The sequence below is a fragment of the Saccoglossus kowalevskii genome, chromosome 17 (assembly GCF_978046115.1).
Source record: "Saccoglossus kowalevskii chromosome 17, keSacKowa6.1, whole genome shotgun sequence".
Classification (NCBI taxonomy): Eukaryota; Metazoa; Hemichordata; class Enteropneusta; family Harrimaniidae; genus Saccoglossus; species Saccoglossus kowalevskii.
Window position 1 is genome coordinate 14848662 of NC_140657.1, and position 66312 is coordinate 14914973.

General features: G+C 36.1%; 1 protein-coding gene and 2 long non-coding RNA genes across 3 annotated transcripts; 1 reads left to right on the forward strand and 2 right to left on the reverse strand.

The window, feature by feature from the left end:
- Positions 1-10071: 10071 nt before the first annotated feature.
- LOC144345885 (uncharacterized) lies at positions 10072-19811 on the reverse strand. Its single transcript, XR_013419419.1, has 2 exons — positions 19678-19811; positions 10072-10211 (listed from the first exon to the last, which is right to left on the reverse strand). It is a non-coding gene; the product is annotated as an uncharacterized LOC144345885 (long non-coding RNA).
- Positions 19812-30674: 10863 nt separating this feature from the next.
- On the forward strand, positions 30675-31438 carry LOC144345884 (uncharacterized). Its single transcript, XR_013419418.2, has 2 exons — positions 30675-30771; positions 31261-31438. It is a non-coding gene; the product is annotated as an uncharacterized LOC144345884 (long non-coding RNA).
- A 19929-nt stretch (positions 31439-51367) lies between these two features.
- LOC100366951 (glutamate--cysteine ligase regulatory subunit-like) lies at positions 51368-60344 on the reverse strand. Its single transcript, XM_085491796.1, has 5 exons — positions 60175-60344; positions 57724-57928; positions 56027-56229; positions 52377-52491; positions 51368-52214 (listed from the first exon to the last, which is right to left on the reverse strand). The coding sequence occupies exons 1-5, from the start codon at positions 60289-60291 to the stop codon at positions 52033-52035; spliced, it is 822 nt and encodes a 273-aa protein (XP_085347922.1). The 5' UTR covers positions 60292-60344; the 3' UTR covers positions 51368-52032.
- Positions 60345-66312: the final 5968 nt, after the last annotated feature.

Here is a 66312-nt window from a genome sequence, read left to right on the forward strand (position 1 = left end):
GTCATAATAACACAGGATTCATCATCCTAACTACAACAGTGCTTGAGTTATAACAGTTATGCATATTAATGAGGTTAGAAGCCCCCACCCCATGGGTGCCCAGCCACGTGGCCTAACAGTGTGCTATTGGGGCAGAATGTTGCATCTGATGACACAAATGCACATACAAAATTTGAAAGAAATCAGACTAATACAAAACATGTAGTTGCATAATATCTATTTTCACAAAATCCAAGATGGCGGCCAAACCACGTGACTGATCAAAATAATATTATTTTTCTCGTATGCAGCTAAGGCCAGGCATGGTAAATATAGAAACATCTAGTAGATTGGTTGAATCACCTCTGAGAAACAAATGCCCAAACTTTTGGTCAATTTTGCTTAAAATCCAAGATGGCGGCCAAACCATGTGACTGATCTGAAATCTTTCTTAGGTTTCTGAAAGCGTTTGATATACAGATGCCATGAAGCAAAATTGAAAATAATCCCTCAAGTGTTGCCAGAGTAAAAAACTACTTCCTGTTTAGAAGAAATCCAAAATGGTGGCCAAACCACGTGACCAATCGTAATAATTTTTTCAAACATAAATGGGATTCATATATAGAAGCTAAATACTACATATGAGAGCATTCTGCTTGGTGGTTCTGAAGAAGAAGATTTTAAAGTGTTTTTTGCCGTTTTTAGGAAAAACAAAATGGCGGGAAAAGTCACATGACCGCTAAAGCTTTTATTGCTGATATTTATTACACATGAGTTGTACTATATACCATAAAAAAATCTAGACGCCTAGACCCTCAGAAAGTGGTCAAACAGCCACTTCCGGTTTTATTTCAATCCAATATGGCTGCCAAACTAATTGGCCAATCAAAATTCTGAAAGCATGTTGCACCAGTTCACATTAGGGACTATCAGAATAGAGCAATTTCAGACCATTCCGTTCAGCAGTTTTCTCAAACGGCTTGACGAAAAAAGTTACGGAAGAAAGAAAGAAAGAAAGAAAAAACTGAACGATAATAATAGGGGCTTCGCCCTTCGGGCTTGGGCCCCTAAAAAAACGAACAATAAGAATAGGGGCCACGCCCTACAGGCTTGGGCCCCTAAAGATGAGAAAGTTAAGAATGTGATTGCTGATAGAGAATTGTTTGGAAGACTGATAATTGCAGAACAACCCGGGATGTTGATCTGAAAAGGTAGTGTCATATGAACTATCTGCAGTTCCTTTTGCACTGGCACATTCGGATGGAACTCTACGAAAGAATAATAAGAGCGTTTTGTTGGCTGAACTTGAGAAGGAAGTTGAAGTTAAACCCAAAGCTGCCTAGTTCAGACAGATCAATATTGACAGCATATATAATCGATGGGATAGCTACAGTGCAAATGACCAAATCAGGAGGTACAACTACATTTGGAAACTTGGCCAAAAAGTACTGGGATATATTCACAGCACCACTGTCTCAAGATATCTGCACCAGAGTAGATGTGGTTTTTGATCGATATGATAAAAAAGATTCCATAAAAGCAGCAGAACACGTTAAGAGAGGGTCATCAACTGCCCTAGAAGTCAATATGTCTGGTGCTAAAACACCCGTACCTAGACAGTGGAGCAAGTATATCAGCAATCCTGTCAACTAAACCAACCTTACTGCATATTTATGTGAAAGATGGTGTCATATTGGTCCATGGATGTTGACTGCAGGTAAAACTGTCATTCTCGCTGGTGGATTTAAGAATGGAATGGATGCAGTGGCCATATCATCTAATCTAGTACAGCCCATTGATGTTCTAAGATCTGACCATGAGGAGGCTGACAAACGCCTTGTCCTTCATGCAGCACATGCTTCCAACACATACTCAACAGTTGTCATACAATCACCTGATACAGGTGTTGCTGTGCTGAGTGTATACGCAAAGAGGTCACTTAGTTGTCCAGAGTTATGGTTTTCCACAGGTGTGAAAGATAAAAAGAAATTCATACCAATACATTCAGTCGCAGAACGATTTGATCCAAAGCTGTGCTCTTCTCTCCCAGGATTCCATTTCCTTACAGGGTGTTATAGCACTAGTACACTATTGGGTATAGGCAAAAAGAAGGCTCTGCAAGTTGTTAAGAAGTCAGAGATATACCAAGGGAGTATTGCTCAACTGGGCAAAAACACTGAAATATATATGGACCATATTTTGGCGATTGAAAAACTAGTGTGTGCTATGTATTCTGCACAGAATGTTGGTAATACTGTTGATGAAACTCGTTACTGTTTATTTTGTCAAAAGCAACAAAGGAATGAAAACTTGCCACCTACATCAAATAGCCTTAAGCACCACATTCAAAGGGCAAACTACCAGGCTTGGGTGGGGAAACAGTCATTGAAAGCAGTCCAGAACCTTCCGTCTCCAGATGGGCATGGTTGGTGTTCAGTTGGTGGAAATGTCAACCCAGTGCTCATGTCAAAAGAACCAGCTCCAAGTGGATTACTTTAACTCACGTCATGCAAATGTAAAACGTCAGCCTGCAGAAGAATCGGCCTCTGTCAATGCAGGGCAAATAATCTGCTCTGTATGGCAGGCGAATTGTGTCAAAATATCAATACAACTGTGTATGAGAATGATTCTGATGAAGATATTTGGATACATTATATTCTTTGCCATTGTCACTTACGTCGAACCAATCACTACCATTTAAGTGAATTAAAATAAAACCAACAGTCACTTATAAATTAGTAAACACTTGTACAAAAGAAAATGTAACAAAATGTTTCATGCATATCATAAGTTTTATGTAATAGTAGATAACAAAATGGAGTTTCATAATAAAATATACAAAACGTACATGCGCTTGTTTTGCTTATACATATATATATATATAACTTTATTCATTAGAGAAACACTACAAGTCAACGTTTTGTGGTTTTACATAGCTTTAATTGATTTTGTTTTAAAAAATGTAATGATTTCTAAATAGTACATGTACTATTTGTAACAAACATATTATAGAAGCAAATATACATCTTTACTATTTATTGAAGTGGCTCATTAATTGAAAATGACCAGTTTGAACAGAGCAATTAGTCGTTTTACAATGAAAGTGCATGACCTTGACCTTTGACTAGATATTCTGATTAAATATAGAATAACAAATATATGTACGTGATGTGGTCATCCCATAACAGTTCACTACAGAGTTTTCAGATGAACAATCCCAAATATCGTTTGCCCCTGTTGCTATACTATACAATAATTAGAGGTTTGCTGTTACCAAGCCAAATTCAAAGGCTTGTAACTAGACTTTGCTACCAGCTGTTTGAAGTACAACAGGGCTAAAAATGTACTCCTCTATCCAAAATAAGTGTCAAGCCTTTTAAGTACTTGGGGTGCAATGAAGTAATTTTGAGCTGGTGTCAGCTCCTCGACTATAAGTGTAAGCACATAGGGTTATTTATATCGCGCTCGCCATAAGTATTTCCAACGTGAAATATAGATAGTATGATTATGTAATCTACACAGATTGTTATAATACCTTGTACTTTATTTGAAAATAGCTTTAGCCTTATTCCATCACTATTCAATCAATTATTATACAAACAAATAACAAATCATAACATTCCATGTTACAAGCTCATAGTATCTCGTGGTATCTATATTGATTGATTGAGGCAGATTAGCTCAGGATATAGGCAAACGAGGAGGCTGCCACTGGTAACTCTGGGGCATTCTTGGGGGGTACTGCCTGCTGGTGTAGCTTGGTAGGTACGACTGAAGTTGTGGCTGGATTAGCGGGATTGGAGCGACCTATCGCTGATGCTGCTGTGGGAAGGTCGGCATCTGCTGGAACATCTGGCGCTCTTCAGCCTGCCTCTGTTCCTCCTGTAGCACTGCCATGAGCTTGATTTGTGTGGCCCGTTTTATGTCCCCAGGAAGCTGTGCCAGGCCCTCATCTATAAGTCTGGGTCCACCTTTTTTGCCAGACATAAACTCCATCAGACCTCGCTACAAGTCAGCACTCTATGGAGAGTCTTCGAGAGAAGGGCTCTGTAGACTGGGACTATGACCCAGAGTTTGACTGGATGATGACTGGTGTTGGTGGGGGTACTGCTGGCCCAGTAGCTGTGGCTGTTGCTGGTGTTCCCCTCCCTGTACCTCTACCTTGTATGCTCACCACGTTTCTGCATTCCATAGTTTCGATGTGGTCTTTGAGGAAGAAGAACTTCTCCAAGACTTCCCCACAGTCCTCTTGAGGCGGCTCATCTGAGTACGGTTTTATTTGTAAAAGGTTTGAAGGCTGTTACCTCAACACCCATGTTAGCAGCTTTGTCCTCCCATAGCTTCTCTTTGTTCTGCAAGTCTTTATAATTTGTCATTCTCTTTGAATAGATTGAGGGACTGTCTTTTGGCCAGTCAATGACCTCTTCTTTTTGCACGTCTGTCAGTGTTGAATAGTAGTAGGGTTTGTTCGTACGCTTTTTGCGGGCGGCTGCTGCTGGCACTGGTGTGATGTCTGGGAGACCATCCCCTGCAGGGTCAGGCTGTAGCTGCTCCGGCTCTGAAACCAGCATGGCTTCATCTTCTGCCGACGGTGGTGTTGGAGACCTCGACCTTTCAGCCACCTGGCCTCTGCCTGTCCGTCTCTGGCTCTACTTTGCTGCACCTCTACCTCTCTTGGGTACCATCTTTGTGTTTTTTAGATTCAGTATACTTCTTCTTTGTTTTGAAACAATCCAATGAGTGGTACTCAAGACGCACCACTATTTATAGGAGTGGGAACACAGCGTGGTTATTGTAGGAGCGCGTGAAAGAGCGTGGGGGAGCGCGAGGAAGCTTGCTAATTGTAACAAAGCCTAACAAAGCGTGTTAATCCTTGATCAAAGCGCCTCAATTCATGGGAGAGCGTGAGGGTCCTTCATGAAAGCGTAACAAAGCGTGTCAGATATTGATGAAAGTGTCTGACATTGTGTCAGATCTTCATGCCAGATCGTATTCGACTGTATTCGACAGCAAATCTTGAGACATCTTAACAAAGCATGTCAAGTGGTGCCAGACCATGATGTCTGGGGGTTCCAGCTTTGAACCAAGCACTGTTAAGCTTTCCAATGCTTTGAGTCAAGCTTTGCTGAGCTTTTTTATGCTTTGTTAAGCTTTGATACGCTCTCGGCGGTTCAATCAATTCGTGACATAGCGCCCAAAAATTTCAAACAGTTTAAAATATGTTGGCGCTTTTGCCGAATGTCCTACTTTACTCCAACCTTTCCCACGATCTATTACGATCCTGACGCTTTAAGCAAGCTTGTTACACTTGGGTGCCGCTTTGCACGCCGCTTTAAAGCGCCATCAAAGCGCCGTTGGTGTGAACTAAGCATAAACTACATATTTCCTGTCGCGGTAACAGGCAAGATTTACAGTAAAACTCCATCAATCCGTCTTTGTAATGCCTTACAGGATATCATCGACAATGATCAAAGATACATTTTAGCTAATAATAACCTCGTTCGCGGCGCCGGGACTTATATCATTTAAACGACTCACTGACCACCGATTAAATGGTCCAAAATATCCTTGAACAATGCTTAAACTTTTGTGCAGGCGTACGTTTATTAAGAAAACTGAACGTTTCATAAACTTTTTAATGAGTTTCATTTCAATATTTTCATGGAATGTTGATGGTTGCCATGACGCCTTGAAGCGTCATAACGTTTCTAACTAATTAAAACTTTGTATGTATACAATGTAAACAGCCAGGGAAAACTGAGTAGGTAAACATGTAGATAAAAAGTAGGCATAGCGTAGATGAAGCTTATTTACATGTAGATGAAGCTGTACTAGATGAAATCTTGATTGACTTTGTCTATATTTACAATACATATTACTTCGCTTATGTAGACCTGCACTTGGAGTAGACATGTTCCGTTATATATCACTTACTTGGAATAAAGGTTGACCACTGATTCGCTCATGGTGCCAGCTGTTGAAATGTATTTTGCTTTAAACCAGAATTTTAAGACAAACTAATACCATTCATCTAACAAGACAGATAATGCCCTTGTCCCTATTTGATTGTTTGTTTAGTGTGTGTAGCACTGAAGCATTGTTACCTGGTTTGACATGATTTCACATCAGACCTCAATTTCCAGGACAATGCACTAGAGTTCAAAAAGTTATGTTGTGTATAGAATGATTTGGCCAAATTCCATAAAACCAATATGAGCTAAACAATGCTCCCATCCAGTACATACAGCTGTATCTGTGATCAGCTGGGTGCAGCTGATTTAGAAAATTTACTGTGGAAGAAGAAAGCTTTTCCGTTGAAGTGCAGCAGGAAATCTTGCTAAACAAGTAAGTTTAATTTAGTACAGGGATTGATACGGGAATGATGATGAAGATGAGTTAAGCCCAACATCAAATCAATCAGGTCCTCGTGGTGACAGCAGTACAGGCAAAATTAGGCTTCCGATCTAGAAATGGATTTGTTTCAATGTTGCCTTTTGCGTCAAAAATAGGTGAACTAGAGATACACAATGCCGTATTTTTTCAAGTTGAATATGAACTTCGATTAAATATCCACAAAGCACAAAACAGTGGCAGGCCCACTGTTTTATTCTTAATTAATTCATTACACATGCTGACAAAAATCTTCTTTTTATAGTGATAAAAGTCCAACAAACAAAAAATCATCCAGAATTTGTAGAACTGCTCCTGCACGCTTTGACCGTACAGTCATCCATTCCAAAGCTATTGGTAAACATGATGAAAGTTCCTGTCACTTGGCGTGATCCAAAGCACCAGTGGACAGGAACCTGTTATTATCCAAAACAGCATTTAGCAACCACTGTTGTAGTTGCTGGGATGCGCATTTACAAGTAATTGGTGTTGTGGTGACCCGTGTGCCTACCATTATAGTAGCTTGACCTGCTTGCCTAGAGTTTACTAGGATGGTAAACACTGTTGAATAAGAGTTGCTGTTTCTGCAAATGTGTTGTGCTTGAATTACTGATACACCAGAAAAAGGCTGTGCCAGCGTATCCTGTGGTGGTGGAGCACCAACGCCAGTTATGACTGTTGTTTCCAGGTTTCCTGGTTTTTCTTCTCCTGGTTGACATCATTTCAAGTTTGTTTAGTGCGTTACGCTTCTGTGCAGGTGCCATATTCTATGATAAAGAGACTAAGCAAAGACTGACTCCGAAACGATCTATGTAGATTGGACGGCGCCCTCTCGTGATCCGTTTCTCAAGGAACACTTTTTCGTTGCTGTTGTCACCCCTAGGTGGCGACGCGAACGCACTCCTGGAGCTATGACCCTGTCACTAAATGCAGTCAATCCCACAGCACGAAATGTTCTTTGTTGTCATTTTGGGATGTTGTCTTACATTCAAATTAGTACTACAAGTACTTTTTTTATTTTCTAGATTCTTTGATTGAACACAGCCTTCACAGTTTAGCCATAGTTCAAAGCTGCACACTGTTTCAAAAGTGATACACAGTGTTATAAATAAAGCTGTTGCCGCATTAATGACATGAATGAAAATCCAAGATAATTTACAATTATGTACTAGTACACATACTTACACTATTTAGGATATTTCTTATTTTAGGTGTTCCTGTCGCGTTAAGTAGTTTGGTCGTTATCATTCGAAAACACTTATTGTATTATCACAGGGAGCCCAGGAACTATAATCAACTGTAATACGCAGTCTCTATGAGCGGGGGGGTGTGGGGGTGTGGTATCGGCTGGTATCTAGTGTAAGAAATAGACAAGGGATGAAGGCTCCGACACCGTTGGAGGCGTGGCCTGTTCAGCATTTGTCAACAACCAATCACAAGACCAGTTGAGCAAGGCTAACCGAGTCGTGACCTCGATGTGGTTCGTAACCAGTCTTGTGATTGGTTGTTGACAAATGCTGAACAGGCCACGGCTCCAACTGTGCCGTGCGTTCGGGCAAACCGTTAAGAATTCCTAAATGGAGTAAATTTGTGTAGTTTTCTTGATTTATTCTGCAGATATCGGTAAAATATAGGTAGGGCTTTGGCGAAATTTGAAGAAGCAACTAATATTCTTTAACCTGGTATTTTTTTTGATATTTTATTTTTCATTCTTTTCGTCTGTTTTTTCAAGTTTAAAAAATGTGAGCTGGCTGGAGCCTTCATCCCTTGTCTATTTCTTACACTAGATACCAGCCGATACCCCCCCCCCCCCGCTCATAGAGACTGCGTATTACAGTTGATTATAGTTCCTGGGCTCCCTGTGGTATTATCAAAGTTTTCTTATATACTGTTTTGAGTACTTTTATATATTTGATACATGTACATTTTTTGGCTTTAAACCTCGTCTATAAATAGACATGTTGCGAACGTGATAGAAACTACCACTGTATTACGTATTTTTATAGTGTTAACTTTCGGCCAATTAGGGACATTCCCACCTAGGGTTCAGTATCCTACCGAGCCTATAAATAGGACACGCAACTATTTTAGCGCCAGTCTTTACCGCGTTGTTGTGTTTGCTTATATGTTACTTTATGGTAAATTCTACGATATATTAGTGGATATACTTTATTGACGTAATAAACTACTCTACTTGTTTATTACTTACGTTTCTTGTGATTGATTTGTTCGCATAGCCTGACATTTCCCAGTCACTAATCATAACCCCACAGTTGCAGGTCAAGTCGTGCGAGAAAACATTCAACGAAGGGCAATGTTTGTCTTTCCATTTGCTCCTGCAGTCAGTCAGTATAATTCAATGCAAATGCTTAAGAAATGATACAAATTGGTATAACTGTGTACACTAGGGTATGAAACACGTGCGGGATTAGGGCACTAGAAAGATTCACGTTGTGGGACGGGATGTGAAGCAGGTTCAGTTTGCAGATAGGGAGTGGGCAACAAGGAAGGTGTGCCAGTGGACAGAAGGCAGTGGTTAACAGTTGCTAATGGGAGGACACTTTTGTTATGCTTGAACTTGAACAACCAGCTGCAAATTACAAGGAAGTATAATATTTAGTGTGCTACTAATGACTGGGACATAATTAGTCAAGATATGATTAAATTCTCTTGTTGGCTGAACCTCAAAAATGCATTTTCAGGTTTGTCCAACACATGTGTGTGTATGTATATAAAAACACTCGGAAAGAAAATACTCGGAGAACCTGAGCCTAGATAGATCGAGCCATGTTGAGTTCTATTTATACATGTAACACTGTCGCACGCAGTTATCTAACATGACAAATTTTACACTTTTTATGATATATTCTAAGTTAGTTTTGTAACTTCAGACATTGTCTTGATAAACACGAGTTGAACCCTGAGATCGGTTTCTGTAGCAACGCTAACTTCAAACGCTCGCTACATTGTTTCCCATTGCGTTCTCATGATACTTTGTCTGCTTACCGCCAAAGTTCTGTCTTGTGTTAGTCGCGTGTCATTCCTAATATGGAACGACTGTGTTACGTTTCGTTTGTATGCGCCAATCATTAGCATTGTTTTATTTTCGGAACGTTTTTAGGCATGATATATTTCACCAACCAACACATGCCTTTTGGCACTTCTCCGATTAGTTGTCACCAAGACAAATTCCGCTCCAATGTTAACAACTGCATTAACCAGGCAAAGCGCTGTCGTGGGAAGCCCGATTCAGGCCGTCGCTGTAATTCCTCCTACGGTAGCTTCGCAACCTGATGCTCGTTACACACACCCTCCTTTCTATGCTCTCTACGATGTCAACTCCTCATGACTCTATTATTTAACAATCCATATTTTATAACAAGAAGTATTTGCTGTACAACGTATTGATGTCCATGCTGAGTATAAATAAACAAGTTTGAATTACCTCACGTCTGTTCAACTCGAGAAAACACAACGCTATCAATGTCCGACTCAATAACAATTCCGCATGTTTAGTCAGTTCGTTTTATGTGACGAAAAGAATACCTCAAACTTACCCACCAAAACACGCTATGAGTGTTGTGGAGATAGATATATCAGTATGTAGACAGAGAATACTACAAATACCAAGTACATAAGCTTTATCATTATCAGGTTCTATCCTTAGGAGGCACTAGTAAAATGTTACAATTTAGACACGAGGAATGTAAATGTACTTTTATTTTATGAATATACTAACATTGTTTGGTTTGGATTTTTTTTCCAGTTCTTCTTGGCATAAAAATCGAGGTCCGAGCAGTATATTGTCACACACTTAAGGGTTCGCCTTTAGAAAGCTGAGGCTGCATAGAGAAAATAAAAAGGAAAGTCATAGAAAAAATATATTTGTAAAAAATCACACAGCAAATGTTTACAGCAACATCTCACGAAAAGTAAAATGTTGCGCAAAAGTAGATGAAAGGAAACAAATTGCACAGTAGTGTCAATCCCATGGTTTGGTCAAACCCACATCTCATGTTTTGTTTTATTGTTATTGTTATTGTATGTATAAGTTACAATACATTTAATATAAATGTTAAATTTAACACCATGGTTAGAAGCCCCTCTCTTCAACACAAAGACAGTATGGTCAAACTTTGAGCTGCCAGTCTGTCACAGCAGCTCATAAATAATTCATCACGCACAAAAACAGCTCACTGCAGAGGTCAACAAAATACAATGTTAACAGATTTGCTGCAGCTAATTTACAGCTTTATACAGATCTGTCAGTTCTGATTATGGGCAATCATCACACTGAGTCTGAATATGGTATATATAACCATGCAATTATGTTTAGCTGTTACAAAAATGTATACCATGGATGCAACTAACACTTTTCTTTGAATGTATTCAAATCAAGGTGTGCTAAAAAAATGTTAGTTACATCACTATCAATTCATCTACTCTTTTTTTCTAACAAATCCACTTCTTCAAAAAATCCTTTGGCCCATATCCCACCTTTAACATATCTACTGCTGCTGATGTTTTTTCCCATTCATTTCGACTATCCGTTGCGGCTTTCAGAAAGCAAAATGACCAAGTGTTCTTTCTAGGATAGTACTCTAAACATCATAGATATTTTACATATAAAATATTGTAATTGGTTGTATTGTATACACCACAAGGGACAAGTGTGTCGTAGACTGAATACGATGGTCAATTCCACCGGCCGATGTGACCTTCTGGGAACCTTTGTTAATGTTTCCTAATTTTTGCATTAACGCATTAAATTACCATAATGCCACTATGATATGAAAATGGTCACACAGCCCTATTAATGAATTATGGTTTTCTGTAGCAAAATGCACTATATGTCTGAAAACGCACATGTAATCTACACATAAACAATTAACAAGTCAGAAAAAAGAACAGTGTCATTCATTGTCTGGAACTGCCACCATGTACAAACATATTTGACCAAAAAAAACAAAGCATCAAGATTGTTTTATTATTTCATTTGTTTGATATGAGTTATATGTGAGAATATCTACGTTAAATATCAGCATTATGAATGTGTTGTAATACATTTATTTTCAACTAAACGTCAGTTTTACTTCACATTTTTTAAAGTGTGCTATCAACATAATTAGAAAAATGTTTCTATTTTATATAATTTCTTTTTTTACAGGTTCAAAGAATTTAGCCCAGTCTTTAAGGAATTGTAGGCTCTTCCTGTTATTTTCCATCTGTTCCGGTTATTCGATTAAGTGGAACAATTACATCATTCCAATTAAAGAGTGCCAAAATTACTAGGAATGGAAAAGCTATTTCTGATTTCTGAAAATCCAGACCACAATTTTTTTTTTTTTTTGAAGAAAATACCAAGGTTAGATTCACAAGAAGTGTTTCTTTATATGACGATATATACATGAAAGAATGTCAGCAATTAAAACAAGAAAATGACAAATATCCTGTCACAGTAATGTTTATGCAACAGCAATATTGTGGTGACGTTTCAGAATATTGATTTATTTGGTTGACAAGTTAGTGTTAATATTACTAATTATTTGTTTGCAATTTTATTTTCTAGCCCAGACCAGTCAGTAACCAGTAGAGTTATAACTGAACTGAAAAAGGAATACTCAAGAATACGACTTTGTTTTGTTTTTCTGCCATTGGCATGGGTTTTATTGTCCTTCCGTGACAAGAATAATACAGGACAAACCCCAATGAAGGATAATATAGCTAGCAGAGCCGGCCAAAAAACAGAGGAAATTCTTCACGGAAATGTCAGAGATGTTTCAAATAAATCTACCAGGCCTTGATCAACACATGGTTGATTACTGCAAGCAATCTGGATGCCTACGAAATATATTACTTAAAAGATTTGGGTTTGGTTAATCTAGAGCAATCGTGGACTGTATGTGCTGTAGTGTATGATGTCCCATTGGCTTACTATTGCAAACTGATTAAAAAATAATAGGTAAGTGATTTAAAATAATATGTCTGTGAATTAATATTGAATACTTCATAATTACTGGCGTGGTGTATAATGAATGGAATACATAATTGAGTGGTGTATAGAGAATAGAATGCTTCAGCTATTTTTTATTGGAGTGGTGTATACAAAAAATGAACAGAAGAGTACATAGCTTCTTTAGTGGCATGGTCTCAAGACAATGAAATGCTACATAGTGGAGTGGTATGTAGAAAATGGAATGCATTGCTGCATATTAAATGGCGTAAAAAAGAGCGAAATAATTAAGACGAAATACCAATAATGTCATTGTGAAAATATAATATTGATGTACAGTTTCCTTTGCAAACAAAACTTGTGAATACAATATTGTAAAAAACAACAAGGTCATGGGTGAAGTTACATTTACAAAATTACATGTACGCTAAGTAAAGTCTGGTTTATAGTGACAATGTATAAAGACATGACAAGGGACCAATTGTCGGCATCATGATGTAACCGAACACATTACTGTCATTTTCTAGATACAACTAGTAGTTGACTAAATAATTAGTACAAATCACATATAACACGCTATATACATCATCTGTATATTTTTTTTTCAATGCAGGAAGTGCATAGAGTACTAGTATATGATTTTATTCACAATTTGTCATACAGAGAACCTATTATAATTATAATGCATAACAAAAATAATTGCCAGTCGGCTATTTTTATATGCTATATCTTATTTCAGGACTTTTACTATGCAACGAAAAGACTGTACGAGGCGGCGAGCGTGTTACTTGCTAGTCATTCCGACTTGGGTAACTGATTATCAGGGTTTTACATCATTTTTTAGATGTGGGGGTCATTGGGACCCCTGGTATGAAAATTTGGGGCTCATAATTGCAAATTTGAGGGTCATACACAAATCAAGAAATTGATACTCATTATTATATTTCAATTGCTGCATTCCTGAATCTGAAAATTGTGTTCTAGATGTCGAAATTTAGTGTATTCATTGCGATTGACTTGACACTAATATATATATCTATAACGAACCAAATAAGGTATGGTATGATAATGGGAAAGGGAAGAACAGGCAGAGAAACATTGGAGTTGGTAGTAAAATTAGTCAAAGAAAATGGAAAAGTGAAAATCTATAATATCATGGAAGAAGCTGAAAAGAAAGTAGGCAGTGGCAAACAGATTAGAGAGATATGGGAAATTGATTGAATAGGTGAAAGGTCTCAGTTTATGTCAAATCAGAAAGTAATGATTAATAATTGTAAATTATGTTACACAATATTCTAAGGTAATTGTAGAGATATATGCACATAGAAGGTAATATGATTTTTTACAATATTAATAAACTTGAACTGATTATTAAATGGTGTGCCTGCCTTTGCAGGAGTCAAGTCAAAGATTTACCAGAGACATTTTGTACATGGGCTTGTCATGTCCCTGGTACAGAAAACATATTTTGCTTTTGAGAAATATTTGTAACTACCCGGTAAGTTGACTGACATTTATGTTTTATTTACTATTCTATGAGGAAATCACAGGGAAATTGCTACTATTCAGATGAAAAGTTTCAAGCTTTAATGTGACATCTCAACCTTATCCTTTGTTATTGTAAACTAGTCCATTTAAATTTGGGTCAAAATTGTTTACTGTTAGGTGGTGAACATTTGTTGACTAAATGCATGTGAAATAAATAAATTGTCATTTTTATTTCAGAATGAGGTAACTGGTGGTATTTTACAATTAAATTTTCGAGGCTACTGTTATTCGAGTCTGGTGGGTTCCATGTTGATTTCATTTTGAAAGGATGTTGTTGAGATTGTTTATTGCGCATTAAATATTTGATACGCATTCTCCTAGATAGCATAGACATGTCATTGAGCAAAGTGCGATAGGTGGGCTTAGGTGGGGTTGGTATAAATCTGTTTTACTCTAGTATTCTCATTTTTCTCGCACTCTCTCTTTTATTAACCTCTACTTTGTTGTGTTTTTTTTTCCGATTTTTAAACTATGTCCTTTCTTCACTATACATCTCGGACTTATGTTGTATACTCCTTTCTTATTTTTAACGCATCCTTTTCCTTTTTTCGTTGTTTAACCAACTTTCAACTAGCACAATTCAAGCCATTTTTATTGTCGTTATGGAATACTGATGCCTATTTATTGACCAATAGGATCAAGACTATCCCATAACATAGTAGCAATATTTTGCTCTGCCAGTCGATCCCATAAATAAGACCGTCAGAAACATCATTATTCATTCCCGTCATGTCTGCAGCAGAAGACATAAACACTGTCGAAGATTTCGACCTTGTGTTTGATACACATATGCTAGACCTGGCGATTGACAGCCAACCTATAGATTCTCTACCAACTCCAGCACAGAGACGTTTACCAGATGCTCTCTTCTCTGAAATCAAGGGTAAGGTTAAATCTTTATCAAAACTTTACCAGACTGAGACCTCGATTGTCAATCAGATTAAGTCGATTCATAAATTTTCAATATCGGGGAAAATTCCCAAGGGTTTAGTGGTTTCAAAGAAAACCGTTATACCTGGTTTGAAGCCGTCTACGGCATTCCTACAAAATATGGGAACTAATCTCAAACCTGGCATCGAAACAATACACTAAATTACTCGATATTTATCTACCAACACATCTGAAACAATTTTAGGTCGTTCTGGTAAAGGAAGAGAAGAAAGCGTTTGAACACATCAAACGCCTGGATGGAGACGAACATCAGGCTCTGGCTGTCAATAAACTGAGGCAATTCCTCAAACAAACGAGGAAAAGAGTACAGGCCCCCCGAAAGGGCAAGAAACGTACTTCTAACTCAAATAAATTAGTGCTTCGGCACACAAACCAAACGGCCCGTTTTAGGGCCACCACATCCTCCAAAAAGAGAACTACCGTAATTACTATGGATTCTGTCCATACAATCAATAACACAAAATGCAATAGACACTTCTCACGTAAGAAACACATTGCAAGATGCAAACAAATAAAAAAATACAATGCTAAAGTGACTAAAAATAAATGGTTGGTTGATCAAGCTTGGTTGGTCTCTGGTTTTATTCAGAATTTTTCGAGTAGAATTCTGACCCCAACAGAGATCATTGCTCTTGGCAACGGACTCAAATTTATACCAACCCCACCTAAGCCAACCTATCACACTTTGCTCAATGACATGTCTATGCTATCTAGGAGAATGCGTATCAAATATTTAATGCGCAATAAACAATCTCAACAACATCCTTTCAAAATGAAATCAACATGGAACCCACCAGACTCGAATAACAGTAGCCTCGAAAATTACATTGAGGCAACTAAAGTTGAGATATCCAAAATTACTACCAATAAACCCAAACAAAACATGAATTCTGCTGAACGAGCAGCAATAAATAGATTACATCATGATAACACAATTGTAATAAAACCATTCGACAAAGGTTGTGGTATTGCAATCATGAATACAACTGACTATATATATGAAAGCCTTCGTCAATTAATCAACGAACAATACTATACTAAAATTGGTGGTAACGATACTATAGCCACGTTAATTCGGTCCATGAGCTTGTTACAGAAATGTACAATATGGATTTAATCGATTACGACACATATAAATATACAGACCCATTTAACTACACAGAACGCCCCGGTGGTATTTATTGCCTAAAGTACACAAACCACCACCAGAGGGCAGTATATTTGTCGGTAGACCGATAATCAGTGGCCCCACAGAGAAAATATCAGAATTGATTGATCACATTTTAATTCCAATCGTCAAAAGACAACATACTTATATCAAAGATACTACAGATTTTATTAACAAAATCGAAAATATACAAGTATCTGATAATAACGTCCTAGTAACCTTGGATGTCGTATCAATGTATACTAATACTGTTCATGAAGAAGCGATCTGAGCAACCGCTAATGCATTGCAATCAAATTACAATCACAGTGATAGTCCTTTAAAACCACTACCTTTGGAATATATAATTAAACTCCTTGAAGTCATTCAGAAAAAAAAAACATTCGAGTTTAATAATGAGTATTATACCCAAACATGTGGAGTTAGCATGGGATCACCGTCTTCACCTGAGATTGCTGACATTACATTCCACCTCCTGGAAAATCAGATTTTACCATTTGGTGCTCGTTATATTAAAACATGGTATCGTTTTCGAGATGACATCTTCATGGTATTCAATGGTACCATACCTGAATTACACAAATTTGTTCAGGATGCTAATATGCTTCATGATAAATACTAGCCCTGCGTACAGTGCTGTGTGTACGGGGACGCGTTCGGTTGATAGATGTCCCCACCACAGCCCTGCAACTTCCATAGACAAAGTCCGGGACTTTGAAAAATATAACTTTTTTAATGAAATAATATGCCCAGGTACCAAAAATGATGATCTATTACCAGATATATCCAGAACTCCCAGTTCGGAGTCCAATTGTGGATGAAATCGGCTACTTTGCCCTAAAAACAAACGCATTCTCTCGCGTGAATGAAATTAAAAATGGCGGCGTTTGGTGGATAATTCCTCCGGTACCTACGCGTTTCAATTTGTCCGTCTTTACTAGTCGTTTTTTTAATGACATTTCAGTTTCAGATAACTTTATAATGGTTGTTACGGGTAACTATCGTCATTTCAACCGATTTCGGCTGGGAAACTACTTATTTTTAACTTGCGCACCAATTACGGTGCGCTCCCAGACTTTGTCTGCATACCAAGCTGAAATCAAAAAATGTTTTGGTTAAGATGAAACAATATGAAATTTAATAATACATACATAATCAATGTTTATTTCACTTGGAAACAAAAAAAAAATGTCAAAGATACAGGTCATTTGAATCAGATGTTTTTTTTTTGTTTCAAGTTATCTTTATATATCAGTGGATCACACGCACGCACGCAGACAGGCAGGCATACAAACCCTAACGGCAAAGACTCCAATTGTAAGCCAAAAACAAAAAAAATAGTCCAAGACAATGTTCAATGAACAACAGCAGTCATATACTTTAATGAATGAGCTAATGTACATTGCGATAGAGGTTGTCATAAAATTAATGGCCATTAGTTTATACGATAATCTTTATTTGGATTAGAATCATGTAGATGAGACAAGACAAATTACAAAATTCAAACCAAAAACCACTTGATTTTTTCATCATAGAAATCATCACACCTCACATGAGCGGTGAGTACCATGAGTACCATGTAAACAAAGATGGAGACTTGGAGTGTTATAGATAAACGATTGCAAAACATGAGACAAGATTAACCCTTGTAAACGTAAACGTCCCTCTGAGTAATTGCGTAGTTTTGAATAACATATATGTGGAGTACATCATCAATAAAGGTGAAAAACGTATGAAATAATCTTTGACCTGTGTATATGGGTGTGTAATTCTCGTCTCAACCAGTGATTCCCCGCCCTATATGCAAATTGCATGTACAAATTTCATAGCTCGACTGCAAACTTTGAATATTTGACTAGCAGCGCAATCAAAATGGCGACGCCAAATTTACATTTCAATGACCCTGAAATACAAGCTGTATGGGATGAAATATTTGTCGATTCTGATTCTGAACTCAAATTTGAAATCCTGAAAGACGATACCGAGTGGGAGATTGAAAATTCTGGAGTGCAAATTGCCAACGATACTCGTCTTGGCTGGTCAATGAAAGCAAGTGGCGATGACATTTCGGTACGATGACTCTATGTGCAATTGCCGGAAAACACAACTCCATAAGATTTTGCCAAATTATTTTTCATAGATGAGGACATTATCAGCATTGTTGAGCAGACCAATTCGCACGTAAATGAATATCTCGCATGCAACGGTGAAAACTTGGAACCGCACTCCATAATTCGAAAGTGGATTAGTTTTTAAACTAATTAAAAGAAGAAATGACAAATATCCTGTCACAGTAATGTTTATACCACTACAATATTGTGGTGAAGCTATCGAATATAGTTTTGATTTATTTGGTGGAATGTTTGTGTTAATATTACTAATTGTTTGATTGCAATTTTATTTTCTAGCCAATACCAGTCAGTAACCAGGACAGTTATAACTGAACTGAAAAGGAACTCAAAAATATGACTCGTATTTTGTTCTTCTGCCATGAGTTTGGATTGTCCTCCAGTGACAAGAATAATACTCGACAAACCCCAAAGAAGTCTCAGATTATTTTCAACAGAGCTGGCAGCGCAGGCCAAAAAGCAGAGGCAATTCTGTACTGGAATGCCAGAGATGTTTCAAATAACATACCAGGTCTTGATCAACACATGGTTGATTAGTGGATGCCACGGGTTTAGTAAATCTGAGGAAATCGTGGACTGTATGCTGTAGTCTATGTCCATGTACTCACTATTTCAAACTGATTAAAAAATAATATGTAAATGATTTAAAATAATATGTCAGTGAATTAATATTGAATACCTCATAGTTATCGAAGTGGTGTATAGAGAATAGAACAGAAGTACATTTAAATAATAACACGTGTTTGTGGGGGTAATCATCAATATTATGGTCATGACCAATATCCCGAGGGCACGAATCGTGATATTGCCAGAATGACCATGTGTTATTTATTTTATCACATCGAGCCCACCATACACAAATACATCACTCCATACACTCACACCCGCTCTCCCACAAAATAACAACACTTATATTTGAAGTATGAAATATTTTGTTGAAGATCTCAACAATGTTTTACGACAGTTTTATGCTGAGATGCAGAGTAAAGCAGGAGAGAAATTCGGGAGATCAGTGCGAGCGGCGATCAACCGACACATCAACTCACCACCATATAATCACAACCATAACATTATGCAAGACCGGAAATTCAACACTGCCAACAACACCTTCAAAGATTTAATTAAACAACTTAAAATAGAGACTTGATGAAGTTGAACACAAAATAGCAATCTGCAGGGACGATTTGAAGAAGTTGGCCGACACCAACGTGCTATCGACAAGTAATTCAGTTAGTTTAATTAGACAATTTTGGTTTCATTTTACTTTTTATTTTGGAAGATGTCACCAATAACAACCGGTGCCCTGTAGTGGCGTTCGAATTTTGCCTGACAAAATTACACAAGGGTAATTTCCATCATTTTCAAAGACCACGGGATGACGTAGTTCAACGACGATATATGGTATTGCAATTCTCCACTGGGGTAAATAAATTCGGGACCAACTACTGTATATGAGCGACGGCGTGCATAGTCCTTGATTCCGCCCGAGTTGAGACAAGGCTCATCATGTCCTGTCACAAAAACGATGCGAGTATCCGATCTTACACCAACACACTTACCTCAGAACAATGACAAAACTTGTCTGGCATACTGTCAAAAAGCCTTGGTTATACCAAGAATGTATTCAGGTCAGATGTTGGGTCTGAGATCGCCGTGCCAGTCACCGTACATGATACACCACCGCGGTTTCCCCCACCGTGTCTCAAACAAGTACTATCCAGTTACAAGCAGTATGATGAGTCAGACATCCGGTTTATTTCACAACTGTACATTCAATGGGCCAATTACAAACCAAATTGTACATAAACCAGAATGAAAACGTGGAAATTCCGTTATGTTGTTAATCCAAAGTGTACAGGACCCCATATTCCAAATGGCGTTGACGTAGTAAGTAAAAGATCATCTTTTGCTATGCTAATTTTTGTGTTTAAGCTGTTCTATTCACTGGGATACGTTTTGTTTTCACGCGAAATAAAAGAAGTTTGTACTTAATTTGGGGTTATTGCTTAAATATCCATTCTGGCATGTTCACTGTCTATTTCGGATGGCTAAATTTTCTTCAAAATCTTGAAAGCAATAGCGGCCAGGGAAGCACCAGTGCAGCGAACGACAATTTGTTATGCACAGTAGTTTCAGTGACGTCATCCATGTGATATACCCATGTAATATTCACTTGGCGGGCAATATACTATGTAATATCCATTTTTATTTAATGTCACGTGACCGAGTTTCAACCAATCATGCGTAACAGCAGTGACAATGAAATGGTATATATAAAATGGAAGAATGCATATTAAATGGTCTAAAAAAAAAGCGAAATAATTTTAAAAGAAATACCAATCATCTCATTGTGAAAATATAATTGATGTACAGTTTCCTTGGCAAAAACACTTGTGAATAAAATATTGTAAAAACAACAAGGTCGTAGGTAAAGTGACATTTACAAAATTACAATTAACAAAGATTACATGATATTGTAGGTAATTGTAGAGATAACATATGTACATAGAATGTAACTGATTACTATTAAATGTTGATGTGAGTGCCTTTGCAGGGTCCAAGTCAATGATTTACTAGAGGCATACAATTGGTGTTTTGATGACTTCTCGGTTAGCAACAGATCCAGTGAGATTATTCAGGTATTTTACAAATACCATTTCAGTAAGTTTAAATCTATATTCAACACATCTTATTGTTTTACATGTACATTGCAAAAACTTGCAGTTAAAAAGTTAAAATTCAAAAGAATAAGATTTATGAATTTTTGAAAACATTCAACTGTAACTGATATTTGCTGTCACTAATCACTGGTAACAATATTTTTTGAAGTAAACATTCCTTGTTTGTTTTTTTCAATTAAGTAAATGGTGGTCAAAGATTGGACAAACAAGTCTTAGTCTGAAAATATTGAGGATTTGGGGGAAAGGGAATTTCAGGCCCCTTATAGCCTTGGTAGGACCAGCCACCGTAACAAATTGTAGCGGGCTTGGTGCTGATTAGTTCATAGTGTAATGAGCTATGCTTAGTTAATAAGAGAATAGCATTAAAATGGTGTCTGCTATCGTTATTTGCGCTTGTTCTCTTCGAGTTAACCATGTAATAAAGACGATTTATTCTGCAGAAATCGGTAAAATGTGGGTAAGGCTTTGGCGAAATTTGAAGGAGCAACTAATATTCTTCAACCTGGTATTTTTTTTAGATTTTATTTTTCATTCTTTTCGTCTGTTTTTTCGAGTTTAGAAAATGTGAGCTGGCTGGAGCCTTCATCCCTTGTCTATTTCTTACACTAGATACCAGCCGATACCCCCTTCCCGCTCATAGGGAGTGCGTACGGTTTATCATAGTTCCTGGGCTCCCTGTGGTTTTAGCTGCAAAGGAACTCTAGAAAGGAGAACGATTCCATCCATCTTTTCTGATTGGTTGTCAGTCATTTGTTTTGTGTTCTTCAATTTGTACATTTCGTTTTGACGACGGTGAATTCTGATATTGTTTGGTTACATTCTACTTCGCGGAAAAAGAACGGATGATTGCTCAATATTCATCAAGATTTTGGTGTTATAAAGGATCGATCGGATCGGTAACGCATATCATAGCAAGCAAGCAGCAGATGATCTTATATTGCAGCGTTTATGTCATTCTGGAGAAAATACGCGATATTTACCTTTCGATTACGGTTAGAATACACTCACACAAACCAAACATATTTAGCTCAGTAAAATTAATATATATATATATATATTGTAATCGTGCCTGGCAATTCCCACCACCAATTCGATAGTGTCACAGAATTTCAGCTATTTGTTTAACAAATCCAAAATCACTCTCGATAATTGTGTTCGCTTTGCATGTGTACTGTGATTGCAGTTTAAGGTTTCATAATTAACATTAATAATAGAATCTTTTATATTCTCTGACAAAAGAAAAAAATATTTTTCCAAGTCATAATGACGCATTTTCCGATCCGTGTAACTTCATGCGGGCATCCCAATAAATGAGTTTTAAAGTTCGCAACTGACGATTTTTTAATTAGGGGTTGTCAACTTGTCCATGGGGGCTGCAGGATCTTTTTTTAGATATTGTATTTATAAACATTTATTTTGTATTTACATTTACAATGTGGTCCACAGTATCTTTTCCTTACTGATTTGACTACACTGTGCAGTTTTTGTTGTCGAACGGATAGTTGTCAGTCGTTTGTTTTGTGTTCTTGCATTTGTTTAACAAAAATAAACAACGATTAAATAGGTATATTATTTCCACGCCTTTGCAGTATATCGTAGCTAGTGCTTGTATACTATGTTCTCCAGTATAAATATCGGATTGTTCGGATGCATAAAATGTAATGTGAATTTCGTTTATTGATGCTGTATGGTGACGCTATCTTAGGGGCCTAACTGTGATTCAGAGAACTTTCCATGTTGACGATGGCCCGTTTACTTACTTACCGTCGGCGTCTAACTACAAAATGCGACCAAGTAAAGGTTAGAATAGTAAAAAAGCGATATGATTTTATACATCAAAATTGAGAATCGCAAGTGTGGACACATTGCATTGAAAAGAACACTACTAAATACAGATATCCTTGCCAGCAATCGAATCATCGATCTGCATAAGTGATGTAACCACAGGGAGCCCAGGAACTATAATCAACTGTAATACACAGTCTCTATGAGCGGGGGGGGGGGGGTATCGGCTGGTATCTAGTGTAAGAAATAGACAAGGGATGAAGGCTCCAGCCAGCTCACATTTTTTAAACTCGAAAAAACAGACGAAAAGAATGAAAAATAAAATATAAAAAAAATACCAGGTTGAAGAATATTAGTTGCTTCTTCAAATTTCGCCAAAGCCCTACCTACATTTTACCGATATCTGCTAAATAAATCAAGAAAACTACATTATTACAGTTCCCCATTATAATTATAATTCAATGGCCAATAACCAAATATGTATCACAGAAGCGAAAAAACGCATGTTTTCTTTTAGAATAAAACCCCAACATTGAAGACGAGTTGCTGATGATATGATGTACTTAGGCAAACATAAAAAGAACAAAGTCACTCCATCTACGACATAACCACAATATTATCATAACATCTCAGAAGTAGAAAGTTTAGCAATATTCAGGCAACGTTAAACTTTATTACAACTGTTATCTGCTTGTTATACTAAACCATTCATCTGTTTCTTTAAGTTTCTGAAAGACGATGTGCTGCGTTTGGCAACTACTCTACAAAATTGTTTGCCACCATGGAACAGTGTGCAGTGTGATTGGTTTCTATTGTATATTTATAAGAATACCGAAACAGACTTACTGATCTGGTGCAGATATTCAAAAGACCAGAAACAGAAATGAGTATGATTTTCAACGAGGTAAATTACAGACCCGCAAGAAAGTGTTTACGCACCACACTACCATCGTCCCCCTGCACGGTGTTGCTCCGTTCGAACATTCCTCCCTTCATTCATAACCGTGTATGTCACGTGGTTGCGCGATAGAAAGTTTACCGACCAATAGAAAGCTTTGTTACAATGACTACCAAAAAGCGTTTGGGGCTTTGCATTTCTGATGGCTTCATTTCTGCCAATATATGTTGCAGTGACACCATAAGCTTTGAGGTATAACACCTACTCTTCTATAATACTCAACAGGCTGGTAAAGCATAATAACATAATGATTTACCATTTCCAGTGCGACTAAAAACGAACACACCAGACTCGGAACTAAGTACCCTGAACGGCTTTTGTCCGAATATTGTATTGCCTCGACATCCAAGCCAAAACAGCTTCCACTGTGCGAGCAGTTTCACCGCCTGGCAACCATCATGGTGAAAACAACTCTCAGAAAACGGTACGTTGGAATGGTTGTTGACACCCCCTGAACCGTGTAACAAGATTACCCTGCATATGCAACATATTTAAATTTGGTTGTTTTGGATTTCTTTAAAGTTAAGTTTGTGCTGTTTTTTCGATTTTAGCTATTTTCAACGGCTTTTCGACCGGCGTTCCACAGCAGCTCGCACAGAGCCCATAGAAATACATGGTAGAGTGGTGCGCGTCTTTAATAGCGTCTTGTGACTTAGCTCTGCCCGGACAATGTTGATAGCTTGGTCAAGCGCGTTGATGAAAGAAGCAATATGATTGGCTGTTGGTAAACTGATTCTAAACTGTGAGGGCATTGTCACATACACATATTCCTAATGAAATACTTCAAGGTGATATTGGAGTGCTTCGCCGGAACATTCACCTTGAAAATTCAAGATGCACACTACACGCAGTTACTACTTACGATATTATAAAATAAACTCAATAACGGTTTGAATAAATGTATTTATATATCTAATATGTGTTTTTACACACAATAAAAACAAAAAATTGGAATTGTCATGCAAAATTGAATAAAAACGGTAATCTGAACAAAACTGGGAATAAAAAACGTTCGAATTCTCTATGGAATATTCATGAAGTAATAGAACGCGGCGAATGTCAATAATGCGTGTGTCCACCTCTTCGCTGGATGACTTCTCTGAGCTGTTTTGGCATGGCATCAACGAGTTTCCGACACATCTTCACGTGGAACTGTTCCCAAGCTTCCATTATACTCGCACCTCTACGTCGATCACCTCCCAAAGGTTCTCAATTTGGTTCAATCTGAAGACTGTGCAGGCCAATTCAAACTGGTAAAGTTGCCGAAAAGATATCCGTACTCTTGTGGATTATTTAGAAAATCCCTCACTGCCAATGCTGTGTGAACGGGGGAATTATCCTGTTGGAAATAGAAATTAGGTCCAACGAGTCTTAGTGCCGATGGTAAACACCCCCACACCATGACGCTTCCACCACGAAATTTTATTGTAGGTTTGATACATTTCAACTCTACTCTTCCAGTGTTTGATCTAGGCTGCGCCATTGCGCAAAAAAATCAAAGTTGACGCGTTTTTCATAACACTGTGCGCCAGTTTGGGCGCAACATTTTTGTTCTGCCAATTTAATGAAAGAATTACGTAGTTGCGTTTGTTTTTACCGTAAAGTGGCTGATTGATCTGAACGACCCTTTACTTTAATACTCCGTGGCGACATCTTTTCCGACAATAATGTCGCAAATTTTATCACGTGACCACTTCAAGTGGACCGTGTGCAAATAAACAGCATGGCGAACAAAAGACAGCGCTTGATGAACGAGTTCATCCTCGGGGCATCAGTTCTAGCCGCGGAAGAAAAGGATACCTCAGAAACAGTCTCTGAGCCTTGGAGGGCAGTGATACTTGTTCCGATGTTAATCGGCGGCACCCACAGGTACGTAAACACAATCATAACAATGTTACGCAGTAACGCTATTCATTGTTTTCAATGCTAATTAATGTTATTTTAATAAATTACACTTTTACTTTGAAAATTATGACCAGAAAAGAAGCCTACTATACCATGTATTATTTGTAGGTCAACATTACATTACACGTGAAACCAAAATATGCTATTTTTTTTATGTCCATTCAATTGTTTACATTTATTGCGTGTTACGTGATTCTTCACTACGAGTGCGTTGGTGATTCAAGCGCCGGTGTTGGCGCCAGAGTTTTGTTACTTTTGTTTCTAATTTCTAGCTGGTCACTTTTAGTCTCAACTTAGTGAGCAATGTATTGCGATGTCTATGTTTCACCTCTGAATAAAGATCCATAGACAATCGATCTGCTTCCTATCTATTCTGGGAAACCTGCAAGTGTTTTGTGGAACGCACCCAAACGTATTTTCTCAACCTCATAGGTTATCAGAATTTAATTTATGGCATGTTTTCTATAATATAATTCAAGAACTCTGGGTGATGTTTAGGTTTTTCTGATGTGTGCTGCGTCCTTATAAAAAAGCATAGGTCTTAAAAACTGACAATAAAAAAACTGTAAAATTTTTTTAAATATTTGTTATTGATCCATGCAAAATGATTTGATTTTAATTGAGAAACTTTCGAGTTTCTTGTTTTGTTTACACTCACTGTATTTTAAAAATTCCCAGCAATAGTGATAGATTTTTTTTTTATTTCTCTGAATATCATGTAGAATCATGTCCAAACAATCTGGCTTATTTAGTTTTATTACTGTAGTTTTTTCATTATAGCAAATGTAAAAGTTATGTGCACATAGGCACAATAGTGAATAATTAAAAGACATAACACCACTAGTCAAAAAATTGCTTTATTTCACAATGGTTACAATATTAGAATTTATCTTGACTCTTCCAACTTTCTTTTTCTTGCAGGAAAGGTGGTTAACCATATGGCATTGGTTGTACTTCGATAATGAAGGCATGTTTTGCCAGATCTGTAGAGAAATGCAAAAGAAAACCCCATTTACCAGTAAAACTGGTTGTAGAAATTATAAGACGTCAACACTTATGAGACATACAAAAAACAAAGAGCATCAAAATTCTGTAAAAGAACTGCAAATGAAGAAAAGTTTTCAACAAGCTTCTGCCAACGCTGAAGTACATCTTACAAATGAGGAATCTAAAAAATTCAAAACAGCCATTGCTTTATTTCGTACAGTGTATTGGCTAGCTAAGGAAAACATAGCTACCATGAAGTATGCCTCCTTGTTACATTTTTTGAAATTACAAGGCTGTGAGACCTTGAATGAGTTGGAACAAGGAGCCAATACTACTTATGAGTCCCATATTACTGCAGAAGAAATTCAGAATTGTATTGCTGCTGTTCTTCAACAGAATCTGTTTGAGAAAATATCAGAATCTCCATTTATATCTGTAATGTGTGATGAAACCACTGACATTGCTATAATTAAGAAACTTGTCATGTATGTAAGGTTACTCAATACAAAAACATTCTCAGCTGAAACACACTACTTTACAAATATGGATATATCTGATGGCACAGCCCTTGGCCTTACAATATCAGGTGCTGTTAAAACAAAAATGTTTAATGAGAATAATGTTAGTTTTGATAAAATGGTTGGCCTCGGCAGTGACGGGGCCAGTGTCATGACAGGTAAAGTGGGTGGTGTCTCTGCACTTCTAAAAAAAGAAAATCCAAGACTCGTTAACATACATCGTATAGCCCATAGGCTAGCTTTATGTACAGCACAGGCTGCTGTTAAGGTGGAATACTTAACTAAGTACACTGAAATACTAACCAGTATATTCCACTACTTCAAATATTCAGCTGTCCTAACTGCTAGAATAAAAGAAATACAGACTGTGTTAGATTCCTCACAGCTGAAGTACAAAGAAGTGTTTCATGTGCGTTGGTTCTCGTTCTATGCTTCACTGTCAGCCATCTACCGAACGTGGAGTGCATTGGTGGTGTATTTTGAAGGTCAAAATTATAGTAAAGACAGCAAAGCAAAAGGAAGTGTAAAATAAATCACAACATTCAACTTCATTGCAACAATGCACCTATTAATGGATGTAATTCCAATAATGACACTGTAACAGTTATCCATGGTATTTCAGAAGTAGGACATTGACCTTGCCTTAATACAGCCAGCTGTCAATCAAGCCATTCAGGATATTGAGAACCTGAAAGACAAAGATGGCCCACACTTGCAGCAGCTACAGAAATCACTGGTAACTGAGGGACCTGGTAACAGACAGAAGCTTGAGGGTCATGATATTATGTATTGCACCGAGGTTAAGAAAAAACATTTCAAAGAGAAAATAAGAAAATTATTCTGTGAAGAAATAATAAACAATTTGAAAACCCGATTTCCAGATGATAGTTCCAACGTAATCACATTTTTTGCTGTATTGGGCATGCGATCACTGTCTTTTGTAGATAATAAGGCTGAATGGGGTAATGATAAAATAGAGGTTCTTATTCAGAATTATGGGTATGAAGTTACTCTTGATGATGGTACACTTAAACCTCCTTTGATTGATCGAGAGGCCACCAGAAGAGAATGGGACTTGGCCAAAAAACTGGTTCTACAAGAAGCATACCCAAGAGACAAACTGTGTGAACTTTGGAAAATTATAAATACATATCACAAAGAAAGTTTCCCAAATCTTCTCACCCTGGCAAGTATTGCACTTGTGATTCCTGTGCAGACTGCAGATTGTAAGAGAGGGTTCTCTGCTCAAAATAAAACAAAAACTGCTGTACGAAACAGACTTACTGGTGAGAGACTTAATACACTTTTGACCATTGCTGTAAATGGACCACCTGTTGACTCATTCCAGTTTGACAAAGCTGTACATGTATGGCATGAAAAACGAGACAGGCGTTTGTTTCAGTATAGGAAATAAAATTTAAACAATATTAAATATTATAGAACATTACCACACCATTGAATCTTGCCTTTGTTTCATGGTAAAATGGTGTATACTATTTCCTTGTGCATTTTGTTGCAACTTTTGTTTTCAAAATGTCTTTCTCTAGTTGTGTTCTATGATAAATAAAGAAAAAATAACTGAAATACTTGCTTACATGTGGTCTCTTCTTGTGAGCACTGGAAGGGTAATTATGCTGCAGCTTGCCTTTGTCAATGTTCCATCAATTGTCCCAGTAGGTAGATGTAAGAGGTCATGAAGAAGGTATTAATTAAGGGCACTGTTCAGTACTATAAAAATTGTTTATTGGACAACAAGTGAGGGTTCAATATAATTTTGTTCAATACAAATATCATTTGTTTATGCATTCTGGCTTTTATAAATGCTGCAGTACGCCAACTTCTGGTCCCCCAGTAATTTGTCATGGCCCTTGTTCTGACACAAGAGGGGCCCCAATGGCCCCACTTAATGAATTCCTAGATCAATCACTGACTCTTCCCCTGGTCTCGGACGTACAAATAATCTTCCACGGCTATGAAACACCGTAAACTTGGATTCGACCGACCAGATAACTTGAGCCCACTGTGCCGGAGTCCAGTCGGTGTGTTGTCTGGCAAATGCGATGTGTCTACGTTGTAGTTTTGGTTTCTTTTTAGCAACACAGCCTCGAAGATTACCATCTTTATATAGTCTTGATTTTATTATGCTCAGACTCAATCTTTTCCCAGTGAGTTGTTTAAAATTGGCACGCAAATCACGGGCAGTGTGAAACCGATTCGCTAAACTAGACCGGATGAGTAGCCGGTCTTCGCGTTCCGTTGTACGCCTTGGTCGACGACGATTGCCCATACTACCTCTCAGACGAAGTTTTCGCAGGTTGAAACGTATGAAGCCTTCAGAAATTACCAGTCTTCTTGCGATTTCCCTGTTGTGAACTCCCTCTGTATACAGTGCTTCAATGTTCCCTTTGGTAAATTCTGACAATTCCCTAACTTTCGGCATGGCTCAATGTTTGTAAATAAAAATTACGTATCTGATACTATGACCTCGATAGGAATATTTATTTGACAGGTATTCCCACCCAGAAACGAGTGTTGAAATAATTTCAGCTTTCCAATTGGTTCAAATTTGCATGGGAAAGGACACGACTATCGCACCTGTTGTATGGCGCGAAATTTTAATGATATGCAAATGAGCGCGCTCCCATAGTTAACCATAGGGATTTTCGCTCACTAAACAAACGTCTACATACATAAAAAAAACTAAACACAAATCAACCATTTTATTTTGACTAAAATGCGATAGTTTTTCTTAAATTTAGTATATTTTAAAGACAATACATGTTACCAGGAATTGTTATTTTTAATTACGAAAACGATCATATGACGTAAATACTTTCTAGCGGGTATGTATTTTACAACAATATTCTTTTTAATCATGATTATAAATTTTAATGTGAACTATATAATTCTGTGTTTGATTTTTTCTCTTATTTTCAAGATTAGGAATCTCTCAAAATTCCAGAATTGGTGACAAATGCCCCCTCAAAAACTGTTTAGCTTTTATAGATGGAACCAAAAGACCAGTGTGTCGACCCACATAACTACAACGAATTGTTTATTCTGGTAGGCACCACTTGTTTATGTTTATATATATATATATATATATATATATATATATATATATATATATATATATATATATATATATATATATATATATATATAGTTGTACGAATAACGTGAAGCAAATAATCTGCAATCAAAACAAACAACAACTTACAGCGGCCAACACCAATACACCCAGTACCGAGATCAACAGATTATGTAACTGCCGTAAGAAATCTGAATGCCCCTTAGACGGAAATTGTTTACAATCGGCCTTGGTTTACCAAGCTAATATCAGACGGCAAGACAACAACAAGTGTGAAACATATGTGGGACTAACAGGAAATGAATTTAAAACCCGATACAGAAACCACACAGCATCGCTACGCAACCAATCATTGAGAAACGCAACAGAGCTCAGTAAATACCAATCTGATTAAAATCTGATGTAGTGTACGGGCTTTAATTATTTTGGCTATAAACTTATTTTAATTTTATGTTTTATTACTTTTGTTATTAATGCCTTTTTATTTTATTATTTTACTTTGATTTTGATTTTAAGATTTTTGTAAAATTCCGCCCTACATACATCTGAGCCGATGCCTATGTAACGAGATTTCAACGAGACCCACTGTCGACGATTTTAGTCAACGAATCACAGACCTTCTATAGCGCACATAATGACGTCACTGGGCAGAGTCAGGTGGCAAACACACTCAAACATAAAATGGCGGATTATACCGACGTTAGGACCGAGAAGAACACAGCTTGTTGGTAAGTTTATCATTGCAAATGCAACGAAAGTCATTTTTTTATGTATATATTGTGGCTCGAATGGTTCGAGTTTAGATCTTTATTTTGCGTAGTTATTCTGGGAGTGACGATTTTGTTTCCACCGGTTCGACCGAACACCGGTGTCTTTTTCCAGTCGCTTGCCCTGGAGACAGGTGATGTTTTGTTGACGATTGGGTCAAAACCGTCTACGGTATTGAAGCCGTAGCTGTAAATATTCATCAAAATGTATCATTTTGTACATTATACAATAACTCTTTATTAAAGTAATTGAGCTGATTTGGACTGGAATAAAATATTTTTTATTTGGAACACATCGCAATTGATCAGGAAATATTTTTTTGCTCCAATTTTTTGCGTCGATGCCGTGGGCCGGTGACCGTTATACAATTTAAAATTTGCATTGTTTACTATAGCTGTTTACAGTGTCTTAATCATTACGATTTACTTATTTTTTTGCTTCCATTCTAGATAATTATGCTCAGTGTTTGATGTAAAATTGAAGTGATGACTGAATAAACGAACCTTGGCTGGCGAAGATGTATCAGGAAGTGTACACATTTGTTGGAAGTGAACAAAATATTCAATGTAATGACAAAAATTGTAAAATGCTGTGGAATTTCTTTTGTAAATAAAAATATACTAGCAATTTTCTATTAATGGTTTATTCAAGTGGGCAAAATATAATGTACAGAAAGATTGCCCGTAGAGTATCGCTACACTGAAAAGTAAGCAACCGACAGCCTGTATAAAAGGGGGCCTGTGATTGGCTGTTACTTACGCGAGATTTGAACGGGACTTACGTAGGCGTCGGATCAGATGTATGTAGGGCGGAATTAAAAAAAATCAATATCAAAGTAAAATAAAATAAAAAGGCATTAATAACAAAAGTAATAAAAAATAAAATTAAAATAAGTTTATAGCCAAAATAATTAAAGCCCGTACACTACATCAGATTTTAATCAGATTGAGTAAATAAGCTTGGTCATTAAAAGACAATAACATTGATTACGACATCAAATGGAGAGTGTTATTGCGTGCTGCACCATACAATACTTCAAGCAAATGTTGCAACTTATGTATTAGAGAGAAATATATTATAATTTTCCAACCACATTACTGTAGTTTAAATAAAAGAAATGAGCTTTTTTCTTCCTGTAGACACAGAGCCAAATCGTTGCTATGCAACAACTAGTTTTAATATCGTAAACACACTCCATTGTTATGCAAATCTGTAGCGCTTATAACGTAGTCTGTTTCGGTGGTTTATTAAATAAAGTCTTAACTCCTGATGAGTGAGGTACTCCATGTACCTTACGAAACAGTACTGTAGAGTGAACTTTACTCAGGTTAATTTTATGTGATTTTGTTTTTCCAGTGACAAGGCGCCACTGGGTTAATTTGGTCAGCCTGTTGGATTGACTTGGTTTATTTGCCAGGTCCTGTCAGATTAATACTGTATACCTTTTGATAGTAGGCTTTACTCAATTGTGTTATGTGGCGAGGTTAATGTTGACGTTATTATATTAAATTGGCAGTATACCTGTCTCTGTTCATAACCGAAGTATATGTGTTGGTTGGTTTTTTGGGGTTGACTGACTCATTCCCTGACTGTATCTGCATGCCAACTCCTCTACCCCAAACCATCAAGCCTGTCTTTGGTACGCGAGACAGCCCCTGTGATTGTGAGGAGGAAGACTACTATTGGTATCCTGCGGAGTTTATTTAGACTGGTGAACGGAAGTTTCATCATCTGCCTCGCCCCGTCGGAGTCCCATGAACGCCGGAGGGCAGGGGTGGCATTAGCATATTTCTCATTTAGTTTTAACTCGTACAATATTTATTCACTCACTGTTGACTATTAGCCAGAACGCTGTAGTGTCATCATTTTCAGGTTAGTTCTTCTGCCGATTTCTCGCAACCAACAACGTGATTTTTTATTTGGGATTTCGAGAAACTTAGCATGAATCGTTATGGCATTCATAACACAACACCTCGCCATGTTACAACTTTTAAATTGACAGTTAACATGGTCTTTCATAGTAGCATTTCTATGGGATTGACGTACTAGCATGAATGGGTTCAATTATCAGTGTTCACTGATGACATCATTTGACTGGCCATCTAGAGGCGAAATGACGCCAGGAAAAGTGGACGTTTGTCGTCTGCTTCACAGCCCGTTTTATACCCGATATTTAGGGGACTTCGCAGCACATACAAGTTGTTTTTATCGACAGAATTCATTCATAGATCTCAGATTTCATGTACAGAGTGTCAAAAGCCACACCTCTGCTCCCCTTTAATTTGTAACTGTTGGAGCAAACTGTTCAGGAACATGTAGATTAATGGGGACAATGGAGTCATCCACATCTGGGGATGAAGAATTTTCAGTCAGGAATTCGGATGTTGGAGAATCCATAGTGATCGTTGTATCAGTGGAAGTATCAGTTTGTCTTAATGGGATGGCCAAACAATCACGGGGCTCATAGGAATATTCCAATTCAATTGCATTTCCATATAGTTTTGATGGGGAAAACATAGGTTTTTGTTTTTTAATAAGTCCAAATATTGTTGTTGTTTTTTTGTTTAGTAACCGCTTTTAACTTTCTTTTCAGTGTTTTTTGTTTTGTTTTGAAAGTAATTCCTGAAGTGCTTGCTTCATCTTTTTTATTTTCATTTGGGTTTCTTTCAGCTGGTATAGTCTTCTTGCAGACCAGCATCCATAGCGGCTTTCTAATGTGCTGAGTGATTGCATTTTGGCTAGAATGAATAATAACAGTAATTATATATAAAGTGAAATCATTTAAAATACATACATGTTGTTGTTTGTGGGTATTTTCTTACAATGATGCTGTGTCTTCGTTAAACAGTGGAATAGTTAACAAATTCTAAAGCATATAAATCTTCGATGCTATCATTATTTTCATTTGAAAAAATGGTAACCACAAAAGTTGAAAATTTGTCTAACTTATCACACTCATTAAAAAGTATAGGTATTAATTGTAGGTGTTTCTGAATGTTATGGGTTAGAACAATATCGGGATTATTTTTGAAATGAATAAGGTACAATTTATGCTTAATACTAATACTAAATACTGCTTAATACTAAAGAAAATGCTGTTAGAGAACATGATGTTATCTTTTCTGGTGAAATGGTGACATTGTAGTTGTTAAGAACAGTAAGCAGGCTGGTGATGGATTGATTACTGTCTGTGGATGAATGAAAGTTAATGCACTCATTGGCAAGAAAGTAATGAAAGTTAATATCTGGAGATTTGAGAAGTGATAACACAACAATATCATCTGAAATAAGGTGCCTATCACATATGTGAACAGGGTATTTCAGTTCGAAGTGAGTAATGTAATTGCAGTCCAGTAACATAGCAGAAGAAATATTTGTAGTAGTGGAAATACTAGATGCTACATGAGGAAAACATTGGCGAAGATCTTGGATAAAGAAATGTTTCTTCAATACCCAAGCAGCCAATCATGCCAGAGGTGGTATGAGAATACAAACTAAAAAATACAAAAAATATACATGCTGTTTTTACAACATTTGATCCCACATAACACAAAAGTAATACTAACTGATAGCTCTGTCGAGCAATAAATGATAAACAACAGAATGTATCAGGACGTGGGAGGTATAACAAAGAACAACAAATATTGACTAAACTGAAAGCAGATGATTAGTTTTCCGGCAGCTCTGACAACCATAAACTGATAACTATCAGAACGTACCAATATAAAAAATGCATTCCAAAAAAAAATTAATTTTTTTTTAATCATGGTGATTTTATTTTATAATAAGTGTTTACTACAGTGTGACGATTTGGAGTAAATCGCGTAGCAACCGAAATATATGCTACTGACAAAGTGACCGACTCGGGTAATTATTGTACATTGATAAGGTACATTTATAGGACAGTTATAATTGCGGATTTGCTATGGGCAAACATGAGTTATATGACCTCACCTTCGAATAACGTATTACATGGGACGTTATAGATGTATGTTTTTTTTTTATTAACAAATAATATAAAAGTACATCACAAACAATAGTGGTAGGTGGCAAAGTATTGGTATTAATAAATATGCAATGAATATAAGGGCTTATAATAATAGATTAATAATAATGTAATAAACAAAATAATGAATATTACATTGGCATTTTGAATTGATAGGTGAAGAATAGACACGAGTTGCTTTATGTATACTTGTATTATACAATGAAGATGTATTTGGTGGGTGTGTAGAAGATATTTTGATGCAAGGGAAAATGATTCAGCGTGCATCTCTCGGCAGTGAATCACTATCGGTAGTTGACTGGATACTGCAAGCTATAACAGATTGGTCTCACCAATAGCAACAACCTTTGGATGGTAAAGATGTTTTGCATGAAACTAAAGTGTTGCCCAGGTTCTGTCATCTGGAATAGAAAAAAAAAATTGTTGTAATATTCTGGAAAACAAGAATTTGTAATGCATCTACTGTAGTTTTGGGGGAATCTTATTTCTGATATCCATGTACGCATTTTGAATTGATAGGTGACGAAGAATAGACACGAGTTGCTTTATGTATACTTGTATTATACAATGAAGATGTATTTGGTGGGTGTGTAGAAGATATTTTGATGCAAGGGAAAATGATTCAGCGTGCATCTCTCGGCAGTGAATCACTATCGGTAGTTGACTGGATATTGCAAGCTATAACAGATTGGTCTCACCAATAGCAACAACCTGTGGATGGTAAAGATGTTTTGCATGAAACTAAAGTGTTGCCCAAGTTCTGTCATCTGGAATAGAAAAAAAATTGTTGTAATATTCTGGAAAACAAAAATTTGTAATGCATCTACTGTAGTTTTTGGGGAATTTTATTTCTGATATCCATGTACTCTGATCTAGATGGCAGTGGGAATCTATATATTGATGGCGCCTCCTCAGGTGATGGTAGGGGCATACTGGTGTAGAGCACATGGCATATTGTATGGAATAAATTTAGAAATATATATATTCAGTTAGTGGTTGGGGAAATAGAGGATATTTGTGGTCAGGTAAAAAACATTGGGGATGGTGTTCTGTTCATAAAAAAAAACATATTGGGACATTGTCATTTATCGAATGTGTTGTGGTGTAGTATACACTAAATGACCACATGTCTTTCTCTTGTGTTGTGCAAACAATCTTTGCAATTGTGCAGATGATGTACTATATGGAATGATAAACTGTTTGGTCTCAGGATTAACGAAGGAACCATTAATATGTATATCTCCTCACAGAGCTATACTGAGGGCTAAGAGGTGATATTCTCCACCCAACATTCTCTATGTCTGAGATGTCAAAATCAAATCATCCAATTCTTTGTTTAGATCACCCTCTGCAACAGATAATTTTCTTCTGAGGTGGTCCTCTTTCAGCAGATCTGAGAAATTAGTACTATATTTCATTATAGTGTATACTGTATTTCTCAGTACCTGTCAGCAGGAAAGAAATCATATGAAAGATGCAGTTACCATCAGCAACAGTAGTACACACTGGGTGCTGATGTTCTACTAATACAGGATGTGTTCAGTTCCTGTCTGCGAGGTTCGATGCTGTGTTGAATCATAAATGGATGGATGCAATGAACGAATGTTGGAGTGAATAAATGCAAATGTGGGTTGGAAGGTGGTGATTATCTAATTGATTTGAGCAGAATGTACTGTAGATATTAACAGTCTAAGTGAAAGTTTACTCATTATATATCGAGCATGTTCAATGTCAGCGTTAAATGCATATGACTTGGTACTATTAGTTATGTCATTAATAACCTGAATCACCATGAACTGTAACATCTTGGTATTTGCAGTAGTTGAAACCTGTAATAATTGATTAGATTGTTCAGCATGTGCCATAATTTTCTGTACAGTCGGGTCGGGAAATATGACATTTTCAGAAAAACTAAGAAGATGAAGGTTGTTTATTGTTGATACTCTACAGAAGAATGAAGGCAGTTTTGAATGTTGTTCCTTGCAGTTTATGGACTGAAGATGCAAAACAATGAATTACAGGATACTGTATTCTGTAAGCAAAGGAGTTGTTAGTAGATAGGGATACCTTCTGTCTCACTCTGGTAACAGGAATAATAGTATTTGAATTTAATTTCTTAATAAACAACACTTTGTTTAAAACGGAGTTGAGTATTCCCTGTGTCTCATTAGCAACCCCACTTGGATATTCATATTTTGTATCATCAATTTTGAATGAATCTTCTATTTGCTGAGGCATAAAACTGTTCACTCTATTTAGAATTTGAGATTTTGAATTAGTAAGAGGTTGGTCAGCATCATCATAGTCTGTAGCATGTAAATAATATGTGCGGCTATTTGGGAGTGCAGTACTTTGAATATCTTGATTGATTTGTTAGATTTCCTTGTGTTTAGAACAAATTACAATGGCAGCAGAATGGTAACATAAATCACACTCTGAACCTTTAACATGGCCTTGATCAGAAATTCTGGTTTTAAGTAATTTCAGAACTGTTGATGTATGCAACCCATTTTTTTATTTTTAGTTAACATCTCAGCATAGACCAAGTCATCCTTGTGTCTGCAGTTCTAAGATAGGAAAAAATGGGCTGAAAAGCGACCACAGAGATGAATATATCTTTCTACTACACTCCTGTGAAAGAACTGCTGGAAAAGTAGGTAAAGGTCACCAAATAACAACACAGATTTACTACCGAATGGGATGTCGGGGATGTAGTTCTACATAACATGTCAATTTTTTCAAGTAACTCAGCAGTTAGCATGCTAATCTCATCTATGGTGATGATATATGTGACAGAAATTGAATTCCAGATCTGGTCATTGTAAGCCATGCTACTAGAAAGATCAGGAGTAAGTCTAAAAAAAGACTGAATAGTTTGACTGCCAATTAATAATGCTGCTGAACCAGATGTTGCCAGAACTTCTACAATTAACCCAGGGAATTCATAATGAAGTAGTAAGGTATGAAGTGAAAAACTCTATCCCCTGGGCCTGTAATAAAGGCAAAAACTTGCTTGTTTGAACTATTGCTCATTTCTTCAAAAAATATTTCTGGGAGGTTGTGAGCATGCCTAATCGATCTTGTAAGTAATGTTGTTCACCGAGAATTTGTTTCTTGTTGTTTTTCAAAATAGTCATTATATCACGTGATGTATAGTTGGTGGGTTCATCAATTGGGACACATACAGTTTGAAACTCTGTGTCATCTTCATCAAATAATGCAATCAAAATGTAGAAGAGTCAGATATTTGATTCATAAGTAGATTTCTGGCAACCTTGGCTATTTGTGTTGGGTTGAAATTTCGCCTTTTTCATTTCAGTGAATGTATGATCAGGCCTCTTAGATAACGATCTTCCTGGAATGTAAGTGATTCATTATCAGCCGAGATGAGGTTAGATTCTACCCTGAAAGGAACCTTCAATAACAACTGCTAAAATGATAGGTTTCTCCATCTGCTGCATTCAAGAATCTGTAACGTAGAATCAGTGGTTTAATTTGTTCAACAACTCTGTTTTGCGTCCCATCAACCCACACTGAATGTTGTCTGGACTTGGGAATCTATCTTTTGGCGGAGAAAATGTCATAATTTGCAATGTATTCAGGATATGTGATATTTATGAAAGGATCTTGTTTTGGTCTAAATGAATAGTATTCACGTGCACCTGGAACAAAGATGTCTGAAGTGGCTGTATCTTCTTGCTGCAAAGAGTGTTTGGGTTTCAATAATCTACTTCAAGAATTTTGAAAAGAAGTATCCACAAATACTACCTGTTTTGTTGAACTGACAGCATAGTTCAAAAGACAATATACAGCGTCCTCGGGTGCACCTATTAAACGTGAATCAAGATACAATTTCACTTAAATGTAGGTTCCACTTTAGAAATGTACTTGACCAAATAGCGTTCAAAACCAGGGTTTGTTACACGCTGTACATGTATGTGAGCTTGCCATGCCCAAAGCAAATGGGGATTATATGGGACTATATACTGATCTTCCTTATTTAGCCTGGTGTAATCTAAACGCTTAGTTTTTGAATTAATACCATCAGATGGTTTTAATGGGAATGGAAACCCATATTTACAGTTGTCAGTAGCCTTCCCTTCAAAAACGAAAACATCGATTAGGTCTACAAAAATGAATTTAGACTTGTTCAACTAATGATTGTAATTTGCATGAAAATTCATCATCGTCACAGGGCATGGTAGCCATAACAACATAACTAGGTATTGTATTCTCTTCAACCCACAATATCATGTGAATATGTAAAGCACCTTGATTCTGTGCCTCAACGCGATATCAATGACCTTTAACCTTGCCAAATATTGATTGAGACCCAAATAAAAAGGTGTCAAGGCATTAAATCGTTTAAAGAAATATACAGTGGTGTCAATAAGATGCAGAATAGTAGCATGGAGGATACTGCTTAACAATAGATTGAATCATTGGCCATGCATCATTTGCAGTAAAGGTGACAAATAAATGTGGGGGGTTCCTAAATGAGTAACCATGGCAACCAAACCTAGCCATTATTTCTCCTAAACTGTTTACTACTAGGTACAGAGGAAGGTATCAAAGTTTCCTGTTAAATCGCCTGCAGTTAAAATTTGGGATCGATCACGATTTGTATCTGAAGTCAGATGGTTAAACAAAAATATTCTATTTTTTATGTTTCTATTATATGCAAAAAAAAGGATAAAACGTATCACTTGCCCAGCGCCTGTCTGCATGCAATATTCATAATTTGTAATACTGTCCCATTGCCAACTCATGTGCTGCCAAGATTCTTTTCCCCAACAAAACAAATATGGAAATAATTTTGCCTCTAAATATTCATCACAAAATGTCAATTTTTCTACTTTGGCTAAATCTGATTTATTTGAACCTTTCTTAACATTCTCCCCAGCAGCTGTTTTGGAATAATCAATTGATTCTCGGATACTTTGAAATTCTTGTGCTGGAATAATAAGTTCTTCTTGACCTTAAAACTCAGACAGTGATAACTGGTTACTATTAGTGAGTTTTATGTCAGGGGTGATGGTGAGAAGACATGGAAAAGCAGAACTTACACTTTCGGGTGGGAAATATCCACGTAATGTTTGACAGTTGGCCATGGACTCTTTATACAGAGGGTTGTTTGCATGGAGCCATCTTAGACGTTTATTTACACTGTCCATGGTTACTCTTGGTTTCCCTGCGTTATTTGCACCATCAAGCATACCACGATCAAGTGATGTTGAAAATGAGATATTACCAGAGTAGTGTAAGTATGCATATCCAGGTGGTTTAAATGATGAACAATATAAACTTCCAATTGCTAATTATCAATATTCATGGTATGTATTTAGATGTCGCATACGGCTTATTTACCACTTCGGTGTCACTGAGAATGTTCTAGAACCGTACTGTGTCTGGGTGAAATATTCTAGATTTTTTTTAGAAACTGGTTGAATAGGTAGTAGAACACTGTAGGAGGCAATAGAAGGTAATGGAACATTCTAGACATTTATAGTAAATTCCAGACTCATTATGAATGCTGATGTAATATTCTATTTATAGACAGTGTGGGTATATATAGGGGAGTTGTTCAGATCGGAGATCTCGTTGAATTGTATTGGAGTTTAAGTATCTAGTTATTGGAGTAGTGGAGTTTTACCGCGTTATTGTACTTGATGTTTGCAGAGTATAATAATACCAGTACCAGTTGAAACCTCATCTGTTGGCTCCGTGTTCGTGTTTTATCATCGCCGCCAGGGAAGTTTCTGTTACTGTTGCCATTTTGGTATTTGAACCATCACACCTGTACTATACCAATTACGGTAATAATACGTTGCGTGTGACATTAGACTATTAAACACTTTTGGTGTGACACCGTAATTGTCAAAAAAAATGAAAGGACTGTTGTTTTCCAGATTGAAAATATGTTTTACATTCTAAACAATAAGATACTTTAATGTTACGTAACAAAGTATTTCTCATCATATTTGTTGATTGGTTTTGTACATACCAAACATCTTTTTGTCATAATTTGTAGAGGCTTAATGGATGAATAAATGTGCACGCCACAAATTTATAGGACAGTTTTCCAGCCAATTCATATGTGAATGATAAAATACTTGTCCACACATACAACACACTGCTTATGGGCAAACCTCTTCGCATTTTCACGAAAAACATTTCATCCATAACAAATAAAAATAAAATAAAACTTGCCTTAGATGTAAGTGTACTTTTGACCAAATCTGAAAAATATAAAATTTGAACCTATGAATAAAAAAAGAAGTCTTATTTATTATCATGTAGACAGGCGCCGTGATTAATTACGTTAATTAAACGATAATTATCGTGGAATACACATTGTGAACTACTTGTCGATAATGAAAGGTTGTTGAGGTAATTAATAAAACAGAATATCACTGTCTGCCCATTCATAGATTGGCTGACAGTTTATTTCAATGACAATTTAGCAAACTTGCTGGAACAATACTTGTCCGTGATTTCCTTGGCTGAAACTAACCTAGAAGGAGAGACTGTGCCGGAAATAAACCTAACTATAACGATCTATTAGTATTACCGCAAACTAGGATAGTGCAACGATGTCGCAATTACTTGGAGAGATTTGCGACTGTGGCTTTTTGCGCCCTCACCTCACAGAAAAGTAGGTATTTGCATAATCATGTTGGACGTAACACATTTAGTTACATCTTGCATTTCCGTGCCAGAAACCTTGCGTACTTTCAGCTAAATGTGTTTTCAATCGCTACTGATATTTAAATACAACTCTTGCGAAGAAAAGTTCTGTAACGGAAAAGCTAGCACAAAATTGTAATCGTGTCCTACGACACACATTTTTAATCATGACGGACATTACAAATCTAACATATCTGTGACAGAAACATTGAGTTAAATTCAACTATATATGTGTTCAATCGCGACTGATATTTTAAAAACAACTATTTCGAAGGAACGTTCTGTGACAGAAAATCTAGCACAAAATTGTATTAGTGTCGTACGACACAAATTTAATCATTACGGACGTGGCATATCTGTGACAGAAACATTAAGATATGATACTGATTTACTGTTTGTATTAAATATTGTGTGGCAGAACAGTTACCAGAATATATTACGGCAAAATATGTTGGCATAATCGAGACGAAATGTGGTAAATGGTGGTTCACATTCGAAGTGCTAGCTCAGAAAATGTACATTTAACTTACCTGAAATACTGACGACGTCAGAAAACCTTTGCAATATAATTAGTTATCAAATATAATTGGATATAAGAATTTCTATATAAATGTCAAAATAAATGCAATCAACGTATCTGGGAGGTTTGAGCTAGCAAGTGGACGAGTAGGCGGGTGAGATGTTGCTCAGGCGAAAGACTAAGAAACACTGAATATTTGAATATCATGCATGTAATTAGTTAATTCTAGCACGCCTTCTCGTCAACCAATCAAATAACACGTCTTCTAATCGATATTCAACGCGCGTCAGATTGACGTCAACAATTTATTCGGCGCCAAATTACGTAATGAGAAACTCATTTTTGGCGGTAATATTTGAGGGCACTGTGCTGCTTCATGTTTTAGTCGCTGTAGTCCCAGCACAGATGTGTGCTCATCGTAGTAAAACCGCTTGCTCTTCAATTTGGACCTATTGTGTTATATAATTTTACTATGGTTTTCCAGGTCGACCCAACCTTGAAAAGCGGATAAATTCAGTACTATAAAAATCATGAATTTTAATATCAATCAATACACACCATTCTCATTGCCATTCTTATTAAACACATCGCCATAGGAATGGCAGACGCAATTCCCAATGATGATACGACTACAATACAGTCCAGGGTTGGGTTAGATATTAGCACTGTTTACACGGTGTGTTGGGTCGTGTGAACGTGGTAATGGGATCATTGACTCTACATCGCGCGTTAAAATTTGCATATAACATTAGCACGTAACAAAGTAGTGATAAAGAAAAGAGTGGTATAAACAAGGGGGGTAAAGGAAAAGTTATATAACATTTTATTATTTAATAATTTTTTTAAATACATAAGTTTGTCCAACTCCCTGTGGTTTCTCAAATGAAAACACACTGTTTATATACCGATCGTTTTCACAATCCCTGATACGCGGCTTTAGGTAGTCATTATTCGGACAATACACTCAGTTTGTCACATTTCCCATCGCTTTATACAAAAGTCCCCAACATAGTGAATACTTTCGAGCCCGCTATGGTGTGGGTCTTTTCGTACAGTGATGTAAAAATTGCTACAATCAAAGACGCGCTGAACAGGAAGTCCATTCTGAGCTAGTACCATTGTCAAATGCTGGAGAGTAGAGGACTATTTATATGGGAGACGTTCCAATAAGGAACTATTAAAATTGTTCGATTTGCATATAAAAATCCATTATTGGAACAGAGCATGTCCTATATTCACCAAAAAACAAAGTTGTTATGTTTCTAGACACACAACAGACTCGAACAATAGAAACCGTCCGACCCAAGCGACCTGCGTCCTTGAAAATCGAGTCTTATCGCCCTTGTGGTTCCGAGCGAAAAAACGCTGAGTCCAAAAAACTGCCGATTTTCGCCCAATCGTCTTTGAATTTTCATAATATAGCTACATTTTGTAATTCAGTCCAGTGGTTAGATAGGGTATTTATTAGAGACGCCCGGAGAACCAAAATTTGGAACGTGAATCGCTCCGGCGACGAAAAGTCGACGACGATATCCAAGGGGGTGAGGGACTGCATTTCAAAAACATATTTTATATATAGGGTATATAAAAAATATCTACTCTTTTTTTTATCCTGTAAAAAGGTTTCTTACCATAACTAAATTGCCGCTTTTTGTATGGCCCGCCTCGTAAATCTATTATTTCCTTCCACTTCCTCACGCGCATATGTCACTGGATGGGTTGTTGGTTGCTGTTTATATCTCCATCTGTGCATATAAATCTGTGGGGGACAATACGTTGCGAATATGGAAAATTAGTATGCAAAATTATTTGTTACACAACCAGAAGTGTGCATTTTTGAGCGTGCGCACACGGCATTGTTTTTGTGAATAATCGTATACATGTATGCGATGCGTAGAAATATGTGTGTGATTGTTCAAACGATAGTAAAAAGTAATAATACTGTTTTATTATTTACAGGTGGAGCTAAATTTCCTAATGACTGGCAACACTCATGAAGGTACAAAAGCTTGTTTACCAACTATTCACACCTGGGACCTGCGCTTGATACATGACACAAAATTAGACATCTTACTAATTTAAAAATAATTAATTCTTGTTTAATGTTGCTACATTCTGTTTTCTATCATCAGATATAGATCAGAGGTTTAGCATATTTTCACGCCAGCTGAAAACACATGCTACATTGACATTGATAGAACTGGCGAGGCAACTTGAAGGAAGTATTAAGACTGATCCACCACCCAGATTAATATTATTTGAAGAAGTAGTTGATTTCAAAGCGTGGTTGGAACCAGTTTTGTGTGATTTCACAAACATTTCATTTCATCATCACTTCAGGTAATTAAAGTTGACGTTTTTTTAAATAGCAGTACATTCAGTAAGACTAAATGTCAGGAAAAGCTGTCGAATCCTTCTTCAACACAATTATTAAGCCATTAAAATGTTGTTTCAAACACATTTGTAGGTTTACAAAAGACTGTCACAGACTGAAAGTTTAGTACAAAAAGTGGGAAAGTAACGAACGATAAAAAGAACAAGAACCACCAGTACAAGTCTTCAACATCGGGGAGGACGGTAAATACCTACTCCCATTTGGCAAACCAAAATAGGTTAAGAAAAACGCCAACCACAAACAAGACCTGGCTGCGTTATCGCATGCAATACAACCAGCAAGGGTACATATGGACAGTTTTCAGTGCCAGTGGTGGGATGTTTTTTATTATCCACATGATCCAAGTGTTTGGTGACATCCATATCGGGTTGGTTATTGCGATAATATGATATAATGGGATGGTTTCTCGACCACGTCGTGAAATACAGCTCGACTGAAGATATTGATCCCACGATCGAAGGTGGAAGGCTTGAAGTATAGCACAATTGTCAGACAAGGCAAGCAGGGCGCCAGTGGTGAGTACCGTGTTTCTAGTGTGAAATGATACAATGTAGATATATCAACATCATAAGCCTAGTGTATATTCAATTAGTTTGGGATATATCGTAGATTATGATTATTTGTTTCCATAAAAATATCTTCATTTATGTGTACAAAAACATTTCAGTTCTAAATAACTAATTTTTTCACATGATATACAAAATAATAAATTAAATATTTTATCCATTAGTTTTTGCGCATGGGTCTATTTATGCTATCATCTTAATGTTTTTATGTTTCAGATTGTAACAAAGCAGAGAAAGTGGAAAGAACAGTGCTGTGCTGTAAGCTCAACAGATGGCATGATGGTTGTGGCTGAATTCAATCCCACGAACCTTGTTAGGAAGATAATGTGTAGAACGCTGACCTATGTGTACAGTGGTACACAGGATCAAAACATGGCCAGTGGACACCGATTGAGACATAGAACAATCAACCACTCATTTCAATTATAAACCGCGGTTCAGTAGCTGAAGTGTTTGTCTTGACACCATGAAAGAAGCTGACAAGTAAAATTGTGGCGAATTATTTACGCTAGATACGTTCGTTGAGTTCATGACTTGACTCTATCAAACATGTGTACAAAGATATGTGCAACACAATACTCTAATCGCACAATAGGTAGACTGTGGACAGTCCTCAGGCCTGATTTGATAGTATACTAAATCAGCAAAACATGCCGCAGTCATTTCAGCGGAGGCCGGAAGCCTGGGGAGTGTTAACGTTGTAAACGCCCTCATGCGACATCACATGGTTTTCCACCAATACTGAACAGAGAATGACTGGTAGCTCATGCAACGACACGAAGCAACCATCCAATCACAGCTTTGGTGGCACGTCATTGCGCAATTTATTCACTTCGATGATTACTGGCAAAATATGCGTTACTGCAGTGATAATAAATACGGTTTGACGTATACTAATGTTTGTCTAACACATAAGTGAGCTAACACTTTTCATCATGTATGTTCAATGCGTCACTCAATATCGGCGGAAATTGAAGGTACTCTGTAGGAATGGTCTGAAACATTTCTTCACAGTAAGTACATTGTATATATTTGTATTGAATCGGCTAATTCAATACGCGTCATTGATTTTTGTCGTCTTATTATTTTTATCAGTAGGTGCGACGTTATTCGTTGGGGGTAATTTACGAAAACCACAGAACAAAACTCAGCATTAGCTGATGTTTTATGGAGGTTGAATTCCCCAAAAGAAACTCTCACCATATATGCCCAAGTAACGCCACTGGTGGAGAAATCAGACAAGGAAACCTACACGACGTGTGATCAGCGGGAGTTCATGGTGTTGCCCACTACTAAGAAATGACAAGTGCTACAACAATGTTACTGGACAATTTTTTTCCCAATGTAATATAGTTTTGTTAATTACATAATTTGAAACGTAATACTAAGTGTGTTTATTGTTTCCATATCATCACCGTTGCCTGACTGACGTTAGTTTTCATCTCATATTAAAACGTCAGTCAGGACGTGGTGCATAATCCCTGTCCGAACTTACCTGATAATCCTATTTCCAAAAAAAATTTAAAGTCTCTCTATCTCTTCCCATATCACGAAACTAACCTCAAGTTAGGTAATAATCTCACATTCAAACGTTAGGCCGAGACGAGGGAAAAACAATATTTTGCGTGTATAATATTGACATAAGATAACTATGGTAGTATTTCAGTGGTCATAATAACAGTTGAGAGAAGACAAAAAACTCGTGTTTCAATTTAATTTCAGTGCGCCATCTACGACGGGCCGTAACAAAAATTCTACAACCAACCAACTTTCTCCAAAAAAAAATAATGAAACGCGCCCTCATATTCTATTCGTTGAGTTGAGTTGCCCCGTGCCCAGTGACCTAATTTGAGTACGCCGTGTAGAGCATGTACTTAATCATTGTATTGCAACAGAATAAAGTAATCTTTTCTGTACCAAGTATAATAGAATAATAACACACATTTGGTTCACATACGCTCGACATATGAATACCGTATGTTTATTTAATAAAAAGCACGTTTAGTTCCGCCGATCATGCTTACATAGTTCCAACTATAAATTAGTAGTTATTAGTGACGTTTTCGTCTTACAAAAATAGAAAGATTGCGCCTCGAAGGAAAATGTCACGACAACGTATACTGTGCAACGGGAGTTTCTATTTTTACATAAATACTAAATACCACATAAACATCGAAAATATACAAGTTGCCCCAATAGTAACAGCGGAACTTTGGCATATATTTTTAAAATATCTAGTGCTCAAATTCATACCGGTATATACAAGTATATCGCCATATTAATCGAAGGATTGGATTTTCTTCAGACGTAAATGTTAGCTCTAAGGCGGATGAGAACAGTTTTGACACCAATTCGCCCATCTCTGTCGTTTTAAATTGGTTCGATAATCTCGTTATAGACGTACATTAAAAGGACAAAATATAATCACCCATGAAATCTATGATTCTTGATATTGTATCGACATATGTCCGAGTACCCGTTATCATGGTTAAACCTAATTTATCGTGTCTCACATGGACGTACAGGATATTGACACGTTTTGTCAGTCGACATATTCAATACTGTAAACACGAGAAAAATGTATTCGAGATAATTGAGATGCGGTATTTTCAATACAATCGTTCGTTTTCTTGAGAATATATACATCCATAAAAATTGTGGGTCTGTTTCGTCAGGATACAGAATCTCTGAAACAAAGTATGCATACCCAAATTATGTGCATCTGAAACGTTACTTGGTCATTTGCCTGTTGCTTCCTATTGTATGTTATTTTAAGTTGACTGCCTCAGCAGCATCACCTGTCTTACTTTCTCGTCTTACTTACTAGTACTAGTCATGCACTCACCTGTAAGTTTAGGTATTTGGTCCTTTCAGCTATACTGTCCATAGCCTGCATAGGAGAGGAGATACTACAGGCATCTCAGATCACAATACGCATCATTCCGGGTTTTTTTATCACCCAGGCTATGACCTGTACTTCATCTTTTAGACAGTTACCAATTATCAACGACAGCTTTGATTAACAATTTCGAAGTTTTTATTTTCAATCCCTTGTTGCCTGGCCTTTAAATTTAATTTTGTCACGCCAGTGTTCAACACTTTACACACATACACATCAATATCACACACATGCATGCATATACTTTTCATAAAACATCTTTTTGGCACCTGCTTTGGCTTGGCCTAGGTGATTTGATATCAGTGGCGGCGACACTGGGGGGGGGGGGGGTCGCCCCTCTAAAATCAGGCTGAAACCCTTTGTGTCAGCAGAATTTTCCCTTCAAAATGCAGGAAATAGCGTTTCAGAGGGGTCTAGATTTCAAATTTTAAAAGGGTAAGGTCGTGCCTTTGGGATGATGAGCAGATTGAGCAGATCTCGCCCCTCCATCCAAAATTTCCTGCTGTCGCCCCGAGTGCCATTTTGTTGTCAGCGAATAAAGCTCTGGATAGAGAGCGCCCCCTATGTTTGTAGATTGGATTGCCTGCAATTGACAGAGAAAAAAATGAAGCTTACAATCGTGACAAAACCATTAGTTTTATGTTCTTCTTCCCTGGATTTAGTGTGAAAAACACGGATGGAGGGTTGAGAGAGATTCCCTGACCTTCATCCAATATGGCACTGATTCTGTAGGGTCTTGGCTTAGTTGGCATGATGAACACGGGTGGCAATCCTGAGGGACAGCCGGCCTAGTCTTAAGAACCCACCACACAAGGTGGTAAAATTATTGAACATTATTGGGTGTTTGGGTTAATATTTGCCCCCATCCCAGTGATCTCAGCACAGCCACCATCATGAAATTAAAGAAATTTGGGTAAATAACCAGGTAATTGGCTGGTGGTTTTGTAGAAAATGTAAAAGGTGAACGAAAACAGAATGTGTATGTTCAGCTAACAGTATACGAGGTGACTCAATAGCATAAGAAAAAAATTGTGAAAATCTGTACTATAGAACATGTGTACCCTAGATGTTAAAGCATGTGATAAGAATGCACAGTATTAACCAGTGAAAAAAGACCTTTAATAAATCTCATTTTAGGTTGTCTTTACATTTTAGGAAATATTTATTTTGACAGAATCCTGTACAATAGTGCAATTACAACAGGAGGATTATACTACAAAATAAAAATCTATCACAAAATATTCAGATTAAATGGGGTATAATACATAACTCCATTTATTTACAAGTTTTATACAGCTGACTTAATATCCAATTGGCTTAAGGTAATGACAATTGGAACCACATATTGGTCAAATGAATTAAAAACATGCAGATATACATAATAGATTCTTATGAATAGATGCAAAAAAATATGAAGATTTCTATTTTGTCTTGCTTTAACAAGTCATATAAAACAGTAAGGTTTCATTATTTAAAGGGGAGCCGCTCAATCCCATGGATTGCACCAAAGAATCATGGGACACTATTGTTTATGTTGTTTACAAAGTTAATCTATCTTTTGTTATCCATTGTAATTTCAATCCAGAAAGTAAATTTGTTGTGAGATTAGCCTTAACTGGAAGTGCCCCTTTAAGGAGTGACACACTTAACACGAGAATTTCCGGAAATGCCGAACAGTTATTGCCTAGTGATTGGTTATTTGTTCCTTTAAAGAAATAAAATTTTTGGTAACCAAACTAGTTGCATGAATTACTAACCTCAATTGTAAACATTTTGCTCATTTTTTAAATAAAAATGACTGAAAAAGCAGGGTTTGACACTATGAAGAAATTTTTAAATACTTTAAATATTGTGCCATATTTTCGAGATAGCTTTCCATTCTTGACATACAACTTGGATGACTACAAGAAGGAATCTAACACGTTTGATACTAAACTGAAGCTGATTTGGTAAAATATCTTCATATTCATAATGACCAGAAGTGGAGCAACCATATATATCACAAGGTAGTAAAAAGATAATTTGAAATTTATCTCTGTTCAGCTTATTCACCGAAAATGAATATACCATTCAGGCATTAATCTGCGGTCATGTAGATTAGATATTTTGAGTGAACTGCACTAATTTTCCCATTCTATCATATTACGTATATATATGTACACACATCTATTTATTTCATTCCCTCATAATAAGTAGTGGTTCTGATTCACAGGTTATGCAATAAAACTAACATACAAATTAATTACAATATACATTTATAATATTACTACACATATATGTATAATTTTCTAATTACCTTATCTCAAGAATCTACCCCCCCCCCAAATTAAATTTAAAAAAAGACTTATTTTTCAAGCCGCAGCCATTAATACATGTATATTAGCTGCATATAAATCCCTCTTTGAAAATGTGAAGTGTATAGAATAAAAATTAATTTGGCTCGAGCATTCATTCAATAAAATTATATTTTTTTAATAGAAGAAAAATATTAAATGTGGTTTGAAGACACAATGCATTCATGTATTCATTTTTTGACAGTCAGAAAATGAAAACTTTTAGTAATTTCCCTTTTTGCTAAATACTGTAAACTAATTTTTAGGGCTAAAAATATATAATAGATTTAATGGTGTTCGTTCAAGCAGGGGAACATTTCTAGATTTTAGATTTTTTTTAATAGAAGAAAAATATTAAATATGGTTTGAAGGCACAATGCATTCATGTATTCATTTTTTGACAGTCAGAAAATGAAAACTTTTAGTAATTTCCCTTTTTGCTGAATACTGTAAACAATTTTAATTTTCAGGGCTAAAAATATATAATAGATTTAATGATGTTCGTTTAAGAGGGAAACATTTCCAGATTTTTAGAACTAAAATTACACGAAATTAAAATGATTTTTTCCTGATTTCAAAGTTAATTTTCAAAGCAATTGACAATATTTGTGAAATGAAGTGAATATGACAAATGTATCACAGGGAAATTACGTTTGTGTAACAACAATGTCCGGCTTCAAGTACATCAACTTCAAATTAAAGCATGGGAGTCACCACCTGTACATGAAACAGTAACCGTAGCATGTAATTGTTTACAAATAAGCATCTACAAATGAACCTTTGCATTTTGCTGTGTTGTTATCGTCGCTGAGGACTCAATTCCTGCACATGCATTTGTTTTAATCATTTGGATATTGTTAAGATATTGTTGTTGTTGTTCAAGGGTAACCTTATTTGAAAATCGTTTTTATTTGATGGGTCATTTTCAATCACTCGAATAACATTTATACATGTACACATTAATCACACAGTCACAATATATGGTTATTAATAGAAAGACTAAACTGATTAAAAAATGATTCACTGCTAAAAATAAAAAAAAAAGTCTGAATCTATTGAAAATGCATACACAAAATGTGCAAGTATAATGGTATTTGTAAATTCGAAACTGATGAACTGTAGATGATAAACAACAATTTGACAAAATCTGTTTACATTTTGAGGTAGGTGTTCAATAAAGGAAATGCTATGAGGTTACTATGGAGATGTCACAAATTATGCACAAATACAGTACAGAGGAATTATCAACAGTTGTAATAGTTTATCGTCTAAGGGCATATTTTGTGGTATCCTTGGGAACAACTTTCTTATTAATATTCTCAGCATTCACTAGATGTGTAAACCTCAGCAAGGCAATGAAAATCAGAGGAACTTTCTATTTATGAACTTTGTACTTTTTAAATAAGGTGGGATTACCAATTCTTCATTTCATTGTGGAGATGTGCTGTCTGATGTGTACACGTGTCTAGTCACATTTAACAACACAGTAGGAAGACTGTAGTCACAGTAACAAAGTCAACAAATCTGAGCTGCAGCAAAACATAGAGAACATACGACCCAAGCACATATGTACAAATGTAGTTCACATCACAAGACCAAAGGTGTTTAAATTATCAAAAATAGCAATTACCAAAATTAGAATTGAAATCAGGTCATATGAATTTACAGTACCCTCAGTGTCAAATAAATTATTTTGAACTGCCACAAAAGACGTGTTGCCAACATTCTCGATATAAAACTTATCTTTAAAATAAAAAAACAATTTAGTTGCACGTATAAAGATGATTGACTTAAAGTTGATTTCTGAACTGTGTCCTAAAACATCTCTTGCTGACCCAACCTCTGTGATTTTACAATGTATCCCTTGGTCTTGATGATTCCACGTTGTTTAATGAGAACTGAATATCGAAGAATCCATGATGGAAACCAGTTGGCACCATCATCCGGATGGCACGTCTCACTCAACACATCTCGGAATACTTTAGGAGGAAGAATTTCTGTTTAAAAGAATAATAAAAAATACAAATTACATATACTATATGACCACATGATCATACTATACAAGATATTAGTTTATGCCAAAGTACATAAGAAGCCTCATGGCACCCTAGTCTCAGATAGAATAAACGAGGCACCCTAACATTCAAAAACAAACTCACCTTTTGGATCCGAGTGTGTCAGAAGTTGTATCTCATTTTCTTTGGCAAACTCTGTCATCTCCGGCGGCATAACGCAGCAGGATTGCAAATTCACTTGATTGATGCTTGGCTTCACCTGAGATACAAAGAAAACATGCAACTGTATTAGTATAACCCAATGTGCAAGTAAAAGGAAATTTTATAGAGAGTGGTAACATTGTAGAGCCATTTTCTGTTGTGTAGGAGAGTCGCCTAATATCATTTTGCTTGACTCATAAACATGTCTATGTATATGTGACGATACGATGTGACTATGCAAAACGAAAATTAATATGCAAAATTATCTGTTACACAACCAGCACCAATCATCACAGTAGAATGACTTGTAATAAACTCGGGGAAAGCCAGCTGGTAATCCGGAGACTTACCAACACGATATAACAGAAATTGCTAGCACACAATACACAATGTATTTAATTCTGCACAAGTCTAGATAAATGCTAACTTTTCTTATACTGACCCTAAAATACATCAATTATATGCACTTCCTTGAAGGGTGCTCAATTTTTGGTGCTTGGATGACAATCTCATAAACCAAGATGTTTGGGTTTTATGATAACTAACTAAAGAGTGTTACAACATTTGCTTAACATAAATATGTTAACTAGAATTGCCATATTTGTTTTAACTAGTTGTGCATGTGCTTACATAAATTACAATGTATCAAGATTTATCTGCGGTTTCTCTGTAATATTTTAAAGATTTAGAATGCATCCAATAGGATTTTCGGTTTTATATGTTCTTCTATCGGAGATGGGTTTCTAATGGAGAAAATACAGTATACTTAATTTCCAAAAGAATAATAGGGACAAATCAAAGATATCTGATTCCCAAATGAAGCACACTATTTTACCAATATGATATAATTATACATATCAAAATGTAAAGCTGCATTCCCACCCCCTGACTGTGATCAAATGTTGTTATTGTGAATAAGTAATGAGATGTTCACTGCAGAATATGAATTTAATGCCGTTCTGAGAATTATTCAGTTTTATCAATATATCTTGGCACGCCCACAAATTGGGATCATTCCATTATTCTGCTAGATCCAGGTAACATACTGTTTTCAAAACAACACGCTTTGGTTACCATATATTAACGGGTTATATGTTGTATATGCATTTATAGTGTTATTTTAAATTGTTAAAACCATTTGAGTCCACCTGATGAGTGCAATTTACAAAACAACTCCTGAGTGTTGAGTAACCCCAGGTATTAATGAACTCGTCGTTAGCACGAAGGCTCAATATACAGTTTCTTAGCATTGGACGTGCTGCAGTTTCACGACAGTTTTGGGCCAAACTATAAAAGTTGTTTTTACATTACCTGTGCATTATGTATCAAATTCAGATTTTATACCGAGGTGGAGAGTGCGTCAGGGATACATTGATATTGGTTTGAGCGAATCACTTTTTCAACTGCAGTTTGAAAATGACGAAGGCATGACAATTGTTATTATGTCTAATCCATTTTTGTAACAATTTTCCATAAATTTAAGCAACACCCCACTCGCGATTTTCAAAATTACTGAAAATATTTACAACATCAAAATAAAGAATAGTTTCTGTATATGCACGCTAGATAATACTTGCAATTCACCATGCCGACAACCCCTATGAAATAGTAATCTCAATCCATGCGTCAATCAAATGGAACCAACAAGTCTAGATTTGGCAAAGACCAAAGGGTTTTAGCAAAGTTGCAAGTCATGATGCTAACTGACTGTCTGAATAAATCTCAGAACGGCTGTAAGCAGGCCTCCTAAATTAAACTAACTTTGTAAACAATAAATAGTAGGTATGTTGTTTGTCTATTAGGCCAAAATCCTCCAGTGCTCTCAAAATGAATTGTTATTTACACTCCACTCTTTAAATAACACTTTTTCAAACATTAAGTTCAAGAGTTCAGAATAAGCTGAGATGAATAGAGTTATTCAGGTGTACAGTACTTGCTATCACCCTATGATCTAGGTCAATGTGACATTCAAACATTCAGAACACACTGAAGTTGATATATATTTGTTTAATACATTAATAAATTCAGATCCATGTGATAATTTTCTGCTACTGAACATGGAATATATAATATAATTATTATTGCAGAATATAAAGTAGAAAAGTTTGTACATCCCATATTAAAACAAGCAGCCTGTCGGCTGAGATAGCTCCGCTGTTAGAAATGCACATTGCAATTAAAGAACAGAAGATATCATTAGAAAATGAACAATATGTATAGTATCAAAGCAACCGGACTTGCTGTTTTCAACAAGAATTCAAAAATATCACTTTTCACCAAAAATTACAAAAATATTCATCGTAATTAGATAATTGAAGATATCATCATGAAATGAACAAATCTGAGAAAGGTCCACATGTAGTATCAATATATGTAATATTAAAGCAATTGAACCTGCGGTTTTTAACAAGAAGTCGAAAAAAATCACTTTTTACCAAAAATATTCAAAATTAGAGAATTGAAGATATTATCACGAAACAAACAACACCAAGTTATCAGGGCAACTAGAATTGTAATTTTAAGAAGAAGTTGAGAAAGTAAAATGAGTGACTACGACGGACAGTCACTCATACGATAAAAGCTCAGCTCCAAAAAGTCAACAGCAGAGGTAAAAAAAAAAAATTTCAGTCGCAGACATTTGGTCTTTCATGCATTATACAAGATCGCGCTGTGAATCGAAAATCATGTATTCCGGCTTCTAATACAAAATGTCAAACATACAATGTATCAGTGAGACTACACATGGCCCATGCTTAAATAATTTCAGTGACACCCCCCGCCAGGTCGTTTTAAGTTATTATAAAAAATTAAATATATATTGATCATCATTGTTATCAATTATGATATTTGTTGATATTTGAAAATTACTCCTACTATATCAGAAATGCATCTTGTAAAAATGAGAGATGTACTTTACAATACGTTTATAGATGTATTGTGTGAACCAAGCCAATGCCAGGGTCTATATATGTGATGATAATTATACATGTACAGTAGTACTACCATTTCAAGGTTTTATTGGATGCATGTTGATGGTATTTGTGTTCTCAAGGATTTAGAAGATGAGGGTACATACATGTATATAGCGGCATTCACATTAGAGATCTTGGTACATGCCCTGACTCTGGACGGAGTTGGTACGTGCCAAAACTTGTGTGTCAACGATCAGGGCCGATGAATGCTTTTTCCCTATGAATGCTTGGGACCAAAAATCAAAATGTGCCAAGATTTACTGCCTGAATGCTCAGTATAAACCAAAATCTCGCAATTGGTGGTGAATTTAAGAGAACATATACTGATTCATACTAGTGTGACATGATGATTTTTTTTTTAAATGTTTTTGTGCCAGGCGACAGTTTTGGACATTGAATGTTACTGTTGTCTCTCCTGACTTTTTTCTATTTTGTAAGTGCAAATTGCAAGTGCTAGTACTGACACTACATACACTACTACTTGTTTATGTTGTTCAGCCTAAGGTAGGATTTGAACCTGGGTCAACCGGTCCTGAGTCTGATGCGACAACGACTAGGCTATCAATGACACTCTCACAGCTTACAGTATGGAAAACTAATGGCTACAGATAATATACATACCTTTGACCATATAAACAGTTGTTCCAGCATAATTTTGTCCAGATCACTGACACCTAAGGCCTCTATTTTCCCTTCATCCACTAATGTTTCCAGCATTATCCACAGCGGTTTAAAGTGTTCGATTGTCAGATCTTCTTCAAATGGCTTCTCAGGCATTGACAGCAACAAAAGGTCTATTTTTGTAACACCCAGCTCCAAACAAACTGAAAAAAAAAAATTGCTTTATTCCAACCATGCAGAAAAATTGATATTTCTAATATCAGGAATAAAGTTGAATAAAATAAAACAACTAAAATAATATTTTGTAAATCCTGCTAGAAACTAGTATGATAATGAACCTCCATATACAATAATGTGATGTTATGATTTGAGTATAAATTAAAATAGTTCCTTGTTATCAAACTTTGCAAAATTATTGAGTTATGTTAAATAGTAGGTTTCTTTTTTTTTTTTGAATAATTTCCAGTTTATCAAATTGCATAATTTATCTTCTACATCTATTATATGTAAATAAGAACAAGTTCCGTCTTCTATTAATGTTTTTGGTTGTGTGTACTGTCTTTTTTTCTATTGCCAGTTTATGACTACTTAATCTGAATTTTGCAGTTATTTTAACGCGTCTTTATTTTTCAATATATCTATGCATTCCTCTTGTTCAAGTTTATTTTTGAAAGTATTGTACGCAAGTTTTTAATGTTACAGTCAACAAAATTGTTGTTTACCTACAAGATGAACATTGTTTCATTTCAATTAGTCTGTACATTCTATTTATGTGATATGTATATATGCCTGGAGGTGATGTTAATTAAAATTCACATTGTGTACTGTAAAATGATTAATTTTCGCTGGGTTTAAATTTCGCTGATTTTCCATTTCAGGCATATTCACTAGGTTTTAAATTCACGATTTTATCATTTAGATAATGTGTTCTATGCTCAATTTTACATATTCAGTGAGTTTTAATTTAGCGCATTTTCCAGTCAGCGAAATAAGCAAAATTAAAACCCAGTGAATAATTAAACCTTCTCCAGAATACCAGAAATTATAAAGTTCTGCTGCCAGCTGAAATTTGTTTAATTAAGTAATTAATGCAAGCAGATTACCTGGGCCCTGGTATTAATGACCAGTTACATAAGTTACATAATGTATTGTATATTATCTATTCGTAAAGCGTGAATGAAATTGGTCAATGCATTGCCAACAACAATGACTAAAAATGATATTTTGACCCCCAAAAAACACAAAAATAAAATTAATGTGCATCTGTACATCTATAGTGAAATTTCATGAAAATCCAAGAAAGTGTTTCAGAATTATTATGCGGGACACATTTTTAGCATTTTTTTTTTAATGAAAATAAATTCCCAAAAGTACTTTTTTAGGGTACACGAATCAGAAAATTTAAATTCCTATATGATCCCTGGTTGTGGCACATGCGTGTCTAATGGAGGAGAAAAATTAATAAAACTCTACATTCTTCAAAAATGGTTTATATGGAGTATTTTTTTTTAATTTTATCTACAGTGAGTCAAAGTAAACCAAGTTTCACAACAACAAAAAAGGAATAAAATCATTCATAGAAGTAGGGATCAAATATATTAAAAATGTATTTTCAAAAAAATGCACAAGTGTTATATATTGCTAAAAAAAACTATAGAAAAATGTCAAAATAATAAATACTGGTATTTAGTACTCACCCCTGTCAACTGCCTGCCGCATTAATTCTGGCTCAACATTGCACACAAATAATTTGACAGTAAGCTTCAAGGTGTAGCGCTCCGCCTCTGGTATCTTTTCAATGTATTTATAGTCAAAACATTCCACTGTTTGAAGGTTTTTCAGGCTATCCCTGTCAGTATGCTTAAACCAACTGTTAAGAGTTGCAAGGAGACTGATTTTTAGCTGCAAAGAAGAAAAAAACAAAATTATACATTATACCAGTAGTTACAAGGTAATACATGTAGTTATTATCTCCATTGGTCTTGTTGCTAGCATTCTATATTAGGTATGAATATCCTATTCCGCGGTGAATGACATCACACAAATATGAGACAGAATTCCATGCACTTGTTAGTATATATCAAGAAAAGATTTGATTGCAGAAACAGAAACTAGTGAGCTTGTTATACAATTCAAAACTTAAATCACCTGCTCTAGGGTATGACCATTTAGCTCCATAGTATGACCAACACACTAGAAACAACAATGGACAAGTTTTTCGCAGACTCACTATTCAAATGACACCTGACACCTTCAAGTAACACCTGCATTGTCTATCACAACAGTTCTAAATCCTAGCAGTTACATAACATTTTGTAACTACATACATGTATTTTGTAGCTATTCAATTTTAAGAGCTTGAACAAATACAATCAAAACATTTCATATAAAAGAATACAACTCAACTACATTTATTACAACTTTCTTTTTGCGTAAACACTGACAAACAGATAATGAACACAATTATTAGAGCCACATATACTTTATTGCTGCTATATAAAATTAGATTTTTTAAATCAGCGTAGCAATTTGTTTCAAAACTATTGTCAATGAACAAAATTATGAAAATTACACCACAAGTATAAAGAAATGTCATTATAAAAGCAGGGAACACAAATTTTTAATATGAGGAACATCTAGGGTCATCGAAAGGGACACCCAAGGTCACCAAGAGGATCATCCAAGGTCACCACAAGGATCATCGAAGGTCATCACAAGGATCATCGAAGGTCATCACAAGGATCATCGAAGGTCATCGAAAAGAACACCCAGGGTCATCGAAAGAGGCACCCAAGGTCATCGAGAGGGAAACCCAGATTCATGGAGAGACACACAGGGTCATTGAGAGGGACATCTGGGGAGGTCACCAGGACACTTGCAGTCTCTTGAGAAGCATGACACCAGGCATAATCTAGAGGTTCTTAAACTACCAATGTTCAACAAAAAACGCAAGATATTTCATGTAGCCTCAGACTTATCTTCCCATTCATTTTCTCTATTCGTGTAAGCTTTCATCAGACAATGTGTTAAAAACCAAGGAAATATGCTCAAAATAATGAAATTAAAGCTAGTGAAAAAAAAAATGACTTTACAGTACCATAACAAAATGTTAATAACATAAGGTTAAACTATGAAAGGTAAATATTTAATTAGGTGTAAATAATAATCAGCAAGGTCGAGTCAAGTTCATGGCAGTGCATAAACTCATTGCATACAATACTAATCAGCTTTCATAATACACATCATCTTCAATAATTCTGGGTCATTATTATTATTATTATTTATAATTGGCTTGGGGTATTGAACAATGGCCAATTCTGGATATTATATATAGGTGTCCATGATCAAGAAAACCTACATATATATCTTCAACAATTCCATTGAAAATTGAAAAACAAAGCAGAGAAAAACCAACTTTGATACAGTGTTGTGATTTTTTTCCCCTAATGCAAGTATGGGTAGGTGTTATTAGCCTAAAATATTAGATACTGTTTGTTTAATTTAGCTAAATTGAGAAATTCACTTAATCAAACTTTTCTGTAAATTACAAATCTAGTGAAAAAAAAATGCTTCATCATTATCAATAGTGCATGGCTACGGAGTGTGAACGAGAATGACGATGCAATTTCTGATATTTACATCATCTATCTTGCACACACTATTGGAATGACGAAGCTATTTCGTTAAATAAACGAACGGGTCAGGCATACGTACGCAACGACGGATACATTGCCATGTAATGATTAAGATTACTTTAAAAAGTACATTGTGAGTTTCATCTCCACATCTTTAAGCATACAACCTACATATCGCAGAATCTATGCTTTAACTTCAAGCGTCAGCATTGGGTATTTGATATCATAATACTGTCCGACAATTTTTTTTTAAAAAAAACACTGTTTTATTAACGTAGGAACATAGCCAGGCCGTATCAATAGACCACGCAATAGTAACTGTATTCGTTCAGTGAGTATGTGAAAATGCTGTATTGATGTATGACACTTTCAGTATGAAAGGTATCATCAGGCACTACCGCCCACGGTGTGTTGTCTTACAGCTGAGCAGAGTTTTGTGTGTACTGTTTTAACACATGCGAGGAGACCGTAATGCCTCCGTAAAATGCGAAACTGAAAAGCTACATGACTCACCTCCTCTGCAGGGACACGTGTAGTTTTCCTTTTGAGTCGATTCCAGTTGACAATATTACCGCTGTGAATTGCAATACCAGTCGCAGAAGGGAAAACGGCAGCGTCGAAGTCGGCCATCCTGTCAGAGCAAGTTTCGTTTGCGTCTCCAATCACATTGGTCACGTGAACATCAATGTAACCACCTGACCAAAGGTCAGAACCTAGGCGACTAATAAGGTTTAGAGTATATTATTACTGTGTACATGTATGTCGTCTTTTTTTCTTTTTTATATCAACACTGCACAACGCCGCAAAGCCGCAAATTTGTTCATCGTTAACGTCCCACTGTCACATTTTTGAAAAAAAAAACACAATTTGACTAAAAACATTTTTTTTGCGAGGCTAATACGTGGCGAATAATCTTCTTATTAACCATGTTGGACCCACAGGACTCATGGGAAAAGCGCTACTGGCGTTCAAAGGGCAACACGATAATGAGTTGATACGAAGCATATATACAAGGCAGAATTCGATACGACAATAAAAAAATATATCAATAAACAATCTGCTTAGTGTTTAGAAACTCGTCATTTTCTTCGGATGGGGGGGGGGGGCATTTTAAAATTGAATGGGGGAATGCCTTTTTCCCATGACCTGGGGGCAATCAATTTCGTTTAGTGCAGAAAAAGGGACATAGTTTAAACAGACACAATATTTACAGATTATTGTACATTTTTATTGCACAAAACATTCAAGTTCATGAACTTTTTTTTTGACACTTTCAAAATTCAAACTTTTATTTTCTCCACAAAATGTAAAGTTTATTGTGTTTGTTAATTGTTAATAAACAACCAACTTGAATGCTTGCACTCAAATAGTTTTCATTTTTGAATAACTAAACTCATCATAATGTATATGATATATTTGAAATAAAATCTATTATTATTAATAAAAACTATCAAAAACAGTAAATAACATAATCTTGTATATGAGCTATTTGTAATTCCTAAATGTCAGTTTGTAAAGGAATTTGCTGTTTAGAAAAAAAACACGTTCACAGTTATATGTCACCCTAAAAGTTTAAAACACACAAAAGAAATACATAGAAAATGATAGAGTACAACAACAACAACAACAGCAGCAACAACAACAACAAAAGAAGGAGAAAGAATATACTAGTAGATACTATAACTAGTTGGACATTGTTGTAAATAGACCATTTTCCGTACATTGCGAGAATCACGCGTTATGCGTGAAATCGAACGTAAAAACAGGACAAACAAAGGTCATAGCGTCGTAGTGGCGTCAAACATCGCGTGGGATTCGACAAACGCGAAAGTATTTTGGGGACATTTCCATGCTTAATAATGTGCTGTCCACATTTGATGATAGGCAATTTCGATTAAGTAAGGGTATTCGGAAGCAATATTCTTCTGTCGAAGATTGGCCGGTCGGTGTGAGCTACGAAATAAGGAAATTCGAGTTCAAAATCAAATCGTTCGATTTTTGCAGCAGACGTTCGACGCGCGTCTTTCATGCATCTCGCGAGATCTCGCAATTGTATGGAAAATCACCTATTGTAAGATATGACGCCATCTGAGATTGACAAATACGTCCACAGTGTTTCCAGGAAGGGTAAGAATCAAGATAAAGTTAGAGCTGTCACATGTGATGTTCTAAAAAAAGACTGACAGAGATGAGATGCAGAAAAAAGTAGTGGGGCCTATTCATAATTCACATGCCATTGTTAGGTGCTAGGCTTATTCTACAAAGGATGATTCAGAGATTGATAACATTGTTGTTCAGGAAATCGGGAGTGATGAAGATACTGGTTTAACTGTCCATCGCCAAATCTAAACGAAATAAAGTTAATGATCTTATTGATGTATCACGTAGGAGTTATTTCGCTGATAAGATCGCGGATTGTAATGGTGACCAAAGAAAACTGTTTTCGATCGTAAATGGTCTTCTAGGCTCGACAAATAATTTCAATGCGTTGCCGATTCACGATAACAAAATAAATTTAGCGAATCGTTTTAGCATGTTTTTCGTGGATAAGATTAAGAAAATCAATCAAGGACTAAATCTAAATTTATTGAATGGAAACCTGCACAAGTTCTCTGGTGATGAAATGGAATGTTTTGAACCAGCCACGGAGAATGAAATAATTAAAATTATAAAAAAAATCGTCGTCGGCTTCGTGTGATTTGGACTGTTTACCCACTAATATATTAAAAAATGAAAAGATCCTTTCTATCCTGTTTTCACCTATAACAGATATCATAAATGAATCACTTCGCACTGGAAGTGTTCCTGAGAAAATGAAATGTGCGCTGATTAAACCTCTGCTCAAGAAAGCATCGTTGGATTCAAACATGCTGAAAAATTATCGACCGATTTCTAATTTGTCTTTTATATCTAAAGTCCTTGAACGTGTCGTTGCATCCAAAGTGAAACAACATTTAGAGAATTATTCGTTGTATGAAGAGTTTCAATCAGCGTATCGGACCGCACATAGCACTGAAACGGCTCATCTGCGGGTCGCTAACGATGTACTATGCAGTATCGATAATTCTAAGTATTCAGTTGCTCTCGTACTTTTGGATCTTTCAGCCGCTTTTGATACTGTGAATCACAGGATTCTCATCGATAGGTTGAGATCAAATTTTGGTTTAAATGGTCTCATCATCAAATGGTTTGAGTCGTATTTGAGTAACCGCATTCAAAAAGTGAAAATTGGAAATGTATTTTCTGATATGACGTCTATATTAGAAACCGGTGTTCCACAGGGCTCCGTTTTAGGGCCATTATTGTTCTCAATGTACATGCGTCCATTGGGCGAGTTATTGCGACGTCACGGCGTAAAATATCATTTTTACGCCGATGACACACAGATTTATTTATCGGTTTCTGAAGATGATCAAATTCGCGCCCGGGTGATACTTCAGACATGTATTCAAGATGTTAGCGATTGGATGTCTTGTAATTTCCTACTTTTGAATGTGTCGAAAACTGAATTTGTGTGCACGTCGTCTCGGAGATTCTCACAAGACTCGTGTCTTTTGTCTAGTATCGCAATTGGTGAAGAATTGGTTAGTGCTTCGTCAAGTGCTAGAAACTTAGGTGTCTTGTTTGATTCGCAGCTATCTATGGAAACACACATTTCTACTATTTGTAGATCTGGATATTCCCATCTAAGAAATATTAATCGTATTCGTAAATCATTATCCCAATCTGATACTGAAAAGTTGGTACATGCTTTCATATCTTCTCGCTTAGACAGCTGTAATTCATGATTGTCTGGTCTCCCTGTAACTAAGATAAAACCTCTTACTTCGTGTACAAAATGCAGCAGCCCGCCTTGTCACTCGTGCTCGAAAATATGACCACATTACAGACATTTTTATTAAACTTCATTGGTTACCAGTTGTACAAAGAATCAATTTCAAATTACTTTTACTAGTGTATAAATCTTTGTATGGTTTTGCCCCAAATTATCTATGTGAATTAATTGAATTTTATGTACCGAGTCGTAGTTTAAGATCTGAATCGAAGTTTCTTATTAAAACTCGTCAGATGTGTCGTAAAAAGTCCAAGGTGTTATACAAAGACCGTGCTTTTGAAAATTTAGGTCCTAAACTTTTTAATGAATTACCTCTGTCTGTTCGTTCTAGTCTTTCAGTAGACATTTTTTTTAATCCAGACTGAAAACGCACTTATTTAAATGTGCTTTTAATATTTGACTGATTGTTTATTGTATCAGCGCCTTTGATCTTCATATGTTGGAATTGTTGCGCTTAATTAAATAAAGTTATTATTATTATTATTATTATTATTATTATTATTATTATTATTATTATTATTATTATTATTATTATTATTATTAATATTATTATTATTATTATTATTATTATTATTATACTGAAACAATTCAGGATGTCTATACAACCATTCATACCACCAGATCAGGAAGGAAAGCAGGAACCTAGAGACAAGTCACAAAACATTAACTTTATAGCTCTAGTAAATCAAGTAATTAATAACATAAATCTAAAGTTCTACGGCCCCTCACTCTATTTTCAGATGTTATGAAAGGGGTAACCCTGTTTTGGTGTTTTGATTGAGGGCAAGTATTTTCCTACTTTTGTGAAATAAGATTGTAGTTGAATCAAACTTAAAAAAACAAAATTCAGAGCAATATTACTAGTATAAGAGTATTGGTTAGGAAGAGACATTAAAAACGCACAGAAGACGAGAAGAATGTAAATTGGTACCTCACTATTTGCTCCGGGGTATTGACTGAATTGAGTTTACTACTACATTTTTTATTATCACAAGACTATACGAGTGTATTCAAGTGAAGAAGAATGTAGATTTGTATCTGATTGTTGTCTCTGAGGTCAATGACTGAATTGTACGAAGCCTTGATGTATGTATTTTCAAGCAAATGATTCTTTTCAATGATAAATTTTGTGGAGTGAGATGCTGCGGGAGCGGTAGTGACAACACCCCTATTCATAACTAAGTTCAAAAGGTTCAGATATAATGATACAGTCTTTGCAGTTATCCTGTCTGTGTGTGTGGTAACCACGTTGTAACGACCCTCACTATTTTCATAATTTATATTAACATTTAAGCTTAGGTTTAGTAAAGGGGAAAGGTATGGTTCAATTTATATTAATATTTACATAATTGTACCATACCTTCCCCCTTTACTAAACCTAGGCTTCGCAAACATTTCTATGTTCAGTCACGGGATATTCAACTTTTATTTAATTAAACTTAATTAAAACGAATTCTACGTTGAATTGCATTGTAATTGAGTTTAATCTCAGACTAGTAATACAACAGACTGGCCTATTGTTTAAGGTGTTAATCGGCTTAATTGTATATGCTATGTGTGCCACGCTCGGTAGCATTGGCATAGACACCGTCGAAGTTTACCGAACACCGGATATTCTGCACACTTCGCGCTTCTTCGGAAATTGCGTTTTTCTTCGTAAAACGGATCCGGAAATTTTTAAAACAACGGGAGATGCGTTCGTGACATTTTGACCTTTGCAGCTGTGTAAGAATTTTAAGAATCGACCAATAATTAGGCGAGTTACAAGTAACTGAATGTCTTAGTGTTTACCTCAAATAGTTTTTGAATATATAATGAGCAACTTTGAAACGATATTTCTCGCTGTTGCGGATTTTGCGGAAGGTTTCCAATATTTTTTTCGGACAGAGCACTAGTCTGAGGTTTAATTAAACTCCAATTAAAACACAATCCTATATAGGGACGCGTTTTAATCGAGTTCATATCGCAACTATATTAAAAGTTAATCCAATGAAGTCCTCGGAACATGTAGCAATACAAGTATGTGTGTGTGTGTGTGTGTGTGTGTGTGTGTGTATGCACGAGGCCTGTGTATGTACATATTTGCTCATTGTCCTGTGCCACCATCGTCCAATATTACAGTTGCCTTCGGTAGCAAAGGTTTACAGTATCTAAAGGGCGGCGGTCGTCGCAGAGGGAGTGTTTGATTTTCATGTAAACATGTACACGCGTTGTGTACGTTGTTATGGGTCCCATAAATCGAGCAGGATGTGAAGCGACGACCACCGCCCTTTAAAAACAACCCGTTGTAGGGCGGAAATATCAGTGAAATATAGACTCTCTGAAATATCCTGCATTTTGAAAGGGCAAATTTTGCTGACACATAGGGTTTCAGCTTGATTTTGGAGGGGCGACGCCCCCAACATTATTTTCGAGGGGGCAATCGCAAATTACATCATGTCCGACCTAAACTTTAAAAAATACAATATGACTGCCAGTGTGGTCAAATAGTCAAACCTAAAAACATAAGTCAGGGGGTATTATTTCAGAACACATACCCAAATCACGAAATCTACACTTCAAGTTTTACTCCACAGATCTTCAATTTAAAAAAAACACACCTCGTTTGCATTCGGGCTGCCGGCTGGCTGGTTAATAGAACCTCTAAGGTGATAACAATTTTGTTGAACCAAAAGTAAATATTTTACCTAAGTTGACGGAATGGACATTCAATACCTTACGCTAATTCGTAGACAAGGGCAAGGTGTAAAATGTAATCAGATATTTTATTCGTCCGTAATTTGTAGGCGTATAAAGCATTTTCCGAATTTAGTGTC

Coding starts and splice junctions, on each gene's coding strand:
- LOC100366951 (XM_085491796.1), bottom strand. CDS start 60,291: ATGGCCGACTTCGACGCTGCCGTTTTCCCTTCTGCGACTGGTATTGCA. Junction 57,929..60,174: donor CACGTGTCCCTGCAGAGGAG/GTGAGTCATGTA, acceptor TCTTCTTTGCAG/CTAAAAATCAGTCTCCTTGC. Junction 52,492..56,026: donor AACTGTTTATATGGTCAAAG/GTATGTATATTA, acceptor TTTGTATCTCAG/GTGAAGCCAAGCATCAATCA.